This window comes from Tasmannia lanceolata, unplaced genomic scaffold, assembly GCF_043159265.1.
Source record: "Tasmannia lanceolata isolate RefF3 unplaced genomic scaffold, GAP_Taslan_0.1 ptg000006l, whole genome shotgun sequence".
In the NCBI taxonomy this organism is placed as follows: domain Eukaryota; kingdom Viridiplantae; phylum Streptophyta; class Magnoliopsida; order Canellales; family Winteraceae; genus Tasmannia; species Tasmannia lanceolata.
In genome coordinates this window covers 35,225,252-35,297,340 of record NW_027518683.1, presented here as the reverse complement: position 1 = coordinate 35,297,340, position 72,089 = coordinate 35,225,252, and the positions used below count along the sequence as shown (strand labels likewise).

The following is a 72,089-nucleotide window of genomic DNA, read 5'->3' as shown; positions in this document are numbered from 1 at the left end:
GTGCAACGCAAGTTTGGAAAAAATCAAAATCTTAAGCTTGAAAGGGTTGCAAGTTTGCTTGAATGCTTAAGGAAGTTTTTCAAATGATCAAGAGAGAGGAAATAATCCTCTTGATGTTGTATATATAGTCCCTCATCAAAATATGACCGTTTGGGGGTGTGGATATCAAAAATCAAAAATTAATTCAACTCCCAACGGCTATATTTTGGTCTGTCGCGAGGTTCTGGGAGCTCCGAGAACCATTCTCGGAGCTCCGAGAAATATTCTCGAAGTTCCAAGAGAACGGCCAGAATATGGAAATTTCCTACTGGACCATTTCTCGGAGTTCCGAGAAAATGGCCAGAAGCTACTGGACCATTTCTCGGAGTTCCGAGGGAACTCTCGGAGTTCCGAGAAAATTCTCGGAGTTCCGAGAAGCCTAAAAATCAGCAGACTTGTGTTTTTATTGCTTGTTTGATTTTGGCTTTTGGAACTCAACTCCTATGATAATTTTGGAATGTTTATTAGGGTCCCAACATGTTGGTCCACCACATAACCATTAACTAATCCAATTTATGTTCTTAAGTGTGTTTGAAAAACTCTTTTAAAACACTTTGCCTTGACTTGGAAATCTAAAGAGAAAAGGATGTACAATGATACCTATGTAACCTTCAACTTCTCTTTAGTCTTGGTCTTCAATTGATCTTCCATCTTTTGTATGCTTGCTTGAGAGATGATGTGAGCTCCGCTTGGCTCCTTTGACTCTTGTTGGGTACTGGTTTCTTCAATGATCAATCCTATCTTAAACACAACACTTCAAGGCAAATTGATTAGTATTAAAAAACACAGTCAATTATGTTTAGAATCATCAAAACAAGATAGGAGAGTAGACCCTTAGGCTTACACTTCGATCTTCAATTGCGATGCTTCAAGTCTTCATGCGTCTTGGATCTTCGATGTCTTTGGCCTTCCTAATGCGGTCCAATGAGAGCTTTTTGGTCTTAATCCAAGCAATCTTGTCTTAATACAATCATGATCTACAACTTAGACATACAAACACATTAGTGATATAAAATCACTTGTGTATTGGAATCATCAAAAGAAGATGGGAATGCCAAGGTGGGAACCATTGGGCTTACAATCTCCCCCTTTTTTATGATGACAAGCACAGGAGATTTTCCAATAATCATATGTGGGCTTTGGGAACCCAAACTTTCTTGGTTCCACCACAATCCCTAATCTTAGATGCACATTGGAATTGGTAGTGACCATTGATTCCACAATAATGACATCTAACATGAGGGTTAGATAGACTAGTCCTATCATAAAATACATGATTAGGTCTATGACTAGCCTTCTTCAAGATTATGTCAATAATTTTATCACCATTTAGGAATCCATGGAGACATAATCTTAACCTTTCATTTTCTTTATGAAGATGTGTTATTTGATTTAAAAAATCATTAGAGTCATCTTCATAAGAATTGGAAGAGCTTGCCACATTTTGGAGTTTAACAATTTGGCAAGATTTCTCATCCAAACTACCCTTAAGGGTTTCAATCTCATGTTTAAAATTTCCAATTTTTACTTTAGCTTGAGATTTGGAAGAAGAAGATTCATTTTTCAAAACATCAAGTTCATTTTCTAATTTTGAAATAGATTTTTTAAGAACTTTATTTTTAAAAATTTGAGAATGCAAGGTAATGCACAATTCATCATAAGATATGTTTCCACTATCACTACTTGATGAATTCCAAGAGGGGTTAGAATTTACCTCATCTTCATGGGTGAGTGCCATGAAGCAAAGATCATCCTTATTAGCTTCCCCTTCACTTGAGCTTTTTCCTGAAGTGATAGAAGCATCCCAAGCGGCTACAAGACCCTTGTTCTTCTTCCAATCCTTCTTCTTTCCCTTGTACTTCGAGGAAGATGAGTTGAGAAGAGGGCACTCCGGTCTTTTGTGTCTCGTCTTCTTACAATTATAGCATCTTATACCACCCTCAACTTCACTTTCGTCTTTCTTCTTCTTTTTATCCTTTTTGTGCTTCTTTCTCCATAAGCTTTTGAATTTGCTCAAAGCTTCTTCTTCGTCACTATCCGCCTCACTTAAGGAAGATGAGTCCGCTTTCACCTTGAGTGCTAAGGATCTACTCTCTTTTTCTTTCTCTTTTGGCTTCTTCTCCTCTTGTCGGCTAGTGAGGAGCATCTCATGAGTGATAAGAGATCCTACAAGCTCCTCCATAGTTAGCGTCTTGAGATCCTTTGATTCTTGTATGGCGGTGACCTTTGGAACCCAATGTGGAGGAAGTGACCTAAGCAACTTGCCCACAAGCTCATCAGTAGGATAAGATTTACCAAGATTAGCTAATTCATTTGATATTTTAGAAAATCGGGTATACATTTCGAAAATACTTTCATTTTGACAAATTCTAAACATTTCATATTTGCTCTTTAACAAGTTTATTTTGGATCCTTGACTTGTGATGTTCCCTCATGGGTAACGGCAAGAGTATCCCAAATAACCTTGGCGGAATAAAAAAGAGCTACTCTATTAAACTCCTTCGTAGATAAGGCGCAAAACAAAGAGTTTATAGCTTTGTAATTTAAATTTGCATTCCTTTTCTCTACAACATTTCATTCTTCAAATGGTTTGGAAGGCAAAGTGTATCCATTTTCAACAATATGCCAAAGCTCCACATCTATAGAGAGAAGATAGATGGGCATCCTTGTCTTCCAATGTCCATAGTTGGACCCATCAAAGAAAGTGTTAGCCCAAGGGTTCCCCATGGGTTCACTCAATCACCTTGTTTTGATGATTAACAAATGCAAATTGATTAGTCAATTATGGACTAATTATTTGCCTTGAGTGTTGTGTTTTAGACAGGTCCTACACAAGTCAAATCATACTAGCACACACCTTGTTGGCCTATGCTTGAAGATGAACCAACCAATGGACAAAGGAGCTAGAGCATTCTTAGACAAATCACACCTTGGAGGATCCACCAAGGAGAAGCTCAACATCATCCATATCAAGCATTGAACATACAGATAAGTTCATGAAGGCCAAAGCTGGAGGATCAAGAACTTAATGCAAAGGACCAAGGAGCCTGTACCACAACTTGAAGATGTAGAGCATGGAAGCTCAACCATAGAAGATCCCAGCCATAGAAGATCCCAGCTCAAGAGAAGAGTTCAAGAGAGTGATAGAAAGGGTAGAATGTATTCCTATCTCTCTTACATTTTCTCTTGTCAAGGCACATTGTTTTAAACCCCTAAAACTAGTGAAAAATCATGTTTTCCAAAGAGACTACAACACACCCTTAGAGCCTAATTGGATTAGTGAATGACCATGTGATGTTCCATCATTGTGGAACCCTCATGAAATTCCATTTAACATGATAAATTTGAGTTCCAAAAGCCTAAAACAAAACAACTTTAAAAGCAGGAATATCTTGCTGTTCATAGGCTTCTCGGAACTCCGAGAAATGGTCCAGGAGCATAATGTCATGCTCTGTCCATTTTCTCAGAACTCCGAGAAATGGTCCAGGAGCATAATATCATGCTTTGTCCATTTTCTCGGAACTCCGAGGATATTTCTTGGAACTTCGAGAAATGTTCTCGGAACTCCGAGAACACTATGAACTCAAAAAGATATAGCCGTTGGAGGCCCAACGGCTGAAAATTGCTGTTTTGCCCCTAAAATGGTAATATTGTGTTGGAAACTTATATAAACCCATTGTATGGGTTCAAAAGACTTGATGAATATGTTCCAACCTTAACAAACCCTAGAAACTCATTTGCAACTATTTTTTGGGTAATTTCTCTCACCAACCTCTTGTGCCTTGATTTGAGAAAATCATTTGAGATTAGTTTAGGCTTAAACTTGTTTATTCTTGAGAGCATCCTTGGAGCTTCAACTTGCATTGTAGCCTACATAGAGGCAAAGCTTTTATCTTCTTCTTTATTCGATCGGTGGCAAGGGCATCCGTTGTTTTTTAATTCCCTTGGGTGAAGCGCTTAGAACTCGGCGGAGAATGAGAGTCATTGTAAAGGTGGAAGGGCATCCTTATTTAATTCCCTTGGAGTGTAAAAGCCTTGGAGCCGGGCGTCGTGGAGGTCTCAATAGTGGAAATCCTCAAGTGCGACCTTGAGAAGAGTGGAGTAGGCCGTTTGTCGAACCATTATAAATCTCTGTGTCACTTGTGTGATTGGTATTTTCTCTCACTCCCTCTCACTCTCTTATTTGATTATTTGTGCATAGAATTGAGTGAGTAGTTAGCATTGATAATCAACCTAAATATCTTAACCTTGCTAACTAGGCTATTAAAATTACCTAATTAAGTTTGCTAATCAACAAGTGTTTTGAACTTATATTAATTTGTAATATTGTTTAAGTTCAACTATTTCAAACTTAGTTAAACAAGGGATAAGTCTTGGATGAAATCTTAGAAAAAGTTTTTAAAAGGTAAAGGTTTTTTAAACATCCTATTCACCCCCCTCTAGGTTGCCAAACCAAGTCCCTACTTGGATTTTAGAAAGGAGGTCTAGTTGTGGAATGGCCTTCCGGAAGTCCGGTTCCATTTGTGTTTGCCATTTCACAATTAGAAAGTTGCCAATGATGTTATGTTCTTTCCCTTGTTAAATTTTAAAAAAAAAATTACCAAAGATTTTAAGAAAAGAAAATCTTTTAAGAGCCAAGGTTCTGATACCAAGTGAAATTCCAAGGGTAGGCCCAAGTACTATTCTAATGGCAACTTCTGAGGAGGAAAAATTAGGTTCCTAACAAGTTTTAAGCTTTTGAAAACTCTAACCCAATTTTGAAGATTTAAGAGATCAAAAAGGTAATTAAGCACACAAGTTAAATCCTAAGTGCAATGCAAATATAAAGCAAGAGATAAGAGAGAGTGCACCCGAGAGTTAAAGTGGTTCGGTCCTCAAAACGCGAGGCCTACTCCACTCCACCAACCTAACCCGTTGATGGCTTCACTATGTTGATCTTCTTAACTTCGGCGAAGATCGGTGCCAATTACAATTCCAATTGCCTTTAACCTTGGTGACAATCTTCACCACGGAGAGTGGGCTTCGCTTCTCCGAACACTCGCCCGATTACAATCGTTTGAACAAGAAAGAAAGAACAAAAAATTCCTCACAAGGGTTTACAAGGTTTGTAGAAGATGTACAAATTTGAGCCTATGATGCAAATCCTAATTCTAGAGGATGAGAGGCATAAACAAGCTTGATTCACTCTTAGGATGTTCAAATAGAGTTTTTGAGTGTTAGGATTGATTATTGAGAAGTTTAGAATACCCATATATTTAGAAAACCCAAAATATGACCGTTTGGGGGCATAGTGGTAATTCTGGCAAAAACCCCAACGACTATAATTTTGTTCCCGAACAAGTGGTCTCGGAGTTCCGAGAGATTTTCTCGGAGTTCCGGGAAATGAAACAGAAGATAAGAAAATGTTACTGGACCAATCTCGGAGCTCCGAGAAGCTTATTTTCAGCAGATTTTCAATTCTTGTTTCTTATTTGTTTTGGGCTTCCAAATCTTCACCAAGTGGGATTGTTATGAGGGTTCCAAATTGTTGGAACATCACAAGGACAACCACTTAAGCATTTAGGGTGTGTGGATACTTATTTATGTCTCTTCAAATCTAAACTAGGATTGGATCTTTACATTCTAAAACGACTTCGATCTTCAATTGTGATGCTTCAAGTCTTCATGCGTCTTGGATCTCCGATGTCTTTGGCCTTCCTAATGCGGTCCAATGAGAGCTCTTTGGCCTTAATCCAAGCAATCTTGTCTTAATACAATCATGATCTACAACTTAGACATACAAACACATTAGTGATATAAAATCACTTGTGTATTGGAATCATCAAAAGAAGATGGGAATGCCAAGGTGGGAACCATTGGGCTTACAACCACTAAAATGGCAAATGAATCAAAGACCCTCTAATAACACTACCAGAATAAGGAGGTAAATAAGTCAAAGACTTACTAGAAGAAGGAGGGTACTCTAACATGAGGCTGGGTAAGCCTCCTAAAAGGAAAACTCTCTATATGAGAGAAGGCATGTCTCCAAACAGGGACTCTATAAATGAGGCAAGGCATGCCTCCTACGAGAAAACCTTCTACCAAACTAAGGTACCTCCCTAAGGGTAGGTCTTAAATGAGGCTTGTCTCCAAAAGAGAACTACTTCAATGAGACAGAGTGTGTCTCTTGGTGGGGGCTCTAGATAACTCTTTCATTGCTCGTGCAATGAAGGAAAAACTAGTGTCTAAAAGTATCTAGAAGGCTGGGCTAGCCTACTAAATAAAGAGGGGAGTGCTACTTGAACCGAGTAAATCCCCTAAGAAAGGGCTTGGGCTAACGCCCTCATTGTCCTCACAATGATAGAGGGACCTAATGTCTAAGGACAACTTCTAAGGAATATGAGAAGAGTGGATCTCAAGAGAAAGAAATTCTTAGACTTATGACAACTCTAAAAGAAGAAATACGGGGAAGGGAGAGATTGCTCAGGCAACACTCTAAGGCTTAAAAAAATTGACTGAAAAGAATACAAGCAAGTTTTGTATCTTTAATCAAACCAACAAATATTGATCACTATAAAAGACTAGACCTGCATATCACAGGACATGATAATCAATGTGATATACTGATAAGACAAAGCATATGAAATTATACTGTGTTCAGGTTAAATACCATTAACTAAAATGAATGCTAGCCAAAAATTTTAACCATTATATTGTGCTGATGGAAAAGACAAACTAATATTGTATCCAAATCTCTCAATGCCGATCCAAAGAGACAAAACATGTAATGTTCTTACTATCATCAGTTCCTTACTCATTCATATTAGCTTTAACAAATGATAACACTATCAACGAAGGAATGAGTAAACTTGATCAAGATAAAACAATTAAAAACAGAACTTCATGATTGTCACATCAAAACAACACAAGCATCAGCTTATTAACTCCAATTGAAATGACAAGCACACTTATATCAAACCCAATGAATATGAAGTAGACAACCATAAAGTTATTTCCACAATTCAGACATTACTTCACTACTTCTATTCTATCATAATAAGCATATTATACCCGAGGTTACATTCGTCATGAGAATATCATCAAAGTGTATATCAAGATGAATGCAATTACAATAATGAACCTCCCAATCACAAAACAGAACAGACAATTCAACTTTCACCACCAATATTAAAACATATCACCAAATATTAGTCGAAACATTATTATCCTGTTTAAAAATCAATGCTATGGAAGAGAGACTCTTTCTCTGACTTTCAACCAATTTTATAATGACACAGGCAACACAAGTGAATTAAATGACTAGAACAACACCTGTTGAGAAATGAGCCTGTGTGGCAGTTCTCTCATGCAATATACCCAAGCTATCATAGAAGAATGTCTAAAGATGTCTATAAGCTTATCATTATCAGCACTTGGCCTGATTATTAACACAAATTTACACATCAAAGCTACAAGTGTATAATTCTGGGAAGTACAATATACTCACTTTATCTCTTACAACTGGTAAAAATAATATGTGACCTGCAATCATGATCATGCTTCCATTATATACTTCAGAACTTTATCACCCAATACATTTATTCGTTATCATCAAAATGTCAACAGCCATGTACACTCACAAGACAAATTTCAATCAGTCTTCTTTTGAATAAAGAACGAATGCAGACCAATGTTTATAGTAGCATGACAACAAAATGACCCAATCAATTGTATGAGTAATGCATTATACTCTAAGTCTTGTGAACCCATGTACCAGATTGCCCAGTTTAGTCTGCCAAGACAGTTGCTCACAATTGCTAGCTAGTCCAATATTAGCTGAATATGGATATATCCAACCCTCTGAATGACTCAAAAACTGTATCTATTGGGAACAAAATTCTGCAATTCTGCGACCTCCAAGTTATGTAATATGAATCCTCTTTCAACACAATCAGAATTTGTTTGGAAAAAAAAACAAGGTATCACAGGCCCATGACTCAGCTCAAGCGGATATGGAGGTTGGACCAATCATGGCAGCCTAGCTAGATATGGATTGAATCTCCAACCAAGAAACATTTTTTTTGTAGTTATCTTTGTGTCACACAGAAAAGCTTAGAGGTAGTATGATTGAAAAATGAGATGAAAGGTTATTCGAATTGATTTTAAAGCAAATGATATTCAGCTTCAATAAACAAATCCCATCCAAATTCCATCCCAAAAGACCAAATAAGGAGTTAATGAAAGTCTCGGTGATAGCCTCTTCAAATGTAAGAGTAAAATTCCACATCCCCAAATGTAATCATATAGCTTGCAAATGACACATGTCGGCCATTATTCTACTCTTGTATGAATCAAATCAATTGAATAAGAAGCAATACTCCCATGTGTAAGGGCTGAATAAAGACAAAGGCCAAGTGTCCATTGAAGCCTAAATAACACCACAATGTAGTAGGTTTATCCTATAGTATATGGACCCGAATAATTTTTGAAATTCTAAGCAATGATCTTATGATGTTAATAACATAAGCAGGTGAGGTATTAACCAATGAAGAGCAAAATTCTTATCCGAAAATTGAGCACAGTTCCGTATGCACAGAGTAAAAGCAAAGCCCAAAAATCATGGACATTTCCCTGCTTTTAATAACTGCCTAGATCACAAGTTAATCCCATTGCTAATTGACCATTGCAAATTGATCATTGCAATGCAAGAAACCGAAGCTCTCAAAATCTTATGCTTTAATTCAATTTGGTAGGTGAAGAAATGAACCTAGATTCAAACTAATAGGCAAATATTCACATACAACCTGCTCTTAAATCATTTTATCTCCGCAGTACAGATAAATCCAATGAGATGAGAACAATTCAACTTGCAGAACACACTCAGCAGAACTCACGGCCTAGAATATTACCCATGAGTTTAGAGATAAATGAAAGATGCAGTAGTTAATATTCAAAGACACAAATCCAATCCAGAGTCACAAACAGTTCAAATTTCAAGAGAAATCATATGTCAGTAACCATGTTTTGGCATTTTTCTAATCTGTTTCAGCTTTTATATCTTGACAGACTAAGTTATCTCAACCCTCCAAGGAAATTCTAAGAAATCAATAGAGCAACACACAAGCAAGATCCAAGCAAACGACAAAGGGTGATGGGACTTACAAGGACAAGGCGTAATCATTACTTTGTTTTGATTTCCTTAACAATTCTTCTTATCCTTTAATGATTAAGAGATGATCAGAATGTTTTAGTTCATGCGACCTTTCAAGATCAATTACAAAAAAGGATGAAACAAGGATGGTGCGAATATTAAAACATGACCATGCTGGTACCATATCCAAAAAAGTCAGTGAGGACTTTTTCTCATTTTAGGAGTACTGGCACTGTCATGATTTACTAGTCACATGAACTCAATTTGCCTTTTCATTTTGAATGAGCTTTCACGAGCCACTGTTTTGAGATAACCAAAACCATTGGCCTATGAAAGGGCTACAATAGCAAGAAGAATTTGTGCAATCTGTAAAAGATGGAATTGAACTATAATCTATTCCTTTTAAATTTAGGATCACATATGCCCCATTCTTTTAGAAACAAAGTCTCTTGTCAATGCTCTTTTGACCTTAAGAAACCAATGGACACCAAAATCAATTTGGAAAACAGCACCTTTAACTCATGCCTTGAAATTTTGTTAGAAATCAAATGCTCCTTATAATCCTTTCAAAAATCCATGAAGAAACTTAACTCCTGATTTCCAAAATGAGACTAACATTACCGCAGAAAGAGATTCCAAGCATTTAGTGAGAATTCATGAGCAAATTAATGAAGAAATGCATGTGTTGAACTTGCTTAATCAAAAGACCTTTACCGAATTAATAAGTAACCTTAACTGCTATCATGCATGAGTTGTCTGAGAAATCACAAGATATTGATATCGATTTTTCAGCATGAACTACTACCAGGTCAATTCAAAAAAATGCTTTGTAAAAATAAAATTGAACTCAATTAGCACAACAGATCACCAAATTAGCTTGTAATCACAAGATATCTAAGCATGAATCAAAGCCAAGGTTTAATAAAGCCAACTACCATAATCGCCCCTAGATCATATTCATTACACCAAATTAAAAATGATTGAAATTAGATCGAACAGTAAAAATGATTCACCCAAGGAAGATTCAAACAAGAATAAGCACATCATCCAACATTTAAAATGTGTATATATATATTACCTGAGTTTAGATGCGAAACAGAGTGGGAAAACCTCAGATCGGATCCGATCACGATGCAATTGCCAGAGTTGTCAAAATTCGCAACGGTTGAGGAAATTACCAGATGCTCTGGGAGAAGCTGATGAAATCTTGCCGTGGTGATGGTGGAGAGGTCAATGGGTTAGATCTTAAGGTTGAGAGATCAGTGGAGAAGGAGGTTTCAGTTTTGGGAAGAGTTATGGTTCTCCATGAGTTAGGGTTTGGAATGGCAAAAGTGAAAAGTGAAAGGAAAGAGATGAAGTGAAGGCATTAATGGCGAGAGAATGGCCAAAGGTCAGCCGGAATCCGGCCGGAGTTAGCCGGAGAAGAAGGATTCTTAATCAGAAAAATGAGTGGTAGGGATTGAGGGATTTTGGCCTTTGCTCTCTCTCTCTCTCTCTCTCTCTCTCTCTTGCTCTTTCTCTATTTCTCTCTTGCTCTTGATCTCTCTCTGTGTAGCTTCTCCCTTCTCTGATTTGGGTCAGTTTTCTGCCCTCTAGCAAAACCCTCTCTGCAATTTTTCCAACAAAGATGAAAAAGATTGTGATTGAAGTGAGGATGGAGATGAATGTAGAAATAGCGAATGGTGGTTGAGATGGTACAGATGATGATGGTGGAGGTGACGGCAAAAACAAGGAAATGGCCGGTATTAATGGAGTTTATGGCCGGAGAAGGAGATGATGAAAGTGGGTTTTGAAGAAGATGGGGTAGTAGCTGTAAATAGGGGGTTAAGAAGAGGGTTTCGAATTTTTTTTTTTTTTGGGGGGGAGGGGTTGGTCGGATTGCAGAAATGGGTGGAGATGGTTGAATAAAATGGGATTCGGCTGTGGGATACAGAGGTAGAAGATGGTGGTGGTTGGTGGTGTTGGTGGCGGCTTGAAGGGATGGTGATTTTTCTCCTCTTTGCCATTTTCTCCCTCTCTCTGTTTTCTCTCAAAAATCTGCAAGAACTCCTCAAAGCTAATTCGATGGGATATATAAGGAAAATGATATTTGGCCTCCCTTTTATCCCATGGACAGCCCACTTATACGCATCATGACTACTCTATTATGCCAAAAGGGGTGGTCCAGGCAAAAAGAGGGGTTAAACTAACGGATAAATTTGCACCCCTCCTTCCTCCCCTGGACAACCCCCAAGTGTATTTTATAACCCACTCTTCGATGAAAAAGGGGGGGCTCGAGCAATAATGAAGGGGAAAAATTTTATGGAAATATCTCCCTCCATTTGATCTTAACCCTTCAAATCACCTTTTGTTTAAGGGTTAAGATCAAAGCAATCCTAACCACCTAGGAAGCTTCCTAATATTCCCTCCTAACTAATCCTAACCTTAAACCTTATTAACTCATGATTAGGCCTAATTGAGACTTGAAAAGGAAGAAAAGAATCTTCCATATTTACGATACTGTCCTGCTTCTGGATAATGCACCCCCTAATTATGCCACACATTAATCTGCACTCCCACATATCTTCTTGGACAGCCCACCACCGTAAATTTGAACTGGCTTTCCAGGCTCAAGGGCGCCCCCCTTTATGGCTAAATCGCCACTCTTATTCCTACACTACACTACACTACAAACCTCATCTGTTTACCAGGCAGATCGCGACGGATTCAGATGAAATTTTACGGGGACCTAAATGAGACCGTAATCTGTTCTAGGAAAAAATTGGGGACACTAAAACACTAATTTGGGGGGGGGGGGTTTCTATCCTAACGACACTATTAGGGTTCAGTCAAAATGGGGTGTCTACACTCATGTATATGGAGTTTTATGTTTCCTATATATATATATATATATATATATATATATATATATATATATGCATGATCTTTTGGTTGACATGGATGTGTAATCCCTTGTTGTTCATTATTTTGGTATCCATGTGTTTATTAGACTGGATTCGCCTCAAGGTCATCATATCATGTCTAATATTCATCCATTCATGTTCAAATTGTAAATATCTCTTGAATGGTGATAGGTGATTACACCCAAATCATTATCTCTATGTGCCTCGAGCTATTACATTTAGATTAAACGCACATAGTCAGGGGGAGTTTTCACTTTTATATGTGTGAATCTCAAGAGACAAGGGATCTCTAAAAATTTATATTATAGTTCAAAGCATATTCATGCTCTGGAAGAGACTTGTCAAGAAATCCCCTGTTTGGAGCAACCTAGAATCTAAATAGTAATTTATAGATCTGAGCATATTCATGCTCAGGTAGATACTTATCTGCTTCGAAAAGTTGGAAATGTAGCCCTAGTGTTTAAATCATCACCTTTTCCATCATATTTCTTTGTCATGCTCTGTCACATAGGTGTCACCTAGGGCCAATGACAAATTCATAGGGGGAGAGCTAAATAGTTATATACTCATGTTTATATAGACCATTGTGATGTGCTCATATGGTTTATTGCCCCTATTCTTGTGCTTAACTTGCAAATTATTTGATTAAATATATATATATATATATATGGCTTATGATGCATTTCACTTTTATTTTTTCTTTGATAAGCATTCCTAGAGCTTGAATGATATATCATCTACAAGGCACATAGCTTAGACAAGCTATTATTCATCTTGACACCCCACTTGAACTTTCGCTTGTAGATCCCTACCTTTTTGCTGTTGCCAAAAGGGGGAGAATTTTGAGAATTGATTAGGTAGTCCAATTGTGTATGCACCATATGTTTTATAGTATTAATTATATTTGTGCATATAGTGAGGGGGAGCTATGCTCTATTATGTATATCATATCATGAATACTCATTTATTTGTTTTATATCTCCTTCCTCCCTAATCAATTTGTTTGCCATCATCGAAAAGGGGGAGAATGTAAGCCCAAGGGTTCCCATGGGTTAATCATTCACCTTACCTTCTTATTTTGATGTTAGCAAACTAAATTGATTAGCTTTTATGGATTAATGTGTTGCCTTGAGGTGTTGTGTCATATACAGGAATTTCATGTCATAATCGCCATTACACAACTCAACTCATCACATAGCTTGTGGATCAAGAAAGCAAGGAACAAAGAACTTGCACCTACATTGGAGTCATCACCATTTGGAGATGATCAAGTCAAGGAGCTCAACATGAAGATCCCACAAGTTCCTCAGCAAGTGTCAAGAAGGAGCTTGGAGTTGAACATGCCATAGTGACACCTCATGTACCGTAACATGCATTGAAGATTGGAGGACAAGTAACAAGAGCCAAGACAAAGTTCAAGTTGTTCTCTCAAGCCAAAGAAGTCCAATGAAGTGCAAAGAGCAAAGAAATTCCAAGAAGACTCAATGATATTCACTTTAGAATGTAGTTTGGAGTCCCCTTGATTTTATGTTTAAATGCACCTTCAAAAGGTTTTCAAAATGGTTTTCATACCTAAGTTTTTGATATCTTTGGAAATCATATACACACCAAAAAATGTGTTTGAAAACCTAGGACTTAAGCCCAAAGACCAAAGCCCAAAGCCCTTGGATTTTAAAGTTAAAAATGGAATTCTACTCAAGGCCGGTCGACCGGGCTATGCCGGGCGACCGAGGGATGCTACCTGGAATTCCAGGGCATCTTGAAATTTATCGGGCCGGTCAACCGGGGTAAGCCAGGCAACCGCGGATATGTTTTCTAGAAATCTAGAAAACATCCAGGTTGGGCTCGGAGGTCGACCGCGCCAGTATGAAATTTGAAATTCAAATTGAAATCCTGCTAAGGGCGGGCGACGCCGTGCCTCGGTCGGCCGTCGCGACATGGAAACAGAGCCGTTGAGGCTTGCACATGTTGACTTTTTCAACCCTATATTTTACAGTTTTACCCCCAAACAGTCATATTTCCTTGTGGGCTATGTATACACTATCTAAATCTTTCTAAACAACCTTTTGCAAGATTAAATCCTACATTCTTGAACCTAAACTTTTATATGAAAGGTTAAACCTCTTTGAACTTGGATTTTTACATTCTATCAAGAGGTACTCCATAAGCTTTACATCTTATCTTCCTTAGAGTGTTTGTGAACTATACAAGGTTTGTAATCTGCCTAATCTAGAGGCATTGAGAGTTCTTTCAATTTAATTCTTCATTGTATTTGAGGGTCTCCGATTTGGCCTGTTAACAAAGGTAAATCATTGTAAGAGGGAGTGTGCCCTCGCAAGGCTTCGTGCAGAAAGGGTGTGATCCCTTTGAAGGTGAAGTTGGTGTACAGCTTTGAGATCTGCCCGTTGAAGAATCTTATTGGTTTAGTGGAGAATCTCAAGGAGAAAAACTTGGAAGAGTGGAGTAGGTCAAGTTGTGACCAAACCCTTTACTTTTGTTTATGTTTCATTGAACTTGGGTTAGTGTATATAAGCATAACGTAATATCTAATCCCTAGCCTACTTTATATTGATTGATCAAGGGTTAGACTTATTAAGGCTTAATTGGTAAATTGATTTTAGTAAGCCACTTAATTAAGCCCAAATTTTTTAATTAGCCAATTCCCCCCCCTCTTGGGTTGTCACCTCGTATGTCAATACTATAGTATATTAACATCAAACATCCATCAATATCAAATGTTCGGTCAACAACAAACTACCCAACATGATCTATTTGGCTTAGATTTAGACAATTCAAACAAAACAATTAGAAGATTGAAGAAACTGTTTAATTTTCGAGGTAAGTACAAAGCTTGGGTAAATGACAGGTTCATGACACTATCTGAGCTAAAAATAATTACTAATCAATATGTTTAAAGGCTAGGAGAGTTAGTTATAATGGAATGGAAAGTCAGTAATCTAGTCCCCTAATCCATTATAAACATGATTGGCATTCTAAAAAAATCTAAACCATGAGAATTAGAGGCAGCTTACAGGTCCTATACTAATATATTTTTCATCCAAACTAACCACAAATTAAAAACAAGGAGAAGGTTACCTCCAGAACATGATTGAAACTTTCTCAAATTTTGACAAAAACTCACCAAAGCTGACCTTTAAATTGAAATTTTTGTTTGGATCCAATCCTTGTTGAAGCGAGGGAGGTTGAATTGTAACCAAATTTGAATAAGGAATGATGATGATAGCACTGGAAATAACGTTGCCGGTCGGCAAGTAGCCGGAGAAGATATAATTAGGATTTCAACCAAATTTTCCTTTCTTCCTCACTCTCTGTAAATGGCATTCGACCTAACTGCTGATAATTGACAATGTTGGTGCAAATCACAGAATAATGAACGGCGTCAATTAAATTTGCCGGAGAAGAAGAAATTCATTACTAAGCCATTTGTTTTTGCAGAAAGATGACCAAAGAAAGTAGTGATTTGCCGAATTCCAGAGATTGGAAATAAACCGCCGGAGAAATTGATCCTGGCCGGAGCTAATTGCAGGGGATCAGATCTAACATCAAATGACCAGATTCTGGGAGATCTACCCGGAATCGATAGAATTAAGGCTAGATCTAAGAAAAAGAATAGGTCTGGAATCAGTTGGAATGAAAAGTAATAAAAAAACCTAGATCTGATAATTGATGGCAATCCAGTGGTAACAAGCAAGAGAAGGGGATCAGAAGTGGATGATCGGAAACGTGGCCGACAACAAGGAACCTAATGACCGGATCTGACCCTCCTTCTCTTTCTTTCTGCTTTGGATTTCTCACTTTACTTCTCTGGATTCATGAAAATAGAGAACCTAGGTCAGATCTACTTGGATATTAGGGGTGTTACAAAGAAGAGGTGGTCAAATATGAGCTCACATAGCTTGAACTTAAAAGAAGAGATAAAGAGGGTTTGAATGGGATGGAGATAAAGGTCTGATTGCTGGTTAGAGGTGGGAGGTAAAGATAAGGTTTGAACTAAAAAATACAAGAAAAATGGAGTAAGAGCACTGGACATGGAGAGGAGAAGATGATGTTGATGGCACTCCGGTAGTCGGATCTCCAGTGGATGGCTGGATTCCGACGAGATCTTGCTGGAGAAGAAGATGATTTGGGTTTGGATTTCTTAGATCTACTTTCACCTATTTTTTCTCTCTCTCTCTCTCTAAAATTAGATTAGGAAACTCTAATTAGCCTAAAATGAGAACCCTCATCCTCTATTTATAGACTTTGGGCATAATTTTTGCCCCCCTTTAGTTTGCCTAGACAACCCCCATTTGGATGTATTTTATTGCTACTTTTTAACTCTAGGGGTGGCTCGGGTAAATTCAAGGGATAACAAAAAAGGAATAATGAATTGAACCTTCTGTTCTTCTTTTAGATAATCCACTCCTCTTTTAAAGGTGATACGATCTTTTCTTTCCTTCTTTGGATCACCCAGCTTCGGATAATTCACCCTCTTTCCTGCTCTAGTGTAAAAGCTGACTGGTTTATTGGATATTTCACTTCCCTTTTGCACTACAATCCTAACTAGGCTCGTCCTACTAGGTAATTTTTAGTTGATTTTCGTAAAATTTTGCAGGGACCTACTTGGGATCCTAACATACTCTAGAGTGAAATTCAAGGCTCTAGTTCAGTAATTTGAGGGATTTTTATTCACACATTGTGGTTTAGGGTTCTGTCAAAATGGGTGTCTACAGATGCTCCTCTTTGGCAAAGAGTGCTTGTCGCACGAATGCCAAAGCTAACGAGAGAACACATTTTGGCCTGTTCGACATCAAAATAAATCAATTTTTTGGATTTTAGTTTTGAAGACAACATTCACAAAGGTAAATTGGTGAAATAGCCTTTCACTGGACTCTTAACTTAGCAATCAGACTATATTGGTGAGATAGCCTTTCTCCAAACTCTTAACTCGTCATCCATATCGATAAATGGAGACTTTTATTGAAACAAGCACACACTAAAAATTCTTCGGTATTGACAAATAAGGACTTTTCCAAAACAAGCATACATTCACTTATATTGACAAACAAGGACTTTATCAAGACCATCATACCAAAAATTCACTTGCATCGATAAGCAAGTACTTTATCGAAACAATCATACTCCAAACACTTACTTGTATTGATAAACAAGGACTTTATCGACTCAAACATACATCAAAACATTCACCTGTATTCGATAAACAAGGACTTTTTATCAAAACAAGCACACTCTAAACACAGGTATACTTGACTCCCAATTTGGGTAGCGGTACACAAAAGTTGACAATTAGACTAACCATTGCTTGGCTAATTATCAAGATAGCTATACGGACCACTGCTTATAATCCATCCGTACTAGCCACACAGGTAAATCTGACTCCTATTTTTCAAGGTAGCGGGTCACCTGAGATCTCTATGGTCATGTGGAAAGGCTCCATATAGATCGACGCAGATATACCTGACTCCTATTCCTTAGATAGCAGTACATTGCAGAGCGACAATTAAACAGACCACAACTCGGCATTTTACTGACTAATTATCATGATACTCAAACATTTGGGGAAACTACTTTTCACCCAAACATGCGACACCACGGTGAAACTACTTTTCACCAGACGATAGCTATACAGACCATTGCTTGGAATCCATCCGTACTAGCTATCCAAGTAACCCTGACTCCTATTTCTCAATGTAGCGGATCACCTAGAAATTATATGGTCCTGTGGAAAGGCTCCATATTGTGGGGGCCGGTTTTTTTCCGCGCGCGCTTCCGCAGCCGGGAATCACCACATCTGGTTTTCTGGGAGTGTCAGTTGGTCTGCGTTTCTTGTGAACTCGGGATCGTGATCCGGATTTCACAAGAAAGCGAAACTCAAAGTCGCCATCTAGGTTAGGGCTTAGGACCCGTGCCTGCTCTTTTGATGAAACGTGGATAAAAATCTCTATTTCATTGAAGGAGCAGTAACCATAGGGGTTCTTTTGCTCTGGGCCTAGAACTTGTGATTTTGTTCTATTTGTTAAGGCATGGTCTTTACAGATATCTTAGTAAGGGTTATGGTTACAATCGGGGAAGGTGTTAGGCACTCCTCTTGCTCGGGTAAACTCGGTCTCTTGACTTGATTTGGCATTTTTGAAGAATTTAATCAGGATAACTTATCCTTTTTATCCTTATTTGAATTAGTCTTAGTTCCAGAATGTAAATAAAATGAATTTACAAAAGAAAGAAAATAAGCGGTTGTTATCCTGATTGAGATCGTATGCTGTGATATGAGTCCCAAAAGATCTCGCAGCTGACAATAACCAGGTTAACTAAATCAAACAGAAAAGACAGTACAAAAGGAAAAAGAAACTCTGGGTTTATGATTCCCTCCGTTTGTCTAACACAGTGGAGCGCCAGGGCTCTCGTCTCTATCTCGTTTGTCTATCGTAGGACCAGAGACAGAGTGGTGTGAAAAGGAGAGGGAACGTAGCCCTATTTACAGAGATGAGAGTGGTTTACGTTACAGGATTTAGGGCAAAAGGAGCCATAAATCCCATAACTACTCTGCACTGAGTTTTGTCATAGAAATGCAGAAAGCTGGGAAATAAATGTAAATTTACCAGAGGAGCACTTGTGAGGAAAACGGTGGCGTAACGTTGCTAATTGGACTAAAGGGCTTCGGGTTTTGCCGAGATTTCGACAGAACAACGGCGCTATGCGGATGATAGAGTCTCGTGTTCCTCAAAAATTTGACAAAACAACAGCGCAGTTTGGACGAAGGGGCTTCGAGTTTTGCCAAGATTTTGGCAGAACAACGGCGCTATTTAAACAATAGGGCCTCACGTTCAGCATAACACCGACGCTATTTGGTCGTAGGGGCTTTGGGTTTGCCGTGATTTCGGCAGAACAATAGCACTAATTAGATAATAGGGCCTCACGTTCTCCCAAATTCAGCAGAACAACGGTGCTATTTTGACTAATGGGCTTTAGGTTTGCTGAGAGTTAGGCACAACAATGACGCTATTATGGAAAAATAGCTCGTAGTTCTGTAAAATACGATAGAATAACGACGCTATTTGAAGGATGTCACTCCGAATCTTCTGAAATTCTGCAGAATGCCGAGGCCCAGTGTGAGCTACCTAAGAATATCTCTACTTTCTCTCTTCTTAAGTAAAGAAACTAGGATTTTCTGAGATTCAGAAGGGAAAACTAGAAGGAAATCCTTTAAAATAGAAAAACAAGAAAATTAAAACTATTTCAGAGAGTTAGAATTCTGATTTGACTCTCACCCCTTTTTTATAGGGGTTCGGGTCCAAATTTCAAAGAGCGCGAAAATTTTGCACTCTGCGAAATTGGAGAAATCAAATTTCACACTATGCGAATTTGGACCTGACACTGACATGTAAGTGTTAGGTCGGCAACATTTAGGGAAATGTGATTTTTTCGTCTTTTTTTGTCTCGAGAAATGTGATTTTTTGTCTCTTTTGACGGGTTTTCGTTGAGTTTTGGCGAGCCATAACTCCACCGTTTGGACTCCAAATAAGTATTGAACCTAATTTGAATTTTCTTCTCTTGATTAGATTTTGGTTAGTTCAAATTAGATCAAAACAAAATGAAATGCCAAACAAAAATCAAGAATGAAAGTGCAAGAAAAATAAAGAACACACCGATATATAGTGGTTCGGGCAAAGCCCTACTCCACTCTTCTTAAGATCGTCCTTAAGGATTTCCACTATGCGAGACCTCCACGATGCCCGGCTCCGAGGCGATTACACTTCCAAGGGATATTAAATGAGGATGCCCTTGACACCTTTACACCGACTCTCCTTCTTCGCCGAGTTCTAAGCAATACTCCCTAGGGTATTAAGATAGGATGCCCTAGCCACCTTTACAAGAAAAGAAGATGAATAGCTTGGCTTCTCTTGAAAGCTTGATGCACGTTGTAGTCCCTTGAATGCTTCTCCAAAGTAGGTTGCAAGTTGAAAGCCCTAAATCCAAACTCAAAAGATTTGCAAGTGCAAGGCAAGTTTGGGGAGAAAACAAATTCTTAAGCTCAAATGGGTTGCAAGTTTGTTTGAATGCTTAAGGAGGTTTTTCCAAATGTTCAAGAGAGGAAAATAATCCTCTTGAAGGTGTATATATAGCTTCTCAACAAAATATCACCGTTTGGGATTAAAGAATTTAAAAACCAATTTTTAATTCAAAAGCCAACGGCTGTTTTCTCAGCTGTCGCGACATTCTCGGAGCTCCGAGATAATTTCTCGGAGTTCCGAGATAATTTCTCGGAGTTCCGAGAGAACGGCCAGAAGAAGGAAAATTTCTACTGGACCATTGCTCGGAGTTTCGAGAGAATGGCCAGAAGTTGTAAAAACACTACTGGACCATTTCTTGGAGTTCCGAGCTCGGAGCTCCAAGAAGCCTAAAATCAGCAGACTTTTTATATTTTTTGTTGCTATTTGATTTTGGGCTTTTGGAACTCAATTCCTAAAATAATTTGAAATGTTTATGAGGGTCCCAACATGTTGGTCCACCACATAACCATTCACTAAACCATTTAAGTTCTTAAGTGTTTTTGAAAAACTCTTTTTGAAAAACCTTGCCTTGACTTGGAAATCTAAAGAGAAAAAGATGTACAATTAATTCTAGGGAACTCTCAACTTCTCTTTAGCCTTGGTCTTCAATTGGTCTTCCATCTTGTATATGCTTGCTTGAGAGATAATGTGAGCTCTACTTAGCTCATTTGACTCTTGTGTGGTACATCTTCAAGCATGACCATGTGGTGTGTTGGTTCCTTCAATGATCACCCTATCTTAACACAACACTTCAAGGTAAATTGATTAGTATTCAAGAACATAATCAATTATGTTTAGAATCATCAAAACAAGATAGGAGAGTAGACCCTTGGGCTTACAATCTCCCCTTTTTTTATGATGACAAACAAAATTAATTACGAGGTGTGTGTGGAGTGACATAATATGCAAGTGAATGCAGGAACTCCTTCTCAATATATGCACAGTGATAAATGATAACAATTAAAATCATATGGTGCATATAGGCAATTGGATAGATAATCAATTTCAAACTTCTCCCCCTTTTGTCATCGACAGAAAGGGCGAACTAAATGTATAGCAATTAGGAGTGAATGAAGATTGAGTTAGGTACTCCCCCTAAATCAATGCTTATGGTATAAAAATATGTAGCAAAGTAATGTACATATACCTGTTCATGATCGAGATGTTGACATACTGTCAAATTGTTAGGTATTTTAATTAAGGTGAAGGTACTTCTCCATCTTAGAGAACTAAGAAGGCTAAGAGTACCAATTGAGTGATTTTTAAAATTAATGTTTGACATCTCATTCATGCAGATACTACCAAACAAGGATGATATATATATACTATATAGATAAGCTGGTGAAAGGCACAAAATATTTATTTGGCAATTTCTTTGAGTTGATCCGCACTCCAAATATTTAAGGCACTTCGGATATAACATATTCTATCATCACTAAGGGGTTCTGTAAAGATATCAGCCAATTGTTCCTCAGTGTTGATATATTTTAAGCAAATATCCCCTTTTTGTGAGTGATCTCTAATGAAGTGGTGCCTAATCTCAATATGTTTTGTTCTAGAGTGTTGTATGGGGTTCTTTGTCAAGCTTATAGAACTAGTATTGTCACATTGGATGAGAATATTTTTCATTTTAATTTCATAGTCCATCAATGTGCTTTTCATCCATAGGACTTGTGCACAGCAAGCTCCAGCTGCCACATATTCTTCTTCTGTTGTGGACAGAGCTACTGAATTTTGTTTCTTGCTAAACCAAGAAACAAGTGATTTGCCCAAGAATTGACAAGTCCCACTAGTGCTTTTCCTATCCACTCTACATCTAGCGAAGTCTGCATCTGAATATCCAATGAGAGTGAAGGCAGTAGATCTCTCATACCACAGTCCCAGACTTTGAGTTCCTCTTAAGTACTTGAAGATCTTTTTTACTGTAGATAGGTGAGACTCCTTTGGATCTGATTGAAATCGAGCACAGAGACAGACAGTAAACATAATGTCTGGTCTGCTGGCTGTCAAATAGAGTAAGCTACCTATCATACTCCTATACATCTTTTGGTCCACAGATTTGCCAAATTCATCATTTTCTAGCTTAGTAGTTGTACTCATGGGAATTCTTGATGTCTTATTGCTATCCATGCCATACTTCTTTAATAACTCATTTGTATATTTTTCTTGATTTATAAATATCCCATTTTGGTATTGTTTAATTTGGAGTCCTAAGAAGTAGGTTAACTCACCCACCATGCTCATTTCAAATTTATTTTTCATCAGAGTTACAAATTCATCACACATTTGTTGATAAGTTAAGCCACAGATGGTGTCATCCACATAAATTTGGACAAGGAGGATATCTTGATTTTCTCTTTTGATAAATAATGTTTTATCCACCTTTCCCATTTCAAAATCTTTTTCCACTAGGAAAGTGCAAAGCCTCTCATACCAAGCTCTAGGAGCTTGCTTCAACCCATATAAAGCTTTATCAAGCCTGAAGACATGATTTGGATGTTTGTAGTCTTCAAAACCTGGAGGTTGCTCAACATACACTTCCTCTTGGATATAGCCATTTAGGAAGGCACTTTTGACATCCATTTGATATAGTTTAAATCCTTTATGAGATGCATATGCCAAGAGTATCCTAATAGCTTCCATACGGGCAACAGGAGCAAATGTCTCATCATAGTCTATTCCTTCCTCCTGATTGTACCCTTGGGCTACAAGCCTAGCTTTATTTCTAGTGATAATTCCATTTTCATCCATTTTGTTTCTATACACCCATCTCGTGCCAATGACTGGATGATCAGCAGGCCTAGGCACTAGCCTCCACACCTTGTTCCTTTCGAATTCACTTAACTCTTCTTACATAGCCATCAACCAATATTCGTCCTTTTCGGCTTCCTTGATGGACTTAGGTTCTAATTCGGATAGGAACGCCAAGTTGTTACTCACACTTCGATAGTATGATCTAGTTCTTACTGGCGATGTGGCATCACCTAAGATTTGGGATTCAGGATGATATACCAATATTCTCCTATCCCTAGGTAATGAGTCATCATCTTCATTCTCTACTTCCTCACTAGGTAATGTATTACTTGTAGATGCATGGGGAGGAGCATTTGACTTAGGTAAGAGGTATTCAATAGGTTCATCCTCATCATGTGGCATTTCTTGAGGTGTTGGCTCTCTCTCATCAAATGTAACATGCATGGATTCTTCTACAACAAGGGTTCTTCTATTAAATACTCTATATGCCTTGCTATGTGTAGAATACCCTAAGAATATGCCATCATCCGACTTCTTATCAAATTTGTGTAGGTTATTTTTAATGTTCAAGATATAGCATTTACAACTAAACAGTCTAAAATAGCTTATATTTGGTTTCAAGTTTTTCCAAAGCTCATAAGGTGTTTTCTTAGAAATTGACCTTATATATACCCTATTTATGATATAGCAAGCGGTGCTAACCGCCTCCGCCCAAAAGTATCTTGGGAGATCATTCGTATGCAACATAGTTCTAGCCATTTCTTGGAGGGTTCGGTTCTTTCTTTCTACAACCCCATTTTGTTGAGGTGTCATAGGTGCCGAAAAATTGTATTTGATGCCATGTTCATTACAGTAAGTGTCAAAGTGTACATTTTCAAATTCCGTTCCATGGTCACTCCTAATGTAAGATATGGCAATACCTTTTTCATTTTGGATTTGATTACACAACTTAAGAAAATTTTCATAAGTTTCATCTTTATGTGCTAAAAATATGACCCATGTAAATCGTGAGTAGTCATCCACAACTACAAACACGTATCTCTTTTCACCTAGGTTACTTGTCTTCATTAGTCCAAAAAGATCCATATGAAGTAGGTGCAAGGGGTAGGTGGTTGAAATTATATTTTTAGGGGCAAATGAGCTCTTCAATTGTTTGCCTAACTGATAAGTTCTACAAATGTGATCTTTGGTGTATTTGAACTTAGGCAATCCTCTAACAATGTCTTTTGAGGAGAAGGTCGAAATGAGATCCATTCCGGCATGACCCAACCTCCTATGCCACAACCAAGAATCTTCACTAATGGCATTAAGACAAGTCACATTTTGGAGTCTAAGATCATCTAGTCCAATAGTGTAAATGTTATTGTCTCTAGAACCTATGAATTTCACTTTTTCATCTATCTTATTTTTAACAATGCATTTGTCAGGGTTGAAGACTACTTCAAAACCATTGTCACACAATTGACTAATGCTAATAAGATTATGGGATAAGCCATCAACATAAAGTACATCATGTATGGGAGAGGTAGAGTTACCTATGGTGCCTTCTCCTTTGACTTTTCCTTTCTTATCATCTCCAAAGGTAACATCTCCACCATCCTTGAGTGATAGAGATGCAAATTGAGTGAGCTCTCCTGTCATGTGTCTAGAGCATCCACTATCAAGGTACCATGTGTTCTTCTTGTTATGGCTTTTAAGGCATACCTACATATGAATAGGCAAGTGAGATCCTTTAGGTACCCAAATCTTTCTAATCTTGCTAAGTTCATTTATTTTCACTTTAGAGTTCAATTTGATTTTATCTTGTTTAGCATATATGCAAGCAACTTTATAATGTCCTTCTAGACCACAATAAAAATAAATTTTAGTACCACTAGAAGAAGACGTTACAAATTTATTTTTATAGTTTGATATTGTAGTATTCCATTTATATCCAAGTCCACTTTTATCATGTGGCAATCTTTGAATATGCCTATCCAATTTTAGTGAACTATGTTCAAATTTTTCAAAAAGTTTCTTTAGTTCATCATGGTCATGAGATAGTTTACTACTTTCATGCTTTAGCTTGTTGTTTTCAATATATAGTTCTTGTCGATTTTCATTTAAAATCTTGATGGTAGCATTTAAATCATGAATTTCAACTTTATATTTTTTATTTTCATCATCTAAAAATTCATGATCTTTCTTTAACCAACCAAATTCTTTTATCATGTTAGAAAGAGAATTTTTCAAGTGATGCATTTTTATCAAATTCAATTTCAAGTTCATCATTTGCATTTTGCAAGGAATCAATAACTTCTTTTAAAATAATGACATCATTTAAAGTATTTACCTCTTGATTGTCATTTGTTTTTTGCATCAAGCAATCTTCTCCATCATTTGGTTCGCCTTCACTTTCATTGTCCTCATCCCATGTGGCGGTCATTCATTTCTTGCCTTCTCTTCTCTTGAAACGATTGTTTGAGGTAGGCTCATCGTTGAGTGGACAATCCGGGCAAATGTGTCCAAGTTTCTTGCATCCATAGCATCGGGGTTGAGATGATCCGTCACCGAGCTCTTCTTTCTTCTTGAATGGAGGATTGGTCCTTCTATTTCTCATGCCTCCCATATTCCTTTGCAAAAACTTGATCCTTCTTGTTAGGAGGGCTGCTTCATCTTCCATGTCTTCTTTTGCCTCTTCGTTATCACCTACATTGCACGCAAAAGCAACACCTTTTCCTTTTTCAATTTTATTTTTAATTTCGGGTGCTTTTGTTTTGAAAATCATCTCATAGGTTATCAAGGACCCTATTAGTTCATTTAGGTTTAATGTGTTCATGTCCTTGGCTTCGGTGATTGCGGAAGTTTTGGATTCCCATGATAAAGGTAGGGATCTAAGGATTTTGGTCACTAAATCTCTATTTGAAAATTATTTTCCAAGTCCCCTTAGTCCATTAACTAGGTTAGTGAATCTAGTATACTTGTCGGCAATGGTTTCATCGGTTGACATTTGAAAGAGTTCATTCGAAGAATAAGCTCTAACATGACCTGCTCGAGTTTTGGCTTTGACAATCATGTCATCAACGTATACCTCTACTTCCTTGTGGATCAAGTCATGTAAGAGGGTAGTTGCAGCCCTTTGATAAGTTGCACCAGCATTCTTGAGACCGAATGACATCACCCTATAGCAGTAGGTTCCCCACTATGTAGTGAACGCTGTTTTGGTCTTATCTTCTGGAGCCATCTTTATCTGATTGTATCCAGAAAAACCATCCATGAAGGAGAGTAAGGCATGACCTGCCGTGTTATCTACCAAGATGTCGATGTGAGGAAAAGGGAAGTCATCCTTTGGACTAGCTTTGTTCAAATCTCTGAAATCAACACAACACCTTACTCTTCCATCCTTCTTAGGCACCAGAACGATGTTCGCCAACCACTGGGGATATGTGACAACCTCTAGAAAGCCTGCTTTCAATTGATTGATCACTTCATCTTTGATTTTGAGGACCCATTCTGGTTTCATCCTTCTGACATTCTGCTTCTTCGGCTTAGCTTCTTAGAAGAGAGGGATATGATGTTGAACAATTTCCTCACTTAATCCTGGCATATCATCGTATGACCAGGCAAAGACTTCTTTGAATTCTTTTAACAATTTAATTAATTCCGCACGCTCTTTAGGAGAGAAGGTTTTGCCAATCTTTATCTCCTGAAGCAGGGATTCAGTGCCTATGTTAATAGTTTCAAACTCATCTTCTAAAGATTTTCCTCAACGCTCCTCCCCTGGTTTGATTAAATTTTTAATCTCGAGGGAAGTTTCGTCTGCGTCCTTATCCGAGGAGGGTTGTTCGATGTTATTTAAAGCATTAGTTTCAAAAGAATCGAGAGACAGAGGCGAGTACAGAGAAAGTTCTTTAATTGATTCATAAGATACATCAGAGGAAGAACTGACTGACTCGCCCTCTTCAAGCTTGGTTACATTTGACACTTTTTCAAGAGATGAATCAGAATTGGAAAGGTATTTTGATTCAGAGGATGAGAAGTTCGTATCTGAAGGGATAATTGCAGTAAGGAGTGGGACAAAGGTGTCATACCAATTATAGAGTTCTGAATTGCCAGCATCGGTAATCATACTCTGAGGGAGGAACATTGGAACAGATTCCCTGATCACACAAACAGTCAAAGAAACTTCTTGGAAGATTGATCGCATTAGCACCAGATCTAGGTAATCTACCTAATCAAATTTTAGAGTCTTTGCACGTTTGTACTGTTTTCTCCACCAAATGTCATCTTCTTCACCTGGCCAACCTGTAGCAAAGAAAATCTGAAACCTGGGAACCCTTTCTCCAGTGATAGGATGTGTGGACCATTCTGGAAAACCATAGTAGGGGAAGTCTTTTTCTTCCTTACAGAAGTGGCCGTTGAGAGTCGGCTTGATTTCTGGCATTGGCATAACCTCTCCAGCTTATTTGTACAACCTTCTTCGAGTTATTCTTCGATACATATCTTGTTCTTCCTGGTACGTGTTGTGGTAACCTAGACAGTTGTGCCAACTTTGGAAGGAAACTGCAGATCATCGAACTGAATTACTCCTTGTTGATATCGACCTAACCCCATTCCTGGGATGTAACCGTTGATCTTGAGGATTGTAGATACAACAGGGTTGATATCGTACGGGAGTGGAACTAATTCCTTCTTGGCTTGTTCCCAGTTGATTGTGGTAACATCAAGATGAAAACCATGGAGATAAACACTGTCTCATACTGACTTCCCATTAGGATCTGACAAGATGGCGCCTACTTCTAAGTCTTCATCACCTCGGATGGTGATAACTTTGTTACCTTTCATGAATTTGAGCTTTTGATGTAAAGAAGAGGGTACAACTCCAACTTTGTGATGCCACAGTCGTCCTAACAACAGGTTGAAGGATGACTTGATGTCAAGCACTTAGAACTCGACATTGAAAATCTCTCCACCAATATAACTGGCAATAGAATGAGTTCCAACTACTTCTCGTCGGGAGTTGTCGTAGGCCATGATGGCATGATCAGATGGGGAGAAATCACTAGGTCCAAATCCAATGGATGTGGCCGTGCTCAGCAGGCAAATGTTCAAGGCAGAACCAATGTCCACGAGTACGGCGGGTACCTTCTTCTGATTACATAACACAGTAATAAGGAGGGGCTTGGAGTGATTCTTTCCTTCAGGGGTCAAATCTTGATCTGAAAATGAGAGGGTCATTGAGGCTCTGACTGCTGCAACCAGATTCGTGAGCTGCTCGGGTGTAGTGTCCTTTGTCACCTGGGAAGTTTGTAAAGTTTTGAGGAGCACTTCTCGGTGTTTAAGGGATACCATCAGTAATCCCCAAAGTGTGATTTCTGCCTGAGTCTTACTGAGCTGCCTAATGATGTTCAGATCCTCTTGATCAACCTTTGTGCTAACAACCTTTCATTTGACAGTGTCAATATGCTCGTCTGATCAGAGTTCTGCGGGTTCGTAGTTTCTACCACCCCTGGTGAGATAGATCGGTGTTCTAGATGAGTTAGGCATAAGTAGCTTAGTTTAGGTGCACCGAACTACGATACGTAGGCAACTTGGATACTTGAGTGGCATACCAAGCCCGAGTCGGCTCCACACATAAGTGGTGGGGTTTTGTATATTAATCCTTAAATTAAAAGTAATTAAATCACTTAGAACTTTCCATGAAATTAGAATTTTAGGAGAACTTTCACTTAGATTGAATTCAAACAAATTAAGAAAATCAAGATACACATTTAGGAATTACATTAAAATTAGATTTTAGTATGTGTGTCACGTAGTTCGCATTTCAATAGAATTAAATGAGCAATTTAAAAGAAATTCAAGAGAGTTAACTTTTGGAATCGAAGACCGGATTATCGGGCGATGATGGTGCATGTGGTGGTAACTCCCCATACCTTCCATTCTCGTAACCAGGTAACGAGTCTAGATTTCTGATTATTTATGGGTCCTAGATCCCTCATCTAGGTGGCAACTCTGTCATTCTCCTTTGTGTGAAATTCAGATTATTTTAGTGATCCCAAGTTCACGGAAAGGATGAATTAAATCACACCTTGCTAGGCTCGGCGGCTTACCCCTGCCCTTGTGGGTACTGGGTTGCACGTTTGTTTGCACCCTATGGCTTGGTTGTTGTCGGCTTGGTTGGGTAATCAATAATAAAAATAATAAAAGACACGCAATTGTCAATCGCGAGGGTACGAGAGACCAAGAGCGAATATGGCACCTCGCACGGGATCGGGTCTCACACATGGCTCTTAATCAAGCAGCGGTTGACATTGATTCTGACGATGGAGACGAAGACGAAGCTGAGGACCAGGTTGCACCGGCACCCCAGCCGTCACAGGATACTTCTCAGTTCTGCACTCGCCAGGATTTGGCTCATATGCAGGAAGCCATTGAGCGATCCATGGCCTCACAGTTTGAGCGGCTGTCTACTCATGTTGACTCTGAGATCTCCACTCGCTTCCAGACTCTTACTACACATGTTGATGACCAGTGGGCCGCCTATTACCACTACATCTCCAGTGGCCAGTGGGGCCAGCAGCCGGACAATTCTTTTAATCAGCCACCGCCTCTTCCAGAGCAGTAGATGGCTTTAGTTCGCTGATGCTGGACATCGTTTTGATCAGAATCCCTTGATATATTAGGCTTATCTATATTTGTATTTGGCTAGGTTGTATTAGGAATGTTAGTTGTTTGTATGGATCCTATTTAGATGGATGCTTTTATGATAGGTTGGATCTTTTTGGGGCTATATTCAGTTTATACTTCTGTAGATGTTATGATGTGTGGTGGATTCTATGTCCTTGGAATGGTTGTATGCACTTCTGTGTGTGGCATTTCACATCATCTATATATATATATATATATATATATATATATATATATATATATATATATATATATCTTTTGTTTAATGTGAGCTGTGCTTCTCTGTTCTATTTCTTATTGCTCGCATACCTTGTATTGTCATTACTTTCTCTATTGCATTGCACTTTCCTTGTCTCATTGGTTCTCATATGCCCTCGTTCCTTTTGTTCCACCTTTTTTGTGCTGACAAAAGGGGGAGAATATATGAGCTCCCAAGTCTTAATAATATGCATATATTGAGGGGGAGCAAAGATCCATGCTTAAACTTTTGCAATCAATTTCCATCATTAAAATTAATGCTTTAAATGTTTAATTAAATCAATCTCTTAGGGGGAGCATAAATTGTTCTATTCATCCCTGAAGGGGGAGCTCTTACCCTAAAGCAAATTATGTTTGTCATCATCGAAAAGGGGGAGATTGTTAGCCCAAGGGTTCAACGAGTACTCCCATTGACATGTTTTGATGATTCACAAACTCAATTTGATATAAAATGATTTTATGTACTAATGATTTCCATTGGCTCAGTTGTTGTGTTAATAGCTTTAGTACATTCAAGATTGCACAACGAATGACAAATCATTCAAGCTCAAAGTGATATCAAAGGCATGAAGAAGGCATCACCATCACAAAGGCAATTCAAATACAAGAGAAGACCAACATAAAGGCAAGTCAAAGGTATTCAAAGACTAAGTTGAATTCATGCCCAACAAGAATAGAAATCAACTCAAAAGCTCAAGCTTGGCTCAAGCATCAATGGAGTTGAGTGAAGACATGTCAAAGCCTCTACAAGGTGCCAACAAGATTGAAGACCAAGCAAAATTAGAATGTAAATGGTCTATCATGTATAGTCTAAGTCTAAGGCACAAAGGAGAGTTATAATCAACCTAAAATAGGATTTAATTTGCTAGTGAATGTTCATAGTGGTATCCCAACATATTTGGACCCACATGACATTCCATTTATCATGTTTAGATTAAGTTCCAAAAGCACAAACAAAATCAACAATGAAAACAGGAAAACCTGCCGGTTATAGGCTTCTCGGAACTCCGAGAAAATTCTCGGAGCTCCTAGAATTTTCCAGGTTCAAATTTTAGAGGGACTACGGTCCACTCGGAGCTCCGAGCCCAGACTCCGAGAAGACCGTTGGGGAGCTTAAAAAAGGCATATATTTCTCCTCTCTATATATATGTGCCTTGGGAGCTTTGGGAACTTATCTAATGAGTTAATCTAACATTCTAAGACCACAGTCAGCCGAAGCCCAGTACATAATAACAAACTAATAAAGTGCGGAATAGCATGCCAATAAGATCAAGAATTAATGAATGTGAGGAAGTAACGTCCAAAACTGAGGCTCTCACTTGCTCAAAGATAATCAAAGGAGGTTAAAGTTCAAAGGTCCTTACCTACTTGGAAATATTCACAAGTCAATATCACAGTTCTTATGGGTCGGAGTTCAAAGAGATTCACATATCAAAGGGATTCAAAGGGAGTCAAATTCTTATGACGCTTATTGTCCAATGCTTAGTCACATAATACAATAATATATACCACAATATAGCGTGGTTCTAATGACATGTTATTTTGCACCGACTGCCTTCGATGTCAGAACTAGTTCCTGGTTGTTATTCACATACCTATCGACAAGGTCAACGAATGCCCCCCATTGGCGGGATCTAAGTTCTTATATTCACATGTAGGATAGTGCCTTATATGCCCCACTGGCGAGGGTCTTTTTCTGAGTTCACAATTCTAAGCCTCATGAAGTGTTCATTATTCATAGGTTCACATGGATATCAAATTCATAGGTTCACATGAGTATCGAGGGCATGTCTTTGGTTTTCAAAGTTCTTAATTCAACGGTCTCATGGTTCGAAACATATTCAAAGTCAAAGATCCCATACACAGTTCAAAGTTGATAGTCAAATTCTATTGAATTCAAATCTTATAGCTGATGGTTTAATTGTGTAGATAAGTGTTTGGATGGGAAATTGAAAGATGTAGTTCTTTCAGATTAATTATTATTTGAAAAAATGCAATTTCTATGGCAAGTTTTGATTGTTCAATGTAACTTTGGCCCATTGATGATGTAATTTAGTTTTGTTTAATTTTTTTTTGGAAAGGAAATGATGAGTAACAAAAAAATTGACCACCATATTTGTTCTCTGCTTTTATTTCTCCAATTTGTGTTCTTTGTTCAGAGCCCATCTTAACCCTTATCTTCTCAAACAAATTCCCGTCGACTACCCATTCTTCTCTTTGGATTGAATACTGGAGAATTCATCAATATTGGTTGATGTTTATGCATTATTCCGTCATGAAATTTTTCTAAGGGATTCATTTAGCCGACTCCAACTAGTTTGGGACAAAGTCTTTGTTGAGTTGAGTTGAGTTGAGTTGAGTTGAGTTTATGCATTATTCCCTTTGAATTCGGGGTTGATGTTAAATTGGATTGCATTAGCCAAATTTATCAAGCACCTTGATATTTCTAGTTCGAATAGAATCGTACATTCACATGCGCCTTTGAGGATTTTATTCATCCAATTTTTTCTCAGTAATTGAAGACTCTGATATGCTTAGATGGGGACTTGAAAGATGTAACTTCAAATAATTGTTATTGGAAAAAGCACCACTAAAGTGACAAGAGTTGATTGTATAATGTAGCAAAAGCCCATTAATGGCCTAATTTAATTACAATCAGAATTTTTTAGGAAAGAATGAAAAAATAAAAATGATGAGAATACTCATTACTTTGTTCTTTTATATTAAAGGGCATTTTGTGTTTCTCTTTTCTTTCTCTGTTCTTCGTTATTTGTTCAAAGCCCCCATCTTTAACCCTAATCATCTCCAAACAAATTTCCAGCAACGACCCATTCTTCTGTTAGAGATTGAAACCTGGAGACTCCACCAATACAGATTGAAGCTTTTGCATTATTCCCTTTGAATTCCCTATAAATGTCAACCAGATTGCAAGCCAAATTTGAATGCCAGGGATTTCACCATCTCCGAACCACCTCTATCATGTAGGGCCTTCTCCGATCATGAGACGTGATCAGCTCACCTAAGGAGGCCCGTCCAACCAATCCATCCCCTTGAACTACCGAATTTCTGCCCTTCAAAAACCATGTGGAGGCGGTAGATTGAGCCAACACTGTTTAGGGCAATGGTTTGTATTTTCTCTTTTCCAAATCACGATTTGGGTGTACTTCCACATGCAGATTTAAGTAGTATCAATCTTCCAGATTTTTTTCATTAATTGAAAACTTTGAAGACCAATCTTTGTTTATTTTTCCTTCTTTTATTATTTTTAGATGGGGCATGTCAGCTTGTGTATGTAAGTTCAGTTTTTTTAATTTCTTGATAAAGTTCATATGTTGTCTAATTTTTTTTACGTATGCTAGATATCTGAAGTTCATTTACATGTGCGCCGATTAGGGTTTGAAGAATGCACTGGCTTCTGGAGCAAACAAGGATGAAGAAGATTCAGAGGGAAGGACTCCATTGCATTTTGCATTCGGGTATGGTGAGGTATGATGGTTTTTTGGAAAAAAGTTTGCTTCTGTTTCTGTAAACTTACATTTCTTGTTGGATAGATGATTTTATTTACTAACTTACAAGACTTTGTATAAAAATAGTCATGTACCAAACTTGAAATTATCCATGGTTGAAATGTGGAATTATATACAATAAGATAAAACTAGTTTTTTTCTGTCCTTGACCAGGCGGATAGTGGAATGCCAACACAATCATGAGTAGCCCATCTCAAATACATTTTATTCATATAGTTCTTCTGCTCAACAAGCTTCCTTTTCAGTTGTATACCTTCGCCTGATTTACTTTTTTTTTTTTTGAAAGATGAAATTTCCCATAAATATTGATAGAGCATTCGGGACCAGTAGTCCCAACCTGCTTTTACAAAATATTAAAGGGAAACCGGGCATTCCCGGGTTAGTACAAGAATGAAAGAATTATACATTGTTAGGGCGTTATCACCTAACGGTGACAACACCCTCCAAAAATAGGCGTATGCCTCTTAAAGTGGCGAGCACATGGTATTCTTTAGTAAAAGGTGAAAGAATAGTTCGCTCTGTGCTCACCACGAAGCTGCGTCTGATTTACTATTTCGTGAAGACGCATTTGGTGTTATTGGCTCTGCCTGTGCATACTTTGTTCACCTTGACTGTTCCACGACAATGTTACCGTGCAGACCATGTGTTTTAAGTGTGTGGATGGCAACATTTCTTCTGTACACACACTCCCTCTTCAATTTTTATTATGAAAATCATAACTTCAATGTACTTGGTGCTCTATTACTATTGAACATGGAGTCCTCACTTTTCTATTTTTCTCTTTTGGTGGGATTATCGTCTCTACATAGTTTTGGTGATGTGATTTTGCCAATGAAAATCAAGGCATAACATGCATAACCTATCATGTGGATGTGGATTGCATGGAGACATATTGCTGGATGTTAGATGGCAATGTCTTAGTTGATCTTATCTGACCAAGTTCTGTGGTCAGTTATTTAATGTCAATCGAATGCATGTGTTTGTTACATGCAAGCGCATTGAACGATGGCTTGTGATTACGTATATATTTTGACAAATGATATATTCATCCCTTTTCTTCCCCGGTCCACCCTCTTGTAATGTAAAGAGAGTAGCCATAAATACACTGAGTGGGTGGCCCGGGGAAGAAAGGGGGGTGAATATTTTTTTTTAATAAGTAAGAAGGGGGTAAGTAGAATGAAAAGTCAAAGCAATAGTTTTGGATAGAGGTTGACATTGGCTAGAGAAGGTGTTGGTTGGGATTCACTGAAACTCATGAATACTTTCCTTCTAACCTGGAGGGTAGATTGGAGACCACCTTATTATCTTTCATGTGCCATTTTAGTGCTGTTGTTTTGTTATTTTACTTGGTACTTGGCTTCTGTCATATATTTACAGTTGTTTCTGGTATTATTCAGGTGAAATGTGCTCAGGTACTCCTCGAGGCTGGATCAACTGTGGATGCTTTGGACAACAACAAAAACGCTGCCCTTCATTACGCTGCTGGTTATGGCAGGAAAGAGTGTGTAGCTCTTCTATTAGAGAATGGCGCAGCTGTATAAGTCACTCACCCACTACCTGATAGTAGGGGTGCAATTTGGGTCGGGCCTGGTTGTGATTTTGCTTGAAAATGAATTGAACTCAAACCGAACCCAACCCGATTTTATGGTAAAAATTTATCCTGCCACTTTGGACTTTGAACTTTTTTTCTTTTTTATTTTGTCTTTTTTGCAGTACTCTCCAAAACTTGGATGAAAAGACATCCATTGATGTTGCGAAGTTGAACAACCTGCAGGAGGTATCGAAGTTGCTAGAGAAGGATGCATTCCTGTGACGTTGACAGAGGTTCCTGTTGGCCTTCTTGAATGTTGGTTTTTGTTTAATTATTTATTTGTGCTGCCATGTTTAAATGTTGGGGTTTTGTTAGCCCCAATACCATAGGGTTTTGTTAACGAGTGCCCTGGGGCACTCGTTAAGGTGCATTGGGAAAGGAATTTTACACATGTTTTGATAAAAATGACTCAAAACATTTGTAAGATTCTCAAACAATGTGAAAAATGATTGGAAAATTCCTTTCCCAACAAAACCCGAAAAGGAGTGATTGCAAATTTATCTTGCAAAGGGGATACTAAAACGGATTTTCACCAAAAGTTCTCATGAAAAATATTTTGAATTTTTTTGTTGTATCCACAATTTAGAGGGAACTGATATAGTTATGGCATATAGGGGTGCAAGTTGGGTCAGGTTCAACTTGAACCTGATGGGTATATCCCGAAAAAAGGTCGGGTTGAGTTTGGGTTCAGGTTGACTTTTCCCAACCCGGGTTGAGTTCGGGTCAGGTTTGGGTTGAGGGTTTGGCAACTTGACCCGAGTGAAACCCGACAGTTGTTATGATTTTTTATTTTTTTTAAGCTTAAAAACTCAGGTCTGGTCGGATTCGGGTTGGAAAAAGGGTTCCTCGGGTCGGGTCAGATCGAACTTTGTCGGGTTGGAAATCAGGTTCGGATTGGAAAAAATGGGTTACTCGGGTCGGTTGGATGAGTTGCACCCCTAATTTAGAGGGGTATCATAAGGGATTTGCTAGGGACCATAGCACGAGGCATTTTGCGGACCGGCTGTTGCATGAGAGAGCAGCCACATAGGCTCAGTTTTCAACAGATTGTCTAATTCTCTGCGGTTGCTGCAACCGGTGCACAAAATGCCTTCTGCAATGGTCCCTGGCAAATTCCTCATTATAAATAGAAGGTCCCCCAATATTAAACTTGGTATAAGATGGTTCTAAGTTACTTTTGTCATTTGTAATCAAACAATCGAAATGTAAGAAACTGCCCAAATGTAAGAACCCCTGAAACCCAATTTGCATAAAATCAATCACAGTCGGATTCTCATTCTTGTTTGAAGTGGCAGTACGTTTGTTTGGCTGCAAGTCGCTGGCCGATGTAGCTAGGAAGTGCTAAGTGCTTGCCTACCATCCATTTGCAGGGATAGCGATGTAGTCAACTGTGAAGGGTTTCATCAGCTTGGCCATGTGATTTAGATTTGCTTGGGATCTTGATTGTCGATTGATGTGGCAATGGCCAGAATGGTAAGGGTATAGTGAACAAAAGCCACTTGAACTGAGGGATACATAGGTGATGAGTCAGCAATTACCTAACCTAAGGGCCCGTTTGGATATGTCATATATTGTATTTGGATTTGGAATTGAGTTTTGAATATAAAATGAATAGATCCGGCAGCTCATGTTGAGGGAGACAAAGAGGGAAGAGAGTTGTAAGCCCAATGGTTCCCACCTTAGCATTTCCATCTTCTTTTGATGATTCCAAAACACAAGTGATTTTATTTCACTAATGTGTTTGAATGTCTTAGTTGTAGATCATGATAGTTTGATATCAAGGTTGCTTGGATCACGGCCAAGAAGCTCTCATTGGACCACATTCGGAAGGCCAAAGACGCTGGAGATCCAAGACGCAAGAAGACTTGAAGCTGTGCAAAGTGAATATCGTTTTAATTTAAGTCTTTTTAGATTGTATAAATACAATCCTAGTCTAGGTTTTGAGAAGCATAAAATGGAGTAAATCACACCCCTAAATAGACTTATAACGGTAGAGTGATTGCCCTTGTAGTGTTCCAAGACTTTGGAACCCTCATGACAATCACATCTATGTGTGAATAGGAAGTCCAAATGGCCCAAATCAAATCAGCACAAAATCTGAAAAATCTGCTTGAGAATAGGCTTCTCGGAACACCGAGAGAATTCTCGAAGCTCTGGGCTCGAACTCCGAGAATGTCCTCGGAGCTCCGAGAAATGGTCCAAGGATCAAATATTCAATCCCTGCTTGTTTTCTCGGAACTCCGAGAATTTGCTCGGAACTCCCAGAAATTCTCTCGGAACTCTGAGAATGGTCTAAAAGCAAAAAAAATAGCCATTGGGACTTCTGCAAAATTACCACTATGCCCCTGTAACGGTCATATTTGGTTCTTTCCTATTTATATGGGTTATAAACTTCATCAAACTTCATCCTTGCACTCTAAAATATTATTGGAACATCCTAAGAGTGATTCAAGCTTATTTTATGCCTCTCAACCTCTAGATTAAGTATTTGGATTATAGGCTCTCATTTGTACATCTTCTTCAAGTTTGTAAACCCTTGTGAGGGATATTGTTTTTCTTTTCTTCAGTCATTATAAGAGGGCAAGTGTTGGTGGAGATGCGTAGCCATCTCCATAGAGCGAGTGCCGAGGACGCAGAGCTATCCTCAGTGTATTTGGGTTGATTCCCCTCCGTTAAGGGAATCGAACTAGTGAAGCCATCCAGAGTTCTTGGTGGAGTGGAGTAGGTCCTTGGTTTGGACCGAACCACTTAAAAATCTCCGGTGCACTCTTACATTTTATTGCACTTGTGATTTTTTTTATCTTCCGTTGCGCTTGAGTATTGCCATTATTGTTTTTAAGCTTCCGCATTTTGTATTTGGCAAAAGTTTTTAAAACCCTATACACTCCCCACTTTGGGTTGCTATCTAGGGCCTACGAGTATTTCAGGAGTACTTCCTGCTGGAGGAGAGAGTTGAGGAGCAAAAGAGGGTGAAGGAAACTCCCACATCTGTGGATTTCCAATTACATATTTCCACAGCATATTTGGACATCTTTTTTTTTCACTGTCATTGGATTTGATCCGGATCCAAATCACAACACAAAAAGGCTGCAAATGTGAGAAATCAAAATCAAAATCTTCTCGGCATCCAAACGAGCCCTAAATGAATAGGACATAAAGTATTAGTTGGGTCAGGAGGTGGGTTAGTAACCACACTAGGGAGCCTAAAGATGAGTATTACTTAGTTATTTGTCATCTAGATTTTAGAAATGAGGAGTTAAGAGTGCTTTGGGAGAAGGAGTTTAGGAGATCTGTTTTTTTGAGATTTGGAGGTTGATTCTCCTTGGAAGTGGATAGTACACTTTGATTGTTAATTATTTTGTTTTGGCTGGGTAGCAGTAGTATCAGAGCCACTTTATCCGCCATGTCGATTATCACCTTCAGGAGATAATGGCCGTCAAGAAGAGAATCTCCAAAAGCTTGCAGCATTGGATGTTAAGTAGGAGCAACTGACTAAGTCGATCCAGAAGTTTAAAAAACAATTTGAGCCTCACTTGAATATTCGTCAACTTCGTCGAGATACCGGAGGTCCATCTCATATGAGATCCGTCATTTATATCCCAGTCGAGGACGTTCAAACTGAACTTTTCAACCTTTGATAGAGATGATCCGTCTGACTGAATTTACTATGCTGAACAATTCTTATTCTAGCATAGAACACCTCGAAATGAATGGCTAACCGTGCATCCTTCCACCTAACCATTATACGTCTTTACACATGGGTAGACTTTACTCAAGCCCTAAGTGCTCGATTTGGCCCAACCAAGTACGAGGATCCAACTGACGTGTTGGTCATGCTTCGCTAGATGTCTAGGAAATTCAAGATTTACTCAAGATTTTCTCATAAGTTGTCTCGTATGTGTTATACATGAGGAGATTCACTTAGATGACCAAATGTTCAAAATCCCACCAAAGAAGGCATTGACACACAACATATATTCCTATACACTCCATTGCTGGAGCAGAAGCACCCCAACTAATGCAAAGGTGGATGGCGAAATCTTTTATGCCAATTGACACCCCAACTAATGCAAAGGTGGATGGCGAAATCTTTTATGCCAATTCACGAATGTTGTAGCAGAAGGTTGAAAAGGGCAGATGGATCAGTTGAAAAGGGCAAGTGAAATTGTTGAAAAGGGACAAAAGGGGGGTGAAACTAATAGAAATCTTTATTGAACGGAAGATGATTCTGTAGAAAATTCTAAGGTAGACTAATGGATATTGGTTTGGTAAGGAAAGGGATGAATCTTTGTTGGTTTGAACGGTGTGAGGTTCTTCATTTCAGGTGTCCAATTAGATGTGATTAATTAACAAGATGATCAAGAATTGGTTAAATTTGTTTGAACAATAATTGGTTAAGGTGGTTTAAAGAAACAAGAAGAATTCTTGGTCTATAGCTAATATCTTGGTTGTTAAAGTCTGACTAATATACATGGTGATGGGAGACCAAAATCAAGGGGAGAAAAGGAGGCTTTCGGGTAGGATTTGTGGGGCAAGAATCAGAAACACTCCGGGACTGATTGAAGGAAGGATATCAGGTAATGATGGAGATGTAAGTCGGCTGGAAATTACAAGGTTTGTGGATGTTTCGACTGAGAACTAAAATAGTAGAAAAATGATTAACAAGGGGTTTTGGGTAGGGATAATGAAGAGGTGTTTGGAGTTATTTCGGATAGACTTTAGGAAGCTTTTAGTCGCCTGTTTTATAGGGAGCTGGGACGGCTAAAGAAGGTATTTGGGTTCTAACTCAGGCTAAAATTCTAGGTATATATGGGCAGCTGGTTTATAGACTCTGAATGGGGTATTTGCTACTAAGAGCAAGGCTGTTACTGGTTGTTATGGGGCCATTTCAGGTGGGTAAAACCTACAGAAAAGAAAGGCTGCAGGTTGCCGAAAGGGAAAAGGTTGTCTGCAGTACAGTAAAGTACTGCAATTTGATTTAACACTGGACCGCAATTTGAATTGGGACCGCAATTTGAAGTGGGTAGTAAAGTACCTTCTGATATAACACTGGACTTAATGGCTACACTCCTTCCTAAAGATTTTAAATGGTGAGTGGCGTAGAGCTATGTTTCAAAAAGTAGGGGTGTAAACGGATCCACATCGGGCCTGATCCACCTATGTCACAGTCACGATCCATTTAAATTCCTTATCTGTCGGGTCGGAGTCAGATTGTTCTTCGAATCCTACTTTCCACGTCATGATCACGATCCATATTAATTCGAACCATCCATTGGAGTGTCCTATATGTCCTACTAAGCTAAGTAAACAATTAATTTTAAAAAAAAAGAGATAGAATGGCACCACTATTAGTGTGTCTCTATGCATTTTCTTCAACTAAAATTAAAAATTTATCTGTGTATAATAATGCTTGTAAACACAAACTAATCAAAATTACATACACAAATATAATGTATAATTATTATCAAAGAATATGATGCATAAAGAACAAAACCCCTCTCTCTTTTCCTTCGTGAAAGTATGAAATGAAACGACTGAAATAAGTGAAATCGCATTCCCATCCGATTCATTAAGTGATAAGAGAGGTTTTGACCAAAATACCCTTTATAAAACGGTTAGCATTAACAAAATTTGGAGGGTATTTTTGTAAACCATTTCGGATCGTGACTGTCCAATGGGCATCTGTGGTGTGCCCATACACAATCCAAAATTTTTCGGATCCTAGATTTGATGATCCGAAATATGCCCATGGATCCTATTCATATGTTTAGATCCCGTTCATTAACGTTCGGATTCGGACGATCCATCGGACAGTCTGGATCCATTGACACCTCTATCAAAAAGTACAGTACAGCGCACTTCATAGGATGATCCAAACCGTTCAGTTGTTGGGCCACAACTTTAATAGGTTGAGCCCCAAAAATCATTTTCATAGAATGACTCTCATCATCCGATTGGCAGTGGTTTTCATATTGGTGTCATCCTATGGAAATGATTTTAGGGCACAACCTATTTACGTTGTGGCCCAACAAAGGGCCATACAATACTTTTTGAAAAATACTAGACTTCACATCCACAATCCTCATTAAAATCTTTTCTTACATTCTAGAAAATCGCAAGAGGAATGCCTACTTTTTTCGAAAACAAAAGAATGCATTGAGTTCCTACTTTACTCATGCTTTGCAAAGTGGAGATCTAGTAGGAAGGCCTAAACAAGAAAGCCCTAGGTTTGCTTGAAAAACCTATATTGTCAGAATTCATGATGAAGATGCCCTTGTGTTAGGGTCCTAAGTGGGGGCCAGGCTAGGTATTGGACTAGGTGGGACCTACCTGGTACGGGACAAGTTTAAGGGGCCTAACCGAGTGAAGTTTTTGGAATATTGTTTAGGTGCCTAACATTTGAATATCAGAGCAGCCACCAGGTCCTCTGTTCGAGTCACGGAAGAAGTGACATGTAGAGAGGACTACCTATATAGGGCTGCTTGATAAAAAAATATGGAGTAAAAGTTGCCGGAGTGAGTTATGTAGAGTGAGCCACCATAGAAGGGGTAGAGTGAGCCACCATAGTGAGTTATGTAGAGTGAGCCACCATAGAAGGGGTGACTTGTAGAAAGGGTTACCTAAAAAAAGGCATCAATGAAAGCTATCACACAGTGAGTTGCCGAAGACTCTGGATGCGGAAGCATGGTGGGATGTTACGGTCCTAAGTCGGGGCAGACCTATGGATGGGACTAGGTGTGACCCATCCTGACAAGTTTAAACAGCCTAGCCTTATGTGTTCTATTAGCTTTGGAGCTTTTGGAGAGGACTACATTTGATACCAAAGCAGCCACTACGTCCTGTGTTCGTGTTACAGGAGAGGCTACTTGTGGAAAGGGCCACCTAGTAAAAACGTCAAAGTAAAAGCCGCCAAAGTGGTTACCACATAAGGGCTGCCACGGATGGGGCGATCAGTGGAAAGGGCTACTTGAAAAAGCAGCCACGGATTGGGCCGCCGAGGATGGAAAATGGGGAAGTGTAGTGGTTACGGTCCCAAATGGGAGTCAGCCTAGGTGGGACTAATTCTGGTACGGAACTATTAAAGTATAAAAGCTTAAGCTGTTGGAGAAAGGCATTACTGATGAGTTGGTAAGTTAACATGGTATCAGAGCCAAAGGTCTCAAGTTCAAACATAGCAAAAATTCACATGCGATGGTCGGCCCAAAGTGGGACCACATGTGCCATGGGCTACACGTGCGGTGGAGTGTTAAATTATGAAAGATGAATAATGCCTTTCTCCAACAGCTTAAGGTTTTGGAGAAGCTCGTAAGCTAACAGGCCTAACGCGTTCCATAAGCACTGAAGCTTTTGCGTATTAGTTATTTATCTAACACCTTCGTAGATGTACCCACGTAGAATCCTATGATTTCAGTTCTGTTTCCTATGTGGACATCATCCCTCCACTCAGGAGGATCTTGAAAACATACCTTCAATGGTGTACGCTTAGGGAAATGCCAGAAAAGAAAAAAGTGAAAACAATGTGAGACTGTAAAATACGTCAATGATAAATGCAGCGGAACAGAATGTAAAATGTACACTAGAAAATAAGAAAACAATAGTTTTTCAAGGGCACTCCAGTTTTGGATACAATACAACCGTTATTAACTCTGAGATTCATACAGAGTTCTTCCAAGTATTTCAATAAAAACACAAATTTCAAGCATCTTCTAAGAACGGACCAACTTACAACTAATCAGGACCATGAATTTCAAAATACACATATTTATCTGACACAAAGTGCAAAAAAAAAAAAAAAATTCAAGCCCGAAGACATGAGACTGAAGATGGTGAACAAAAGCTCTCCGGGCATCACAAGGTTCAAGGACTGCATTTTCCTATCTTCCCCTTAGCGTTTAGAATCCATAACAGCATTGAAGGACACCATTCATATGCCAGTACCCACAAGATTCTAAAACAGTGGCGCGCATCACTCAAGGTTTCCACGGAGCTGGAGGCGGTGGGGGAGTGGGAAACATTGGTGGGATAGCAGAGAAAATGGTATTCTTGTCAATCCCAGGCTTGTTACCCGACAAAGACACCAGTGCTGCAACTAAACCAGCATTGCCTGCGAGCGTCGGCTCTGTGTAGTTGTAGTTAGTACGGACGTCTCGGAATCCATCATGCTTGTCTGGACCAGCAACCATGGCTCCAATAACGGTGTTCGGATTTGGCTTCTTACTATCTCTCCACTTCCATCCTCCCTTGCAATTATATTTGATCCTGTTCTTGGGAATTGATGCGCCACGGTGATGAACTTGTTTTGGAAAGTGATTACCAAAGCCCACAACATAGCTCATCTTTTGTGGATTCTTACCAAGAATGTAATCGATCTGCCAAAACCAGAATAACTCTCAATCGATATTCCAAAAAATGTTAAAGGAACATAAGAGGGCAAACTAAAAGTCCAAAGATTTTCCTGTAGTTTTTTTTTTTTACAAAATTAACAAAAGATAAATAAAGATGTTTATAGCCTGAGAAGATATATCCAAATTACCCATATTCTAGGATCCCAGATTAAATTTAGTAAGATTATAACATTGAATCACAAAAGTACATTGTAACGAACTATACTCTCCAAACCAATGAGAAAGAACTCATCCATAGATAAAAGTATAGTTAACTTTGGAACCATTAGGGCCCACAAACTAGTCCATTAGGAAAGAAATTGTAAGCCGGAAGGCTATCGATCACCAAAGTTTTGATTGGAACCAAACCCATATTGATTGATCACACCAATGTCGATTGCCTATGAAATAAACAGGTTCAATACATCGCATTCAAGCAAGACGACTTGGAAACTACAAGCGATCCGCTGAACCTTGACGTACATAAATCTGAAGCCAATCGAAGATCGAAGTCTCATGAAGATTGATGAAAGTTTCAAGAAGCCCAGAAGAGAAGATGCCTTATGAAAAATTTAGATTGTAGAGTCTCTCTGGAGTGAATTGAATGTTCTTAGCACGTAGGGAGGTTTAAAATAAACTTAGATATCTCTAAGAATAACACTCCCTAAAGTAGGCCCAAAGTCCGTAGAGAATTCCCTCTAGAAATATGAATTTAAGTATCCAGGGGAATTATGGACGTCTGGGATTATGGCGGACGTCCGTCTGAAACCTGAACATTTGTATTTGGATAATTGAGGAAATTACAGATGTCCGGGATTCTGGCGGACGTCCGTCTGAAACTTGAAAGTTCAGGTTTAAATAACTGAGAAAATTGAGGTCGTCTGGGAATCTTGTGGACGTCCGTAGACGGATTTGGGTGCACGTTTGGAATTTCAAACGGCTCTATTTGCCAGACGTCCGGACTTCGTCCGCGACGCCCAAGAATGCAAAAAATTAGGGTTTTTGTTTTCCAACCTATAAAAATGCTACTTTGAAAAACCTTAGACACATCTCTTGAACTCTTGAAAAGTTGTGAGCTACCATTTTTGAAACCCTAACTCTCACCTACTTCTTCCCTACCATTTATTGAGAAAAGAAGATACATTAACTTCTCTTGAGTGCCATTACTTTCATTCCCTCCAAGAGAGATTCATTAGGGTTCATGTTTTAAGTGAGACAAGAGTTTTTGCATAAGTTCTTACCTTTGTATTTGCCTAAACAAGAGGCCAGTGTACTTTTATTTCATTCTACCATTGTAAAGAAGGGCCGTGACCCTTGGAGAGTTTAAAGACTCATTTTTTGTAAGGAGGCCTCAGACCCGACTGTGGTGTGGAGTCCAGATAGTGAAGAAACCCAAGGACAACAAATTTAGAAGAGTGGGTAGGTCTTTTGAGAAGACCGAACCATTGTAAATCTCCGTGTTCATTGTGGTGTAACATCTACTATCTCTCTCATCTCTCCTAACTCTCGGTAATATCTTAAACCCTAGTCTTTACAAGTTCAAGTTAGATAGTTTCAAAGTAATTGGTAGAAATCCTTTAAAACAAGTTTTTCAAATCAACAAATTTTTATAAAACCTAATCCCCCCCCCCCCTAGGTTACCTAGTCTATTTTCACTTGGTATCAGAGCTTGGACTCTTAACATAAGATTTTGTTTCCTCAAAATCTTAAAAAAGTAAAAGATCATAGCAACCCCTCCTGAAAATGTCGAAGGACAATCCGTGACTAGACCACCCTATTTTAATGGTTCTAACTATGGATATTGGAAAACTTGAATGACCTTTTTTCCTTCAATCACATGATTATGAAATGTGGGAACTAATCGAAGATGGATATATTCATCCCACAACTCAAAGAAGTGAGTGGGCGGCCGCTCAAAAAAAGAGAGCCACCTACGCCAAAGGAGGAAACACAATCTTTTGTGCGTTATCTCCCGAGGAGTTCAATCGCAACTCCACTTGTATGTCGGCTAGAGAAATTTGGATAGCCCTCGAAACTACTCACGAGGGAACCACTCAAGTTAAAAAGACCAAAGTAAATCTTCTTATTAGTGACTTTGAAGCTTTTAAAATGAAAAATGATGAACCAATTTCCAAAATGTATACTCGCTTCACTAACATTGTCAATGAGTTGGAAGGACTAGGTAAAGTCTATTCAAATGAAGAAATTGTAAACAAGCTACTTCGATCACTTTCCGCTTCATGGGATCCGAAGATTACCGCCATTGAAGAGGCAAAGAACCTCCACACTATCCTCTTAGAAGAGCTTGTTGGGTCTCTCATTACTCATAAAATGAAGATAAAAAAGAGAGCGGATCAACAAGGTCAAAAAGATGACACTAAGAAGAAGGGCGTCGCATTAAAAGCCAAAGATGATAGTGAAAGCGAAAGTGAAGGAGAGAATCTCCAAAACCTAGGTCTTGCTCTTCTCACCAAAAAGTTCCTTCACTTTTCAAGGAGAAAGAAATGAAACTTCAAGAAAGACAAGCCGTCATGGAGAGAGAAAGACGGAAAAGAAGATGATCCTCCAAGATGCTTTAGATGCAAGAAAGTCGGACACATCCGACCTAATTGCCACCTAAACAAACATGAGGACAATTCAAAAAGGAAGATGAAGGAAAGGAACAAAAGTTTCGGTGCAACTTGGAACGGTCTAAGTTGCTCATCCGCAAGTGAGTCAAGCGAAGAAGAGGATCCAAACGTATGCTTCATGGCACTTGAATCCAACGAGGAAAAGGTATATGTTGAATCTCTTAATACTGATAATGAACTAGTTGAAAATGAGAATGACTTTAACAAATCCTTTACATATGATGAACTCTTTGATGCGTGCGAAAAATTTCAAGGTCTTCTTCTTGAAGTTTTGACGACAAAGAACTTGAAGAGTTCACTTGAGAAAATTATCAAAGAATTTGGAATTGTAACAAGACAAAGAGACTCTCTCGACTTAACAATTGGAAAGCTTACCTATGAAAATAACTCTTTGAACGAAAGAATTGAAAATCTTGTCTTGAAAAAAAAAGGAGTTAAAAGAAGAAAATGACAAGATATATGAAGAAGATATTGAAAGACTCTACCTTCAAAACAAAGAGTTGAAACAAGATAATGATAAGCTCCAACTAAAATTTTCTTGCAGAAAATCCAAACTTGATGAAATACTTGAGAGAAATTTTTCCAACGGAATAGCAGGTTTGGAATACCAAAAATTCCAAAAGAAAGAATCTCACAATAATAAGTTTGTCCACACTTGTCATATTGTGGGAGGATCGGACACTACAGTTATTCTTGTAGAATGAGAAAACAAACAAATGTGAAATATATATGGGTTAGAAAAGATGAATTGTATAATACTAACATTGAAGGACCGAAGAGAACTTGGGTACCTAAGTCAAGAACATGAACTTTCTCTTGTAGAATTGCTTGAAAGGAGAAATCATAACCGACAAATGGTACTTGGATACATGGTTTTAAATTTCGGCAGAAAACGAAACGAAATGCATATAGTTTCGGAGAAGTACAATATTTCGGCCGAAATTTCGGAAATTTCGGCCAAAATATTTTGTTTCAGTGAAACGTTTCTAGTGAAATTTCGAAAATTTATGTGAAATTTTTACAAGATTCCGTCCAAAGTTTCGTACCGAAACCGAAACGTTTCGGTTTCGTGGATGACCAAAATCGAAACCGAAATCGAGATTTAAAACCTTGCTTGATAGCGGGTGTTCAAGACACATGACCGGAGACCCTTCCAAGTTCTCTTCGATCACCATGGTAAATCAAGGTAAATTCACCTTTGGTGACGACAAGAAAGAAAAAATCGAAGGTACCATTACTTTTTAAGATATTACAATATCTAATATTTCGCTTGTGGATGGTATGGCTATGAATTTGCTTAACATAAGTCAACTTTGTGATGTTGGTAATGAGGTCACTTTTAGGAATGATAAATGTATTGTCAAAGGCACACACAGTGACACAGTAAGATTTACTGCCACTACAAATAATAATGTTTACACTCTTGCACTAGAAGAACTCACAAGCCAAAATGTTAAATGTCTTTCTTCTATTGATAACAACTCTTGGACTTGACATAGAAGACTAGGACATACACATGAAATTGTTATCTAAACTTTGCAATAAAGAAATAGTCAATGATTTGCCTAAGCTCAAATACTCTAATGACATGTTTGTAGAGCTTGTCAAAAAGGAAAACAAGCTAAAGATTCTTTTAAACCCAAAAGCATCATGTCTACCACTAGACCTCTACAACTTCTTCATATGGATCTTTTTGGTCCTATGAAAACTTGTAGCATCGGTGGCAAGAAATATGTATATGTTATTATTGATGACTTCTCTAGATATACATGAGTTAAGTTCTTGAGTGGCAAAGATGGACTTTTCAAATGTTTTTCAAATTGTGTAATAAAGTTCAAAATGAAAAGGTAACTATAACATCTATAAGAAGTGATCATGGAATTGAATTTAAAAATATTGACTTTGAAAATTATTGCACAAAATATGGAATAGACCACAACTTCTCTACACCTAGAACTCCCCAACAAAAAGGAGTAGTGGAAAGGAAAAATAGGGTTCTTCAAGAAATGAAAAGAACTATGTTAAATGACTATGGCGACTATGGCACTCCTAGACACTTTGAAGCCGAAGCCGTTAATACGGCTGCTATGTCATTAACAGAGTTTTAATAAGACCAAAAACTCTTAAAACTCCATATGAACTTTGAAAATGAAGAAAACCAAATATAAGCCATCTTAAAGTCTTTGGTTGTAAATGCTATATCCTCAATATCAAAGATAATTTCCATAAATTCGATCCAAAGTCGGATGATGGAATCTTTCTAGGTTACTCTAACCGTAGTAAAGCATATGGACTATATAACAAGAGAACCTTAATTGTGGCAGAAGTAATTCATGTAAAATTTGATGAACCTCAAGATCCCATGCTAACAATTAGTGATAAGGAAGAAGAAGTATCATAAATCTCTAGAAAACAATGATGCTAATGAAGTGACAAAAAAACTAATGGAAGCAAGTCTTGAAAATGAAGGAAGAAATAAACGAGGAAGAAGATGAAGAAACTTTTAACAACAAAGGAAAAAGAATCATGTCAAATCACCCTAAATTACAAATATTAGGTGATCCTTCTCATGGAATTAAAACATGATCTCATTATAGGACTATATGTGGAGAATTAACATTTGTATCTCATATAGAACCTAAATCCATAAATGAAGCAGAACAGGATGAATTCGAGATGATTGCTATGTAAGAGGAACTCAACCAATTAAAAAGAAACAGAGTTTGGAAGTTGGTTCCTAGACCAAAAGACGTATCTGTCATTGGTACTAGGTGGGTGATTAGAAACAAGTTAGATGAACATGGCAACATTCAAATAAACAAAGCTAGGCTTGTTGCTCAAGGTTAAAATCAAGAAGAGGGTATTAACTATGATGAAACATTTGCCCCGGTTGCGAGATTAGAAGCCATTAGAATGCTCCTTGCCTTTGCATGTCATAAAGGATTTAAACTCTATCAAATGGATGTTAAAAGTGCATTCTTGAATGGATATATAATGGAAGTGTATGTGGAACAACCCCCTGGGTTTGAAGAATTTAAATATCCTGATCATGTTTACAAATTAGATAAAGCACTGTATGGTTTAAAGCAAGCCCCTAGAGCTTGGTATGAAAGATTGACATCTATTTTGTTAAACATAAGATTTGCAACAGGGAAAGTATATAAAATATTCTTTATTAAAAGAAAGAAATATGACATTTTAATTGTACAAATTTATGTTGATGACACCATTTTCGATGCCACAAATGAAAGCATGTGTGAAGAGTTTTCCCAATGCATGAAAAATGAATTTAAAATGAGCATGATGGGTGACCTCAAATTTTTCCTTGGTCTTCAAATACATCAGTTAAATAATGGAATTCTCATTAACCAAGAGAAATATACAAAAGAAGTTTTGAAAAGATTTGGCATGGACACCTCTCTAGTGAAACCTACTCCCATAAGCACCTCTACAAAACTATCTAAAGAAGATATTAGTCTAAAGGTAGATCAAAAGAAATTTAGAGGTATGATAGGTAGTCTCTTGTACCTAACTGCCAGTAGACCTGACATAATGTTTAGTGTTTGTTTGTGTGCAAGATTTCAATCGGACCCAAGAGAGTCCCATTTATTTGCAATAAAAAGAATTTTCAAATATTTGAGAGGAACTCCCTCGTTTGGCCTATGGTATGAAAAGTCTGATACATTTGACTTAAAGGGTTACTCGGATGCCGATTGCCGAGTAGATAGAAAAAGCACAAGTGGAACATGTCAGTTTCTTGGGAGATTACTAGTCTCCTGGTTCAGTAAGAAACAAAACTTTGTTGCCTTATCCACTACTGAGGCAGAATACATTGCCGTTGGAGCATGTTGTGCACAAGTTCTTTGGATGAAAAACACACTAATGGATTATGGTAAAGTCTGATACATTTGACTTAAAGGATTACTCGGATGCCGATTGTTGAGTAGATAGGAAAAGCACAAGTGGAACATGTCAGTTTCTTGGAAGATTACTAGTCTCCTGGTTCAGTAAGAAACAAAACTTTGTTGCCTTATCCACTACTGAGGCAGAATACATTGCGGTTGGAGCATGTTGTCCAATTCACTGTGATAACACTAGTGCAATTAATCTCACCAAAAAACCTTCAACATTCAAAAACTAAACGCTAGAAGTTAGACATCATTTTCTAAGAGATCATTTCCAAAAAGGTGATATATCAATTGAATACATCCACACAAATGATCAACTAGTGGATATTTTCACAAAGCCCCTAAATGAAAATCGTTTATGTGATATCCGTAGTGGTCTTAACATTTGGAGCATGACTCAAGTGTTAGAATTTGATATTCACCATTGAATTCTTCATCATGCTAAAGACGCCTAAACTATTAACTAAAAATGCACTCAATTAGTGCTCATGCCCACTTGTGGGAACAGCACTATCATCTTAAAATTAAATCATTAAAATCTTTGACCTTTGGGTCGGCATCTTTGTCATGAAAGCATGAAATATGAACTATGTGAGCAAGTCTCATTGGCTATTGTTTGTCATAAACCTTGGTGTATATGTATCTATCTAGTAGCATCCTTTTTATACACCATTATGTTCCTTGAGCTCTCTTATAATGTGCAAAAACTAGCTGAAACCTGCCCAAAATCATCAAAAACTTCAAAATCAGCACCTTCTGGGTTGGCGGATGTCTGTCATCTTCCGGACGTCCGGGACGCGCGGAAGAGGCGGGCGCCCAGCGGATGAATGAGATAAAAACCTCATTTTTTTCACTTTTTCCTTCATTTCTATTTTCACTTTCACTTTTCCTCTCCTAGTTTTCACTTCCTCCGGCGAGCCTACTTCCTCCGACGAGTTCGCTTCTCCCGCCGGTTACACCTTTCACCGTTCTTTTTCTTTTTCCTTCTTCTCTCGACTAGCATTCATGATGCCTCGCACTCGCACTACTCAAGGGGAAGGGTCGTCCCAAGGGCGAAACAAAGGGAAAAGGGCGAAACAAAGGGAAAAGAGTCTGAGACCAACATCGGTCTCCCTCTCCTCCACGACCACCTACGGCATACTCCGAGCTCATGATTCAACAAATCCCCTCGCAGAAGATTTTGAGCGGTCGCCGAGTCGATACGATCCCATATTCTCGCTTTCCTCTCGTGGAGCACTTCACCACCCTTGGATGGGAAGGAATACTTACTTATGAAGATCCATGGTACGTATATCCCTCTCTTGTTTATGAATTTTACACTAATATCCGTATATCCCTCTCTTGTTTATGAATTTTACACTAATATCCGGATTTCCCTAGAAAATAGAACCTTGACTACCAAGATTCGACATAGGAAAGTCAAGTTCACCCTTGCCGAATTTGCCAAAGTTTCTCAACTTTCTAATGAAGGGGTGGAGAAATTTACTTTTGGCCCAATGATGGCATTGCCTCCACTGGCATCCCTCCCTCCACCGTTTATGCCGGTATCTGCAAGGCCTATGACCCTTCCATTATTATTAAAACTCATCATCTTTCGAACACTGCCCGTATCTACCACTTGATCATCTACAATAACATCACCCCTAGGGCCGGGTGCAAGGATGAAGTACGCTCTCTTGAGGTGTTTCTCACCTTCGCCCTTCTCACCAACACCCCTGTCAATCTTGCGTATGTCATTTTTCGTCACATGGCCCAAGTTCCAACCAAAGCCCACACTCACCTTCCATATGGTCTTCTCCTCAACCGCCTCTTTACCTTTCTTGAAATTAATCTTGCAAATGAAAAATCCTCCGTCGCCTCTGTCGACATTGAATTGATCACCCTCCGTCGCATGCTCCTACGCATGACGACTTCGATGATTCTGAGGATCTTCATGACGAGGATCCTCCTGCCGCACCTTCAGTCGATCACGTCCCTCCTCAGCCATTCTCCTACACTAAGGGTCCTCCTCCACCCATATTCAATGGCACAGCACGTGACTTTGACATTCTATACCGCGGTCTTCAGCGTTCCTTCACGCACCATTATGATAGGCTCAGCACTCCGTGGAGCAATTTCGCTTGGAGAACAAGGCCCAGTATGACAATCTTTCTGGATCCATCGAATTACTGTCCATTGATGTCTCGCATCTTCAGGCAAACTTCACTCCGTTCCAGGAAATCCACTTTGCCGCACCACCACCACCACCATCAGAGGATTAGGGCTTGGGGTCCTATTATGTTATCTTGCATGCCCGTACTTTAGTTTACACTTTTCCTTCATTTGGCATGCATTATTCAGGTTTACATACTACTTTTTATCTTCAGCGCATAACACTTGATACCATCTACGGTGCTTTCTAGCTCCTTATCTTGGCTTGGCTACTTTTTATTGTTTAGATACTTCTTGTATTTGGATGGTATGAATGTTGTGAATGACTATGTTTCTATCGTGTTTGGATGCTTATTGCTTATTGCTATTGTGAATGCCATGTTTGTCTCAATTATTCCCTTTTTGCTTATGTCAAAGGGGGAGAAGATATATGTTGCACTTGCTTTTATAATTAAATGGAATGCTTTTGCAGTGCTTAGTATAATTTTGTACTTGATTGATATGTAATTGAAGTCTTCCAATCTAACTGGCTATTATTGAGGGGGAGCTTCTGTTGAGGGGGAGCAAACATAACAGTTATTCCTTTCTCCTACCTCTCAATCAATCTGGGTTTTGCCATCAATAAAAAAGGGAGAGATTGTAAGCCGGAAGGCTATCGATCACCAAAGTTTTGATTGGAACCAAACCCATATTGATTGATCACACCAATGTCGATTGCCAATGAAATGAATAGGTTCAATACATTGCATTCAAGCAAGACGACTTGGAAACTACAAGCGACCCGCGGAACCTTGGCGCACGCAAATCTGAAGCCAATCGAAGATCAAAGTCTCATGAAGATTGATGAAATTTTTAAGAAGCCCAGAAGAGAAGATGCCTTATGAAAAATTTAGATTGTAGAGTCTCTTTGGAGTGAATTGAATGTTCTTGGCACTTAGGGAGGTTTTAAAATAAACTTAGATATCTCTAGGAATAACACTCCCTAAAGTAGGTTCAAAGTCCATAGAGAATTCCCTCTAGAAATATGAATTTAAGTATGCAGGAGAATTACGGACGTCCGGGATTATGGGGGACGTCCGTCTGAAACCTGAACATTTGTATTTGGATAAATGAGGGAATTACGGACGTCCGGGATTCTGGTGAACGTCCGTCTGAAACCTGAAAGTTCGGGTCTAAATAACTGAGAAAATTGCGATCGTCCGGGAATCTTGCAGACGTCCGTGAACAGATTTGGGCTCGCATTTGAAATTTCAAACGGCTCTATTTGCCGGACGTCTGGACTTCGTCCGCGACGCCTAAGAAAGCAAAAAATTAGGGTTTTTGTTTTTCAACCTATAAAAATGCTACTTTGAAAAATCCTAGACACATCTCTTGAACTCTTGAAAAGTTGTGAGCCACCATTTTTGAAACCCGAACTCTCACCTACTTCTTCCCCACCATTTATTGAAAAAAGAAGATACATTAACTTCTCTTGAGTGCCATTACTTTCATTCCCTCCAAGAGAGATTCATTAGGGTTCATGTTTTAAGTGAGACAAGAGTTTTTGCATAAGTTCTTACCTTTGTATTTGCCTAAACAAGAAGCTAGTGTGCTTTTATTTCATTCTACCATTGTAAAGAAGGGTTGTGACCCTTGGAGAGTTTAAAGACTCGTTGTTTGTAAGGAGGCCCCGGACCCGACCATGGTGTGGTGTCCAGATAATGAAGAAACCCAAGGACGACAAACTTGGAAGAGAGGGTAGGTCTTTTGAGAAGACTGAACCACTATAAATCTCCGTGTTCATTGTGGTGTGGCTTCTACTATCTCTCTCATCTCTCCTTACTCTCGGTCATATCTTAAACCTTACTCTTTACAAGTTCAAGTCAGATAGTTTCAAAGTAATTGGTAGAAATCCTTCAAAACAAGTTTTTCCAATCAACAATTTTTTATAAAACCAAATTCACCCCCCCCCCCCCCCCCCCCTCCCCGCCCCTCTCTCTTAGGTTGCCTAGTCTATTGTCATAAATCAATCGGTATACGGTCGACAATGACTCTTTTAATCCATACGTACAACTTTGTAAACATTGAAGCTCGTGAAGCCATGTGTATTTCCAATTTTTGATTGAATGACATGGATCGAGGACTTCTATCAACTTTAATGGTGAATATTTCTTCATTAGTTTTAATTGGATCTCAAGAACTTGAATAGTAAATTGTTAGACTTTTCACGTAAAATGTCCGCTATACTTCGGAATAACAGCTAACTCGAGCTTTTACTAGACAAAAATCCATTCTTTAAACAAGAAAACATACCTGAGTCCTGGCAAAGTTACGCAAGTACTCTGTGGGGAAGAAATTTGGTCCACAATACCATCCTGGTGTATCAGCAGCATCAAGATAATCACTATAAACTGAGGCAAGAAATGCTGCGTTGACTATGTACTGAAGGGGCTGAGGCCTTCCATGGTTTAATTGTATCAAACCTCCTGCAACAAATTTGAATATTGATATTCTACATTTACAAGAGGAATGTACAATTGAGAAAACGGATGTGGCAAACCTTTTGTTCTGTTGAAACTGGTAAAATTTGGTAAAAAAGAGCACATAATAATGTTGGTCTGGTTGTGGAAAGTCCTCAACATTTCTTCATAAGGGTATCCAGGACTCAAGTATAGTCTCAACCTACTCAGAAGAACCTAAAAGCAAGATAATCAAGATGATAAGTTTACCATGAATAGGGCAGAGTTTCAAAACTCTTTTTTTTTGGCAAATTTCATTCAAATACAGTCCACAGGATCTTCCATAATGCAAAACCTCATATTTTATAAAGAATGTGATTAACTGGCAAGTCCGTATAAGTTGGAATGTATAGATAAATTTAAGCTATAACTTAACTCCAAGTTTAGTTATACTAAAGCAGAAAGAATATGCATCCAAAAGATGATTCAATAAAGGTTCACGTACACATTCTGCTAAGTGCCCATGTCATGCTTTGGTAAGCATTATTTTCTTCTCAAAGTAGGAAAATGCTATAACTCAATTCCAAGCTGAATCATACAACTGCAGAGTAGTGTGCACTAAAAAGTCCAACATTTTTTTTGAAAAGTGACAAAATGTCATTGATAATATGAGGAATACATTGGGGACAAGGAGTCCCAACTGGCATTACATAATATCAAATAAATCTTCCAACATGATTTGATAAATGTCCCTTAGCATACTTCTAAAAAGTCCAACATGATTTGATAAGTGTTTATGTACATGTGCTGCTAAGGGCCTGGGTCAATCTCTAATAACCTTCTTTTGCCTCTCAATATAATTTATGAATATCATGCATAGAGAAGGACCACAACATACCATTGGCAGTCATGTGACACCACACTGAGTCATATTATTAGTTGGCCCTCCAGGATTCTATGACAGAGAAAAAAAATTTGAAAGATAAATTTTTTTATTCATACTAAGCATTACAACTGGACGGGACCAGGAGTCCCCTGTAATACAAAATATGAAGGGGCAAAGGAGCAACTCCAATGCCAAAAAACAAAAACAGGACTGCACCACCGGTGCAAAAAGTTTGCTACGGCCTCCATTGAGGCACCCTCCTCCATCACCCATTACATCATCAACATCAAAAACTTCCTTTTCCTCCAAAGCTACCCCTCAGTGAAACCAAAGACTCATGAACGAAAAGAACAGCGAAGGTATCCGAGGGATAAATCCCCCAGCAGCAAAGAACCAACATCCCTTAGCATACTTCGATACACTTGCTACCGCCGTAAAAGAAACATCACTAAAATCAGAAGAACAGACCAACAAGGTTCCAATAAATCCTTCACAAAAAACCTTCAAAAACAACCCCTCTTCCATCATTTCTTAAGAGCTTTGAGCTCCCTACTACCTCTGGCTGGAGTTTTTCCTTTTTCGGCCACATCAATTTCCAGAAACGTTCTTTCGACTTCTCCATGTTCTATTCAAATCCGATCCCCAGAGCCTTACCCACTTTCGACATCTCATCAAATTCCTTCTCCTGCTTCTCCTCAAACATGTCAACATCTTCCCCTTCCGACTCGATCTCAGCCCTTCCCAAACAATCTTTAATCTGACAACTAAGATCAACATCCATTGAGTCTCTTGAAAAACCCGTTTCTCGAGATGGCCCCTCACTACCCTCATCATCCTTTTTATCTTCTTCCAATAATCCCTCTTCCAGCACCTTCTTTTCAGCCTCCAAATTTCTTTTGAAGAAGGGGATTTCAGTTACTGGAGCACAGATTTCTGCCAAAGATTTCTTGCCCGTTAGCTCTTCTAACTCCTTTTCCTTTCCTTTGGCATCTTCTTGAAATCTCTTCCATTGAAGCTCTATTTAAGCCTGGGCCACCTCCCCTTTCAAGGCTGAAACTTGACCCTCTCTTTTAAAAGACCTTTTTTCCTCCACCCCTAAACCAACTTCCTGCGCCATCTTTCTTTTTTACTTGACATCAGCCCTCTTGTCATCTCCTGAGGAAGAAGACCCCCAGCCATGTTAAAAGTTTAAAGTAATTTGAGAAGGGAAGAGATGAATTTCCCTTTTTCTCTTTTCTTTGACGCGACTGGTAGATTGCCTATTCACCCGCCTTTTATATAGAAAAGGACCAACCTCTAGGTTCCTTTCAAAAGAAGGCTTCGAGTAATTATTGCGCTCGAAACCATAACCTCGGTGCATGAAGGGGAGAGAGGTATTACGAAGACCTTTCATATACGTCTTCTCATTCCTGACACGGTTCCAGATTTGGGGTTCAGAGCAAAAGATAGCTGATTCCTTTTCTTGTGAAGATATATATATATATATATATATATATATATATATATATATATATATATATATATATATATATATATATATATATATATATATATGAGTTAAGTGAAGCTACACATACGTGTAGCTAACTTAGCTACACCAACGGCTTAAAATACAGTGGGCCCACATTGTTTGGGTGATCCAAACCATTCATTTGATAGACCCTCACATTGATAGGGTGTGCCCAAAAAATCAGCTCCATAGGATCATCCCCACCCTTCAAACTGTGGAGGCAAAAATGGACAGATTTGTGAAGGTTTTTACGCATCCATTTTTGCCTCCACAAATCGTAGGGTTGGGATGATCCTATAGAGCTGATTTTTTGGGCACACCCTATCTATATGAGGGCCCATCAAATGAATGGTTTGCATCACCCAAACAATGTGGGGCCCACTGTATTTTAAGCCGTTGGTGTAGCTAAGTTAGCTACACGTATGTGTAGCTACACTTCTCTCTCTCTCTCTCTCTCTCTATTATATATATATATATATAGAGAGAGAGAGAGAGAGGAAAGTGAAGCTACACCGCCAGTCTAGCTAACTTAGCTACACCGCCGGCTTAAAATACAATGGGCCTCCAAACCATTCATTTGATAGGCCCTTACATTGATAGGGTGTGCCCAAAAAATTAGCTAGGTAGGATCATCCCAACCCTTCAAACTGTGGAGGCAAAAATGGACAGATTTGTGAAGGTTTTTACCCGTTCATTTTTGCCTCCACAAATCGTAGGGTTGGGATGATCCTACCTAGCTGATTTTTGGGGCACACCCTATCAATGTGAGGGCCTATCAAATGAATGTTTTGGATCACCAAAACAATGTGGGCCCATTGTATTTTAAGCCGGCGGTGTAGCTTCACTTTCCTCATATATATATGAGAAAAGGGTTCCTTAGCTCGAGCGCAGATAGCTTATCTGCGCTCGAGTGCTGGAGAGAGAGGGGGGGGGGGGGGGGGGGGGGGGGGGGGGGTGTGATCCTAAGCATTCATTTGACAGGCCCCATCATGGATGGGGGGTGTACAAAAAATCAGCTCCATTGGACCATCTCAGGGTGTCCATTTGTGGGGCCAAAAATGGACAGATACTGTTTGTCCACAAATCTGCCCATTTTTGGCCCCACAAATGGACACCCTATGGTGATCCAATGGAGCTGATTTTTTTATGGACACCCTATCCATGAAAGGGCCCATCAAATGAATGCTTTGGATCCCCCGCCCCCACCAAAATGTGGCCCACCCTTGTTTCTGCACTTGAGCGCAGAAACCCTTTCCTCTACATACATATATATATATATATATATATATGTGAGTTAAGTGAAGCTACACATACGTGTAGCTAACTTAGCTACACCGACGCCTTAAAATACAGTGGGCCCACATTGTTTGGGTGATCCAAACCATTCATTTGATAGGCCCTCACATTGATAGGGTGTGCCCAAAAAATCAGCTCCATCGGATGATCCCAACCCTTCAAACTGTGGAGGCAAAAATGGGCAGATTTGTGAAGGCTTTTACACGTCCATTTTTGCCTCCACAAAGCGTAGGGTTGGGATGATCCTATGGAGCTGATTTTTTGGGCACATCCTATCTATGTGAGGGTCCATCAAATGAATGGTTTGCATCACCGAAACAATGTGGGGCCCATTGTATTTTAAGGCGTCAATGTAGCTAAGTTAGCTACACGTATGTGTAGCTACATTTCTCTCTCTCTCTCTCTCTCTCTCTCTCTCTCTCTCTCTCTCTCTCTCTATATATATATATATATATATATATATATATATATATATATGACATATGAGTAAACTGTTGGTGAGCTTCAGCGTATGGTGTGCTTAAGCTCCCCAATCACATGTGTTCCACATTTCCTGTGGTGATCCAAACCATTCATTTGCAAGGCCTTATCATAGATAGGGGGTGTACCAAAAATCAGCTCCATGGGATCATCCTAACCCCTCCATTTGTGGAGGACAAAAATGGGGCAGATTTGTGTCTGTCCATTTTTGTCCTCCACAAATGGAGGGGTTAGGATGATCCTATGGAGCTGATTTTTGGTACACCCCCATCTATGTAAGGGACTTTCAAATGAATGCTTTGGATCATCCTAACAAAGTGGGCCCCCATGTGATTGGGCGCTTAAGCTCACCATAAGTTTGGTGAGCTTAAGCGCACCAACGGTTTCCTCATATATATATATATATATATATATATATATATATATATATATATATGAGGAAAGTGAAGCTACACCGCCGGTGTAGCTAACTTAGCTACACCACCGGCTTAAAATACAATGGGCCTACATTGTTTTGGTGATCCAAAGAATTCATTTGATTGGCCCTCACATAGATAGGGTGTCCACCAAAAATCAGCTCCATAGGATCATCCCAACCCTACGATTTGTGGAGGCAAAAATGAACGTGTAAAAACCTTCACAAATTTGTCCATTTTTGCCTCCACAGTTTGAAGGGTTGGGATGATCCTATGGAGCTGATTTTTGGTGGACACCCTATCTATGTGAGGGCCAATCAAATGAATTCTTTGGATCACCAAAACAATGTGGGCCCATTGTATTTTAAGCCGGCGGTGTAGCTAAGTTAGCTACACCGGCGGTGTAGCTTCACTTTCCTATATATATATATATATATATATATATATATATATATATATATATATATATATATCCCTGACCGCCTTATCTAACATCGGGACCTGGCGAAGATTGTTGTCTTGATTTGCGTCCCCTCTTCTTGGGGTATCCATAGATAGGACTCCAGGTATGGGCACATTTAATGTTCCGTGCTTATCCATCTCAGATAGTCGGCTTGCATTAAATCCAGACTGCCTTGGTCTAAGCGCGTCAGCCAAAGTGGTTTCAGCCACCATAGAACCTATTTCAAATTTTAATTTGGGTTCTAACGGTCCTTTCTGCCCCATCCAGCGAGAGAGGTTTTTTGCCTTTTCAGGCCTCCTCATCGGCGGCCCACTCTTCCGGCACCGGAAAAACAGAGCCATTATTTTCCCCTCCATCTAAATTGGGTGCAAAAACCATCTGAATCGAATCATCCTCAATTTCACCTACAGGCATACACCTAACCTGATTTAAATAGCTCTTACTCTCCACCTTTAATTTAATAAAATGTACCACAGATTTCCAATGTGAAGTAAGGACCTTTGCAGAAGCAAAAGCCATGCAATAGTCATGATTCCCTTATAATTGGACCTGAAGAACTTGTCCAAAAATCCTTCCCAGGGCTTCGACTCTGGATAGAGACTACGCATGGAGAGGAATATTGTAAAACCTTAAGCAAACCGTCTTTGCACCAGTGTGAAGGGCCGAGTTCCAGGATTGTAGGGAAGCGATATAACTTCCCAGAGCATCTCCCCCCTGTCGAAGGACCCAACATGCTTGCTTCTCTGATTCGAACCTGAATAGAATCTCTGTTGCATTTGTTAAATTACCAACTTCTCCAAAAGCTTAAGCTGTTAGAGAAAGGCGTTATTTATCTTTTATACTTTAACACTCCCCTGCACGTGTGGCCTACTTGGCAAACAAGTGGCACATGTGGTCCCACTTTGGGCCGACCATCGCATGTGGATTTTTGCTATCCGGGAGATTTGAACTCGAGACCTTTGGCTCTGATACCATGTTAACTTACCAACTTCTCCAAAAGCTTAAGCTGTTGGAGAAAGGCGTTATTTATATTTTATACTTTAACAGCATTAATTACAAAAGGCTTAGGTAGTAAAGGCATATCCCAAACTTTTATGGCCAACTACCAAACCTCATGAAGCTGCCATGAAGGTTCATGCATCCCACTAAACACTTTTTAAGTTCCTTCTTGCATTCCTCCACCTCTTTGCCAGATATAGAGATTTTTGGGTATCTCCCATTAAGCCCCAACTCAAGGGCGTTCTCCTCCTCCCCCTTTCCCCGCAAAGTATGACCCCCTTCTCCTCCTATTAGAACACCCTCTCTGGCTGGCACACATTTTCTGCATTTACTGCGACTACCAAAGTTGTAATATCCACAATCTACACACTTCCAATCTCCAACAAGATTTGTGGTCCATGTTCTGAGATCCTCCGCCCATGTTCCTAAGTTTCTTCTGCGGCTAGATAGGTTTCTCCTGAGGTCAGCAGGCCTCTCCCCCTCACTACCGATCCAAATTCGCACTCCCAAGAACTCCTTGGTGAGGACCGAGGTGCGGGATTTAAACTTCGTCCATTGCCTAAAAGAACCAGACTTTTCCTACAACAATCTCTATCAATCTCCAGCGATTGAAGGGCTTAAAAAACAGAATAACCAGCCACTATAATGTCTAGATACACATCTTTGCCACAGCTATTCTGTACCCACAGCTACAAGTTCCCTTGCCTATGTTTCTACCCTAAAAGAGGACGGGGAACTCTCCCGACGATAACCAAAGAACTCCCGCACACCCATAAGAAGACCAGATGAAAGGAACTTGAAGGGCTTGGGCCCTAGATGTCTAAGAGGAGACTATCTCGCCATAGAAGATCCTCGCCGGCACCATGATCTCGCCGTTTTCGACTGAGTGTATAGGGAGACTCTTTTTATAGGAAGAGCATACTGTAATGACAGAGAAAATGATCAAGCTAAATTTTCTATGGATACAACTAGAATAGTTAAAGAAAATACAATGCCTTATACTTTCCTATGGGAAGAAGGATTACATTCAATAAAGAGAACAGCATATCTCTCAATCTACTTGATGTCCTATTCAAGCTACGAGTGAAGTTGGCGAACCGAATGGAAAAACCAACAAAGGGATTTCTTATGGGAAGGAGAATCGAGCAAAAGACTAAAACATCTCATGAAATGGGATAAAGTGAGCTGATCGAGGAGACAAGGTCTTGAAATTTGCTACATGAGAATTAGAAATATAGCTCTAGTTGGGAAGTGGTTATGAAGATTTAAGGAAGAAAAAGATGCATTATGGCACACGATCATTGGGGATAAATATGGGGTTGGAGGGAGGGGGAGATTAGGGGTACACCGCTTTGAAAAGTTTCGGGAGTACTGAGGTCCATTTGTGCATTAAGATCCTATGTTTATGTCGAGTTGGAATCGGTGAGGGAAGGGGGGAGGAGGTACTAGAGTTTGGGGCGATGTCTCCATTGTGCCATACTTTTCCGAACCTCTACAGCTTAGCCACGAATAGAGGGGTAAGAGTTTGAGATTACCTAGAGAGATGGGGGGATGGGTCTTTTTCACATGACATTATAGAAGGAGCCTTAAACAAAATGAAATTGATGATTGTCTGCTTATCTATCTCGGTCGCTGTTGCCTTTAATTAAAATGATACATCTTTCAAAAAGAAGAAAAAAAAAGAAATTGATGATTTTTCTAACCTTCCTGGGCTGCTTAACCATTATTTGTCTATCCAGGTGCCTGATAAAAGAATCTGGACACCAGAATGTGCAAGGTGCCTGTTGGATTCATTTCCTAAGAGATCCTGAACGGAGTAGGAAACTCCCTATTGCTAAGATATGGAGTGCGGCCTTAGTACAACCTAAGGTAGTGGCTTCCATGTTGACGTTCGTATGGGAAAAGATCAACACTTGTGATAGGCTTAAACGGAGATGAATCATTCTTGCCAGTGGATGTGTATTGTTTAAATCAACGGTAGAAAATGTTGACCATCTACAGATTAATTGTAACTTTGTGTGTAAAATGTGCAGTAGGAATTTACGATTGCTTTGGAATCGCATGGGTATTCCCGTACTCACTAAAAGAAGTGGTTCTCAAATAGGAAAGATATCCTTTTGGCAGAGCCACAAAAATTCTTTAGAATAGAGCAAGTATTCCCGTCCTCACTAAAAGCAAAATCACGAAGCATGGAAAATAATAAATGCATGCATTGAAAATGAGTAGGAGAGAGAGAGAGAGAGAGAGAGAGAGAAGTTGCTATAGTATTCTCGTCTTCATATTTTAAGATAGCAAGAAGTTGCTATCGTATTTTTACGGTGCTTCGGAATAGAGTGGGTATTCCCAACCTCACAAAAAGTAAAACCCTGAGGCGAAGGCGAATCATCCTAGATATAACTGGGCAAAAGTAAGCAAGAAGTTACTATTGTATTCTACACTAGAGATTTTGAAATTTTGGAGGAAAATCATTTGGGAAAAAGACTTTAATAACAAAGGCAACCATAAATGGTTTCCTTCACAGAGAATTTATATGGTGGCCGACCGTCAAACAACAAGGGCAGAGAGAGAAAAAACTCTCCCCCTTGATTTTTTATCCAGGTCAAACCCCTTTTCTGACTTTCCCCTTGATAAAAAATCAAGGGGGCTGATATTTTCTCACTCCGCCCTTTATATGTAAAGGGCGGCCACCAAATAATTTCTCTCCTTCACAAACTAGATGGCTAGAAAAGGACTTTTACGGGAGAGTTTGTGGGAAATCTGGTTGCCGGGTATATGTGTTTTTCGTGAATCTAGCGGGAGAACGATCAAATCTTATTTGGGTCGCGGGGGGGGGGGGGTTGGTCGAATGAAGCAAAAGCAAGGGCTCTTCTTTCATGGACTAAAAAAAATCTTCTCTTCCTCACTTGACAGATATCTGATATTTGAAGCGGACACCTCAAATTCAATCGGGTGGGAAAGAGGCGAGGGGGTGGACTATGGAAGTTGGTGAGAGTCATTAAGGAAATTCAAGATCTGTGCCTTAAGCTTCAGCCACAGATCTGTCATAGGCATCAGTCACCAAATATAATGGCAGATGCTTTCACTAAGCAACGAGTAAGCACAGACCGAATTTTTATATGAGAACTTTGCTTCTAGAGAATGGATGATATTGGTGTTGAAAGGTAGTAAGAGTAGGGATAAATATTTACCGACTACTTTGGGATTTCAGGTGGTGTTAAGCACGATATGCGTAGGAATAATGTAATGTGAGGAATTTTAGTATAGTTCCCAGCTAAAGGGATCTCTCTTTCCTGTAATTATGTTTTCATTTTAATAAAGTATATTTATTGCTCAGTAAGTTGAGAGGCATCTCACTCAAGGACCAGCCTAAGGGCATCATCATTCAAAATTTCTAGAAACTAAGAAATTGGTAGCAGTATTAGGTGAAAGACATGTAACCTATCATGGGTATAACAGACTACAGTTGGTAATTCCTAATGTCACAGGAAATTTCTTCATCACACAAAAACTGTCACATGTTCAAGTGCAAAAGATCACATGACAGATTGTTGATTGCATGCACCCATCACAAAAGAAAAGCGTGAATATACACATAGAGTGACTCTAGATCTATTAATTCTCTCTATAGACTATTCCTTCCCATGCATATGGACGTATTTCACAAAACTTTATGAGAAAGAACAAATGGAACACAAGAGCACAAAAACAAAAGTCGGTAAGGCCAGCAGTGGTTTTGATCTGCAAAATGACGAGGCAATGTGCAGTTTCCTGAGGCCTATACATTCAGAAAGGATCACCAACAGTGACCAAAATCAAGTGCAATGCCTATTCCAGAGCATATATGAGCATATATGTAAGCTTTGTTTATAAGAATAAAGAATCCACAGAGATGCCAGTATCCAACGTTAGAACCTTAATTAGTACTCGAATAAATAGCCACTTTGACTTTGAAGGGTCGAGTTATGATGGTAACTCATTATTTTTCAGAAGAAAAAATCGAACAAAATTTCAACTTTTAAAGTTCTAATAACATGAACAAGTATTAAACTGCAACTTAAGTTCACTCAGAATCATGTCCTCATGAGTCCTGGTAAAGTTTTCAGGTTTTAAAGCATTGCGTTCTATATCCTCTGCTTCCTTGCCAATCAACTACAGTGTTTAAAGTAACGACAATAACAACGCAAAATAAGAGATTATAGGCATCCATACTTACTTGAGCACCAGTAAGCTTGTTGTCCCAACTGAGCACACCATAATCTGGGCCACCCCAGAAGGCACCAGCATGTTTTGCAAGTTTCGGATGAGTAGCCAATTGGAGGTAGGAGGAATTTCCTGTAGCATAATATAACCAGGAAGCACCCCACACATACTCATCCCAGTAACTGGTAGAGTTATAGAAAAATGAAGCATCAGAGCCTCCTGGACTATATAAGCCTCGCTGGTCCCTCGAAAACTTGAACAGTGTTTTAGCACCATGGACAAGCTTTTGGGAGTAAGTCTTGCTGTCCTTGAAAACAATAGATGCAGAAGCTAAGGCAGCAGCCATTTCTGCGGCAAGATCAGAGCAGCTATGGCATTCATATACAGGACGCGGGTAGTCAATGTCCTCTGGTCTCATCCAACAGTAATGGTCATTAGGATTAGGCCCCTTTGAAGTATCACCAACGCCAACCTACCAGAAAAGAAATGAAGTGTATCAGACCGTGCGTTGGGAAGCAATGAACTGAAATCAGAGCACTACAACATAGGCATTCCAAATAATACAGGTTCGGCCGGTCTTATTGTAACAAACTGTGAAACAACCAATTACTCCAAAAGATTAAGCTGTTAGAGTTGGTGTTATATAATCATTTATACTTCAACACTCCCCCTCATGTGTGGCACCTCTTTTTTGGGTTGGCCATACACGTGGAACATGTGACCCCACTTTTGGGTTACACAAGTTTTTTTTTAATATCAAGGAGTTGTTGGGTTTTGAACCCAAGACCTTCCATGAGGCCATGGTTTTAAATTCCGACCGAAACGAAATGAAATGGCCGAAATATTTCGGTTTCGTCCACGGCCGAAACGAAATTTACATGAAATCGTTTCTTTACAAGATTTTGGCAAAATTTCACCGAAATTCCAAAATTTCGCCAAAATATGACCTAAATGTCGGTTCCAAAATTTCAGTTTTAGCCTTTTTACAAAATTTCCATAGAAATTTATGAAATTTCCCGAAATTCATAAAATTTCCACCGAAATAGCCGAAATCGTCAAACTTTACACTGAAATTTTATACATTTCGGTCGAAATTTGAAAAAAAAAACGAACTCATTTTGATATTTTTTACATGATTTCGGCCGAAATTCAGTGGTGGCCGAAACCGACACCGAAACCGAAATTTAAAACCTTGCATGAGGCAATAGCTCTGATACCATGTGAAACAATCAATTACTCCCAAAGCATAAGCTGTTAGAGTAGGTGTTATTTAATCATTTATACTTCAACACAAACATTGGATCAAGCAACTCAGTAAGAGGACTTGAATTGAAAAAAACAAAACCCCACCTCAAATATAAGGGGCTTCATGAAAAACGCTACAAAAAATCCAGGAGCAAAATCAATGAAATTACCTGTGCAGCAATCCTGTCTATAGTGTCGGCAGAGGAATTGAAGGTCTTGAGAAGGTAATCACTCCCCCATTTTATGATCTCCTTGACATGGTTGAGCTCCCCAGCAGCTTCATATTTTGCACTGTACTCGATCACACTCCAGCTCAACATGGTCATGGCAAAAGATGCAGGAAAGTTGAACTTTATTGCATCTCCTGCATCGTAAAATCCCCCCACCAAATTCTTATTGACCCCAGGATCAGACAGACCATCTTTCATACCAGAATTTCCCCTCCATGAGACGTTGTTATGCTTTGGGAGAGGTCCAGCTGCGAGTTTTGAAGAAACCCCAATCATTTTTCTCTTCCATGAAAAAATAAACTGTTCTCATCTCATAATAGATAATCGTGAGAGGATTATGAAGATGCCCATGAAATGCTCTCAACTTCAACAGATAGCTTTGTGGATGATTGTCAGCCAATTAAATAACATTTGAACAATTTGCACATAAACAGAGTAGTTTGTGAAACTAAAATAATAATAGCAAGAATTAGAATTAGAAAGCAGAGAAAAAAACACTCTGATAGATCCTCTTATTTTCTAAGCATATAAGAAAAAACAAATTAATTCTCTGCATGCACATAATGATGTTTTGTGCCTAGACGGGTCTCATTAGAATTGAATCAATTAGTAGATTTAGAATATATCAGATCTTTTTTTTGAAAAAGGGCAACAGAATATATATATATATATATATATATATATATATATATATATATATATATATATATATATATATATATATATATATGTAAAAACAGAAACGAGGTGGTCCTGAAGGAACAAAGATAATACAAAGATAGCAGTACAATAATTCAAGGAGGTAGATAGTCAAAGCACTCAAACGCGGCCCGAAAGACTCCTTCCTTGGCAAGGGTGAGAATATATCAGATCTTAGAAGATCTGATCATTGGATGGTAGATTAGGCATTCGGGTAGATAAAGCAGCTAGGATTGATTTGGATACTAGTCAATATTAGGTAAATCTTTATTTATTTATTTCTTCATGAACCGGAAATGCCCAAACTTTTGTAGTTCAAAGAAGAAATAATGGCTCCTAATGCTCGCTTCTGATGTAACCTACCTCTAATAGTCTAATTTCAAATGCTTTCTTAAAATGTTTCTTTAAGAAAACCATAAATAATCCATTTTGCTTTCGAAACCCAGATGATTTCACCAAAAATTGCATGAAGAAAGTGTGTGTGTGTGTGTGTGTGTGTGTGTTTAGTGTTTCATATGGAACTGCAACCAACATCATTTCACTCGATCTATGACTGAGATCTCAAAAATGTCCACCAACTAAAAGAGAAATAAAAAATTATCCTCTCAGCTTCAATGAAAGGTGACATAAAAGGATCTATCTCAAACAGCAGAAAATTCAACCTCACCGCACTAAGATCATAGTAGGAAAAAAAAAGGAAAAGGGAAAAATAAAGCCCGTGCTTCTAATTAAGTTTCATAAACCCAGATCAGATCTGATAAAAAACAAGAATTTTTTTAATAAAAAAGCTCAATTTTTTCTCGAAATCAAAAGCCAGATCCGACAAGAAAAAATGCAAGGTAAAGGAGAATCAAATATTGGAGTCTGACAGAGAAAATAGACATGCAAACATGAAATAGGCAAAAAGACATTGGAGAGAGAGAGCGTATGAAATTGATTTTTCTAGACCTGACATAGAGAAAAAATAATAGATCTAGTTGAAAATGAGTTGGTGAGAGAGAGATTCACATAAAAATGATGATCAATAAAGACAAAATTACATACATCTCTGGGCATTGAAGAACATGAGGGCCTTATGAAGTGCCTGTGTGTAATTGTCAGGTGGCGGAGGGGGGTGGTGATGACGTGGTACTGTCTTGATGATGAGAGTGATCAGACCGGCCAAGAAGCCGGCGACCAGCAATGTACCAAGGGTCCAAACGAAAACCTTCCTGCTAACAATGATACACCCCAGATCTACATACTTCTTCTTTTTCTGCTCGCCGGGGCCCAACAACCAGCTCTGCTGAGTCTCATCCAACGGCCGAGACAGTGCCGCCCGGTCGAAATCCTGCAAATTCCGGCTCCGATCATCATCCGTCGCTGAATCCGCAGCATTGATCTCCAGTGGCCCTCCCCATGGATCCCGACCGTACATACTCATCTCTCCAATTTCAGATTTTGCTCCTGCTTTTCGTGCTCTTGCTTTTTAACAGATCTAGAAGCCTTTTTTTTTCTTTTTTTTTCCTTTCCCTTCTGCTGTTCTTCAGATGAGACGAGGGATTTGGAAACCAGGAGCGTAGGGGAGATGGTGGTGGAGGAGAATGGAAGTAAAAGCATCTATATTATTTAGTGGTTGGGTAGTGTACTTTTTTCACATTTGGTCGCTTCACAATCACTGCTTTCTTCACCCAACAAAACATGGAGACTCCTGTTTTCCTCCTCATATTATTTTATATTTCTTCCTACCTTAACTTTTTTTAAATTGGGAAGTGATTAATTTTAACTTTTTATTGCTACTGGCCTGGGGAAGACTAACCGCAACTGCTCATTGACCTTTTTATTGGTAAATGATAAATTCGCACCCACTTTAGGATAATTCGCTCCACTGTAACCTTAAATAAACGTTAAGAGTCCTTTAGAGTGGTGCGAATTATCCCGCAGGGTGCGTGTTTGTCATCGCCCTTTTATTTTGTCTTCTTCTTCCACTTTTGCTTGACAGCCCTGTTTTTTCTCTTTGCCAGTAGGGGAACAGATGGGATGGTGAGAAGTAGGTCCCACATAATTTGAAATCAGGACCGTTGATCTTGATTATAAGCAAAACACTGTTCGATGTTATTTTTGGGCAAGTAAGCTAGCTGGGGTTTGGCCGACCCCTACCAGTTAATTAATGAACGATTCAATGTTTCTTTAATACGCTTTGTTACTCGGGTATTATAGTTATGCTTCACTCTGTATTTGGAATACATCACTTTCTTGATACCGACACTTCACCTCTTTAAAGTAGCTGTTAAAATCAATAAAATTCCGAAAACCCATAAAACAAATTGGAAGAATTTAATAAAGCGTAGATGCGAAGAAAGATTTTCTACCGAATATTCGATGGGTCAAAATGTACCAAAAAAAATCTTTACTGGGACTCGTATTTTCTACATAAACTAATAAATAATGGATATGGTAAGCTGTCGGTGGACTCTTGGTTGCTGGTGGGATTTCTAAATCTATAATATAAATAAGCGAGCCCCACCTTGTTTTGATAATGGGACGGGCTCACCTATCACGTGGTTTAGCATGTTTTAACTAGTTGTCAAAGGAGAAAAATACGGAATGCGAGCCGATGTTTAGTGAAAATACGGATGACATGCATCTTTTAAAACAATAACTAAAAAAGGGCTAAGCTTCAAAATCGGGTGGGATACCCTTCTAACTCCATCAGGACTAAGGTGTACTCCTTGGAAGTTGGTCCTTCTGAAATGATGTCAATCATCCTCGTATGTTGCTCCATTTTGCTTGCAGATTCGTTCTTCTTGTATCTGTATTGTGCCGGTGGTGCATCTACATTATACCGGTGGGTATCTACATTATACCGGTGGCATATAGTATTCATTTTTGGTGGCACACATTTATGTACCGTTGGCGTACATTTGTTGTAACTATTTGTATTATCCTTCGAAGCGTACCGGTGGCGTACATACTTTGTACCGCTGGCGTACCTGATTGAAAGGGCGCCATCATTATGAAGCGTCATTCCAGGAGGCGGTAAAATCGAACCGTCACATTAAGTCAATTTATTTGTGCCTTGGGTTCTTCTCTCTCATCCCGTTCGAACCGTCCCCAACTCTCTTCTCAAAACAATGGCACTTACACCAGGGCTCTTTGAGGCTTTAATAGTGGACGTGGACTCGTTGCCTGAAGCTGAACTCCCAGACCCCTCCTTCGGTGACCGGGAAGAAGCCGGAGGAAGGTTCCTCAAAATCTCGCCCTCCATCCCCGGACACGTGCGAGATGTCCTGCAAGAAGCGCCTCCGAGCCTTTGCTGGAGAATTCCAACGATCAGTGAGACACGCAAAGACTCTGGGTCTAAAATTCGCCACTGAGTTCCTCCAACTCGGGGATGAGGTGTGTAACCTCCAGATGAAGGTCGCGCTCCTGGAGGAAGAGAACGCGGTTCTGAAGGCCCGGCTCAAAGGCTCATCGGTGGGTGCTGGTCCTTCACAGGCAGAGGTTCCTCTCGAGACACACCTTGCCAAGTGATTTTCTTCACCCGGATCTCCTTATCGAGGAGGCGAGAAGTCCTTCTCTGCAATTCTTCCCTAAGGATTCTGATCTCGTTGTCAAGGAGGCGAGAAGTCCTTCTCTGCAATTCTTCCCTAAGGATCCGGAAACACATTTTTGCCAGTTGTATAGGAGTTTCAGTCGCTACACTATCAACCAACTGTTTTCTGTTAACTTGTTTTTCATAGAATTTGGCCTTGAAGCCCCACTATGTAATTAAGCCCAACTATATATGATCGATTAATCAATACAAATGTTAAATTGTTATGTTCATGTTGTCTAGGCCCAATCCATCTGATATGAACTTGTGGTTACATCCATGGTTTTAAATTTCGACCGAAATCCGAAACTTCAGATTTCGGTGGGCACCAAAACCGAAATTTTCCGAAATTTAATTTTTCACCATTTACCAAATTTCGGATTTCGGTCCAAATTTTCGATTTAATGACATTATTTATTTAAAAAAATGTGTTAAAAAAATTTCGGCCGAAATTTTTGAAATTTCAGAATTTCGGTCCGGAATTTGGAACCAAATTACCAAATTTCAGACCGAAATTTTGGTTTTTGGTGGGGTCCGAAACGGTTACCGAAACCGAAATTTTAAACCATGGTAACATCACAAATAAAGCATCCGATACAAAATGTCCATGATTATTCATTGACTAATTACTGAATAAAAAACCAATCCAGATTCAATACCTAGGTTACAAGTGGATAGATATCAGAAGATATTGATAAACTGGGTAAATTTCATAAATGGTACGCCACCGGCTAAGTGGTACGCCACCGGAATATACTGTAGAGATGATATGAAAGAGTTCGAATGAATAAAATGGTGGATAACACTAAAAGACGCCACCGGAATGTAATGTACGCCGCCGTTCTATCGGTCCAATTCACAATCAAACGAACCAAAATAATCCGATGTTATTAATGGCGACCAAAAAGTGTAACACTGGCGTAAATGTATCTTACCAGTGGCATACCTATCTGGGTTCAAAGGAAAATTTGAAATGCAAACAAAACCACCTGTCCAAAAAGGCGCCACCATTCTATCAGTTTAGTTCACAATCAAACGAACCAAAAGAATCCTCGTGCAGTGCGCAAATGGATGTTAATAATAATGGTGTCCAGATATTGTTACGCTGGCGTACCTATCCAGAAGTAATGAATTGATTGGAAAGGGCACCATCATTATGAAGCGTCGTTCCAGGAGGCGGTAAACTCGAACCGTCGCCAACTTATTGTAAAATAAAATGTAAGTTGGGTTCTTCTCTCCCATCCCACTCGAACCGTTTGCAACCACTGCAATTTCCTTCTCTAAACAATGGCTGGAGAACCATTTGAAAGAAATTACGACCTCTCCTTCCCGCCAGGATTCCCATTAGTTGATGCGGAGGCTTTACCAGACAGTAAATACCTCCACCAGTACATTGGACTGCCGGTGGTGAAGAGGACACGCTCGTTGAGACCTATCATCGAAGAACCCAGTGGAAATCCCCTCCCCCTCCTTCCCCTCGCCGTCGTCCCCCTCCCCCTCCCCCTCGTCCCCGTCTCCCTCCCCCTCCTCCGGTGACCAGGGTCGCCACCCTTGAGAATGGCTCCCAGGTTTCTCCCAAGGTGGAGGAGGTTTGTCCCAAGGTGGAGGACTTTTAGATTGTATATGAACTTTTTATAAAT

General features: G+C 39.1%; 1 protein-coding gene and 1 non-coding gene across 2 annotated transcripts; both read right to left on the bottom strand.

Annotated features, from left to right (window-relative positions):
* Positions 1 to 33,775: 33,775 nt before the first annotated feature.
* Positions 33,776 to 33,886, bottom strand: LOC143880507 (U5 spliceosomal RNA). Its single transcript, XR_013251735.1, has one exon. It is a non-coding gene; the product is annotated as a U5 spliceosomal RNA (small nuclear RNA).
* Positions 33,887 to 42,524: 8,638 nt separating this feature from the next.
* Positions 42,525 to 68,582, bottom strand: LOC143880259 (endoglucanase 9-like). The gene is made up of 6 exons (XM_077383095.1): positions 67,920 to 68,582; positions 66,117 to 66,424; positions 64,715 to 65,173; positions 54,553 to 54,688; positions 54,306 to 54,478; positions 42,525 to 43,309 (listed from the first exon to the last, which is right to left on the bottom strand). The coding sequence occupies exons 1-6, from the start codon at positions 68,296 to 68,298 to the stop codon at positions 42,911 to 42,913; spliced, it is 1,854 nt and encodes a 617-aa protein (XP_077239210.1). The 5' UTR covers positions 68,299 to 68,582; the 3' UTR covers positions 42,525 to 42,910.
* Positions 68,583 to 72,089: the final 3,507 nt, after the last annotated feature.

Bases quoted from the DNA above. Each gene is read 5' to 3' on its own strand.
- LOC143880259 (XM_077383095.1), bottom strand. From the start codon at position 68,298: ATGAGTATGTACGGTCGGGATCCATGGGGAGGGCCACTGGAGATCAAT. The intron at 65,174-66,116 runs GTAATTTCATTG...CTTTTCTGGTAG, and splicing joins TAGACAGGATTGCTGCACAG to GTTGGCGTTGGTGATACTTC. The intron at 43,310-54,305 runs GTATGTTTTCTT...TGGTTTTGGCAG, and splicing joins GTAACTTTGCCAGGACTCAG to ATCGATTACATTCTTGGTAA.